General features: G+C 36.4%; 3 protein-coding genes across 6 annotated transcripts; 1 reads left to right on the forward strand and 2 right to left on the reverse strand.

The window, feature by feature from the left end:
* Positions 1–6,780: 6,780 nt before the first annotated feature.
* On the reverse strand, positions 6,781–26,492 carry LOC131147907 (dehydrogenase FPY6). Of its 3 annotated transcripts, none has more exons than XM_058097551.1 (12): positions 26,174–26,414; positions 25,877–26,017; positions 23,609–23,657; positions 23,373–23,390; positions 21,334–21,449; positions 21,144–21,257; positions 9,402–9,452; positions 8,152–8,240; positions 7,993–8,053; positions 7,829–7,906; positions 7,616–7,726; positions 6,781–7,239 (listed from the first exon to the last, which is right to left on the reverse strand). In XM_058097551.1, exons 1-12 carry the CDS (start codon positions 26,294–26,296, stop codon positions 7,114–7,116), a joined length of 1,077 nt encoding a protein of 358 aa, XP_057953534.1. In that variant the 5' UTR covers positions 26,297–26,414; the 3' UTR covers positions 6,781–7,113. The 3 variants fall into 3 exon arrangements, with proteins under 3 accessions (XP_057953534.1, XP_057953533.1, XP_057953532.1); XM_058097550.1 differs by having other exon boundaries at positions 7,607–7,726; XM_058097549.1 differs by having other exon boundaries at positions 6,781–7,726; positions 26,174–26,492.
* A 6,491-nt stretch (positions 26,493–32,983) lies between these two features.
* Positions 32,984–35,775, reverse strand: LOC131147908 (pentatricopeptide repeat-containing protein At4g21065). The gene is made up of 2 exons (XM_058097552.1): positions 35,617–35,775; positions 32,984–35,439 (listed from the first exon to the last, which is right to left on the reverse strand). Exon 2 carries the CDS (start codon positions 35,382–35,384, stop codon positions 33,516–33,518), a length of 1,869 nt encoding a protein of 622 aa, XP_057953535.1. The 5' UTR covers positions 35,385–35,439; positions 35,617–35,775; the 3' UTR covers positions 32,984–33,515.
* Positions 35,776–36,846: 1,071 nt separating this feature from the next.
* On the forward strand, positions 36,847–39,932 carry LOC131147909 (pentatricopeptide repeat-containing protein At5g66520-like). Of its 2 annotated transcripts, XR_009134964.1 has the most exons (3): positions 36,847–37,561; positions 37,752–39,320; positions 39,402–39,932. XR_009134964.1 is itself a non-coding variant. In XM_058097554.1 (2 exons), the coding sequence occupies exons 1-2, from the start codon at positions 36,860–36,862 to the stop codon at positions 38,943–38,945; spliced, it is 1,896 nt and encodes a 631-aa protein (XP_057953537.1). In that variant the 5' UTR covers positions 36,847–36,859; the 3' UTR covers positions 38,946–39,932. The 2 variants fall into 2 exon arrangements, 1 of the variants encoding a protein (XP_057953537.1); XM_058097554.1 differs by having other exon boundaries at positions 37,752–39,932.
* The last annotated feature ends 32,157 nt before the right edge of the window (positions 39,933–72,089 follow it).

Below are 72,089 nucleotides of genomic sequence, written 5' to 3' on the forward strand. Positions count from 1 at the left end.
ACCAATTGAATTGAATTGAATTTTGCTTAAATTGGTTAATCGATTTTATCCGATTTAATATTTTAATATATATAATACATAAAAAAATATGTAAAATTTTAGCATATATATAATGTATAAAATATTTTAATATATAATGTATATAATTATTTATTATTAATTTATGCTATTCGATTAATTCGATTAACCAATTAACCAAACTAAAAAACAGAACCAAAAATTAAGGACAAAAATTCAACGAAAATAAAAACTGAATCCAACCAAATAAATTTTTAACTAAATCGACCAAATTTACTTAATTAATTCAATTTTAACCGAATTATATGATACAAAATATTACCTTCTTTCTTTCTCAGTTATGACATCATGCAGTTCAACACATGCTTGCTTTATCACTTTATATTGTATGTGATGCACTTTTCCAAATGTGCCAAACAAGATCCATTGGTTTGGCCTCTAAACGAATATCCAACTATTAGGGTCTTAGTAGCCCTATTATTACATTATTACTTTTACAAAATATGGGGTTAAGGTGTTATGTTATGATTAATCTCTTTGTCACAAAATAACATAATTTTTTTTTCATAATTATAATTTTAGAGAATTTGATAATTACTTTTAGGCTTTGTAACTCAAAAAACATCGAAAAAATGAAAATAAAATATTAAGAAATTTACGTTTTCATGTTTGGTTATTGAGAAAAGTAAGAAAACATAAAAAAAATATATTAAATTCATAAACAAATTCAATTTTGCATATCATTAATATTTAGTTTTTCTTATTTTTTAACCGTATTAAAATAAAATTTTATTTTTGATAATATTTTTAATAGAGAAGAAAAATATTAGGGAAAATGAGTTTCTTTTTTATTTTGGTTTTTGAAATTTTTGAAATCTCAATTAAGGTCAGTATCATTTTATTAAATATAAGTGAATGTTAGTATCTTTCGTCCTTATTTTAACTTTACATTTGATCCCATTTTTCTATTTTTTGGCACCTAAATTTTAAAAGATTATTTCCTATAACTTTTACGGAGAATGGGAGCTTGAAGATAATGTTCATAAATATACACTGATCAAATATAAGGAGAACCAAGTAATATATTTTTATTAGTCATTTATCGAGAAAGAACAGGGGAAAAAATGTCCAATCTCATTATTAAATGGGTAAAAAGGGGTAAATGAATAGAAAACTTTTTACTTGTTCTAAAATTATTTGCCGTTCGCGAGAGTACTTCATACTATTTTCTCTTTTTTTTGCAAAAAAAAAAAAGTTGAAAAAAAAAAAGAATTCGTTCGTACATCTTTTAAGTGTATTAAACAATTATTTAAAAAGGAAAAAAAAAGGGTATAGTCATTGCCCAATAATCTGATTTCTTAAGAGACACCCTAATAACAAAAGTTTGACACTTTCATTTCAATTACTTTTTGTTCACTTCTAAAATAGTATTATATTTTTTATTTTCAAATTTACACAATTTCAAATGTAAAATATGAAATTCATACTTTAAATACTATCTTAATATTCAAATTGCGGGAAGAGTTAAAAATAACTATAGAATAAAATGGACTTTGGGTAAGCTCAATGGGCCCCTCATAGACCCAAAAAAGAAAAAGAAAGTGGTAAAAGTTGGAAAAACGAGATAGATATATTGGTATATATATATATATATAAAATAATGTAATTAATTGGATGTCTATCCTGGAGAAAATTTCAATGCAATAACTATAATTTCTGTGGTCCAAGCAATTACTAGGGAATTCTTTTCCAAATTCTCATTCCATATGATGGTGGAAAGACTCCTTGTGTTTGGTTGGTGGAAAGACTCCTTGTGTTTGGTAATTGAAATGTCCGCACGTTTGGCTAATCCCTCTTGTGTGTTGTTTACGTTTGACCCTTATGAAAAGATTAGGATGTGTTTGGTAACTTAAGTACAAATCAGGCTTGAATTAAATTTGTTTAAATTCAAATTAAATTCATTGTAATTTTTTATTATATTTTATTTAAACTCGCATAAATTTAAATTTAAGATGCGACTCTAAACTTATAAACATCGGGTAAGAGTGTATTTGAAAGCATAAATTTTAGACATCGTATTTAAATTTGTGTGTTTGAATAGAATTTAGTACGATTTTTAGGTAACGCTAGTAAATATGAATTTCGAGTCTTGAATTTAGATATATGTGATAATTTATTAAAAAAATAACATAATTTTATAATACGTCCTATAAAAATTTATATAAATTTAAATCTAATGTTTAAATTATTCTAAGGAGCCAAACAAAGGATAAGTTGATTTTAGTTTTTATGGGTCTTTCTATGTCTCATTCAAACCAAAGTTTTCTTTATTGCCAAAACTGTCGGCTTTCCTAGAAATTATAAAGGCAAAAGGGTTCTAAATTTGTCCACTTGCTTGCGACCAATTCCTAAAGGAAATTTCAAACATAAATTAAAGAATGATATAAAAATGAGAATAAAATCGGATATTTGGAGCAATGAGAATGAGAACAATACTAACAGGTTGATTTGGTTAACCATTGGATATTGGTCTAAAAATTGTTTAACCAATGAAATCAAAATGAATAATTTCTGTATTTCTTGAATAAATTTGTACAAGCCAATATACAGTACTTATAATACATTCGGGTATTCTAAATATGGAAACAATCTCCTACAATAATCTCTCTCAATTATACAATCCTCTACATAAATATCCCCTAAATCACTCCAAGATACTCGAGATTTCTATACTCCCCCTTAAGTTGGATCATAAATATTAGTCATATCTAACTTGCTAATGAAATCATAAAAAATCTATCGGGCTAATCCTTTGGTAAAAATGTCTGTTGTTTCTTTTTTGGAAGGTACATAAGTCATACAAATGCTTCCTTCTTCAACCTTCTCTTTGATAAAGTGTCAGTCCACTTCTATATGCTTAGTCATGTCATGTTAAACTGGATTGAGAGACATACTGATAACTGTTGTGTTATCACAGTAGAGTTTGATAGGGAATTTCAATGAAATCTGTAGTTCTTCCAAAAGTTTCCATAACCACAGTCATTCACATATCCATTATGCAACTGCCCTGAATTCAGTTTCAACACTATTTCGAGGCACTACATTCTGTTTTTTACTCCCCCAAGTCACCAAATTTCCCATACAAAGGTATAATATCCGGTGGTAGACCTTCTATATTCCACTGATCCTGCCCAATCCGTATCTGCGAAAACTTCTACTTCCTTACTTTCACACTTCTTGAAGAAGAGTCCTTTGCCCATAGAGCCCTTAAGATACCTAAGGATTTGTACATAGCATATAGGTGAGTCTTTTTGGGTGAATGCATGTGTTGGCTTACCACACTTACTGCAAATGCAATGTTGGGTCTAGTATGTGATAGATATATTAGTTTACCAACTAATCTCCGATACCTCTCTTTTTCAACCGATATTCCACAGTCTTCAACTCTCTTTATTACTTCAATGAGGGTTTCACTGGGTTTGCATCCAAGCATGCCAGTTCCGGTTAGGAGATCAAAGATATACTTTTGTTGAGAGACACTGATACCCTTTTTTGATCTAACAACTTCCATTCCCAAGAAGTACTGCATTCGTCCCACCTCTTTAACTTCTAACTCAGCAGTTAGGACTTTCTTCAATCTTTCCATCTCCACTGTATCATCTTCAGTTAGGATTATATCATCAACATACACAATTAGAATTATTTTCTTACCACTTTCAAACTATTAGAAAAACATAGTGTGATCTAATTGCCCTTGTCGATATCTTTGATTCTTTATCACCTTCGAAAATTTGTCGAACCATGCTCTAGGAGATTGCTTGAGTCCATACAGGGACTTCTTGAGTTTATACTCTATTTTCTTCACCTTTCTTACTAAAAAATGGTGGTATCGTCATGTAAAATTCTTCTTCTAACTCGCCATTTAGAAATGTATTCTTAATGTCAAGTTACTTTAGTGGCCAATCCAAGTTGGCTGCCAAGGACAAAAGGACCCGAACTGTATTCAATTTTGCCACTGGTGCAAACGTCTTCGTGTAGTCAATGTCATAGGTCTATGTAAACCCTTTTGCAACAAGTCGAGCTTTATACCGCTCAACTGTCTCATAAGCTCTATATTTCACTGTGAAGACCCATTTGTAGCCTACTGACTTCTTCCCCCCTCGACAAATTCATAACGTCCCAAGTTCCATTCTTTTCCAGGGCCCACATTTCCTCCACGACAGCTTCCCTCCATTCAGGAATCTCCAAAACTTCCTGGATATTCTTTGGAATTTTTATCCTGTCAAGGTTAGAAGAAAAAGCACAACACCCTATAGATAAAGTTTTATAAGACATGTATTTTGACCGCGAGGTTTTGTGTCGGACCACCATATGGGAAAATTCCTCATGCTTTCCCAAAAAGTCACTGAAGTTGCGATACATTACCTCTTTCAATTGGAAGAAATCAACGACACAAGATTCTTTCCCCGTGAACTGAAGTAACTGACCTTAACTCCTCCCCGGTCTCTATCCTTCAGGAAGTCATGCTTTTGCTAAGGAAGTCATGCTTTTTCCCTTGTACATCTAAATCTTTTATCTTTATGCACAAGCAATTAATACAGCATTGTCACCAAAACATTAATTGATAGCAAGGCCTAGCTTCTGTCCACACTCTAAGTCATAATTATCACTCACAATTAAATGGGGGCCGTTCATTGGTCCCATAGTCTATATATAACACAAGCCCTATTCATTAATTGTCTCTAACCTTACGATGATTTAAAATATGAAAAATATTAAAGGAGGGAAAAGAAAATAGGAAAGATTTTAATTTTTTATGTTTACTTATCAAAAAAGATGAGAAAGAAAATAAAAGATACAACAAATTAATAAATAAAATTTAAATTTTATATAAAATTAATATTTAATTTTTCTAAACTTTCATTTTCAATGATATTTAATAGAGAAAGAAAATACAAGGAAAATGAATTTTTTTTCCTTCTTATTTTCCCCTCTTTGATTTTTTCCAAACAAAATTTTTGATCAGAGCAGTTGAGGAAATAATGGAAATTTTAGGTGTTAGGTATGGGAAAATTAGGGTGTCATTTTCCCATCCATTCACAGTTTTTTGTATGTATGTATAGCTAATAGCTTCTACCATGGACAAGTTTGCTTTTCTGCAACCTAAGGTCTATGCTTTTGTGGTTTTCAGCCAGCTATATAGTCTAAATGAAAACATGATACCACATATGATTGCTTTTCTTGAAATGAAATGAAAATTTATAAAATTATAAAGATCAATTTATTCGAATGCATTTCATTCTTGTCTACTAAATAAATTTTAGGCCATGTTTAATTTGCGGAATGCCTATTCTTAGGAATAGAGTAGCTTAATAGGCAGTTACAAATTAGAATATACTATAATATAAATGGAATTTTCTTATATTTTAAAGTCACTCTCGTTCACACTTTAAGAACAATCCAAAGTATATGAAAGTTGAAAAAGAGTGAAAATATATTTTTGCATGATTTTTTTTTCAAATATTTGGAAATTGTGGAGATGTTTTAATTCAAATTATGTATTTTTCCTCATTAAAATTGTGTAGATAATGATTTAACCCACAAAATGAATTACAAATATTAGAATACTATAATGATGCTGTCATTACAAATGAAAATAACAAAAGAGAAAACCTAATTGTGAAGTCATAACAACTAAGAATCAATAATAGAAAGGTGCATATCAATAATATCGGCAAACGTGTCTTCACCACCTAAAATTTTAAAAAAAATACTATGGTAAACTTAGACAATCATAAAAAATGCTTTGGCAAGTATGTATCATTGCCATTATTAGTCAAAAAAAATGTAAAGGAGGTACTAGTTGCAGGGGAGGAAGGGCAGGAGCATTTGAAAGAGAAAATGGACCTACCACCACATGCTACTTAGCTTGGACCTAGCAGCCCACCAATCAAACCCCTAACTAGAGTACCAATATTGAAAAAGAAGCATTTGAAAGTATGAATTTTGAATTTAAATTTAATTAAATTTTAACATAATTTTATAATATATCTTATTCAAATCTAATACAACTTTCTTTCTAATTACAGACTGGAAACTCCAATCAGCTACAAGAAAGATGATTGGAACGATGTTGGGTCAATTGCAGTTTGTGCTTTTCTGCAATGATGTTTTTTCTTTACTCTTTTGGTTCAGAGGATGCTGGTGTAGTTTCCAAGAGATGCCATTCATGAATTTAATGCTCCATGTGGGCATTTCAGAGACATGGTAGAGCTGCAGAGGATGGGCCCTGTTTGGGTCTGTAACTGGAAGACATTGGAACAGAGCACTAGATGGTGTCCTCATGAAGTATGATCATTGCATAATCTTTTGAGCGTATGGTTTTTGGATAGTTTCATTTTATGTCGCTTCTTTTGGCGAGGAACACACTTCAGGATTTCCCCTGCCTCTCTCTGTTCTGACTTCATTTTTATTGTAGGAAGTCGGAACAAGTCCAAAACATGCATTTAGCTTTCATATAAAGGCCCTAAACAATATGGTTCTCTGCCCTTATTGGGGCTGTGACTTGTATTTCTCTTCTAGCTCTGAAACAATCTTCCTCGTACTACCATTTTACTTTAAAATTAAAGAAGAAAAGGAACACCAGAGATTGAAGTTCAGATGGATGACGCTTGAACAGGGAAGAGCATGAATCAAGTTCCCAAACTTCAAATGTGAATTGTCAAACTCCATAAGAGCAATCAGAGCATGGAAGCGATTCCAAGCTGAGAACATAAGATTCATTTCAGAACTCTAAAATGTCAATTACATTATCCAAATTTCCTCAAAAAAAAAAAAAGAAAAAAGAAAACAAAAAAGCAAGATCTCAGCACTTATTATTGGGAACAGGGATGGAAGAATCGAAGTTTTTGGAGAAGGGATTACCCGAAACATGAGCCTGTTCATTAGTGAAATTGAGTTGAGCCAAAAAAAAAAGTAATAAATGCTATTTAAAGGAAATGAAGACCAGAGGCTGCCTTGAAAATATTGGTGGTAAATCCGTGTCATCAAGCATGATTGTACAAGTGAAAAATGTGACAAACCCCTGTCATCATGCTAAACTTTTTTAACATGAACTAGGGCTCCTTGCTTCATTCCAGACTCGAGCATTGCATCTAGAACAGCAACATCTCGAGCACCTTCTGCAAAAGAGCTGCGAGGTTCAGCTTCATAACTGCCATTCTGCAACAAAGCAGCACACGTGATCAGAGGGATGGTCCTAGATAAGCAAAGAACAGGTGTTGGGTAATAAATGACTTCCATGCTCCTTATTTTGAAGACAGTGAAATATTGGTAATTGGATTAAGTTTTCAGACAAGCAGTTTATCAAACGGATCAGGTGAATGAATTGGGCTGAAGAAGCTATAATGGGAGAACCTGTAAATTCTGTAGAACATTGATATATTTAGTTGCTCATCCTCTAAATAGTTACGAAAAAAAAATCATAACCAAAGCATGAAAAAACACAATCACAGTGCAGATGGTTAAATATGATAGGCATGCTAGTCAAGATGCATGAGCATATATATGGCAGATATAAACATCTTACAAGTACGACCTTAAGGGTTGCCTGTGAAATGTCATGTATAAAAATTTTTAATTCTTCAGTCACCCCACTGAAAGGGTAGAAGGAAGTCTTGTTTTGCCCATCAACACCATCAAGTGAAACCTGTGAAAGTGTTGAAGTAAGATATTGCAGTTGTTCGTAATTATAATGAAGAAAATATTCAATTTCTTCTGGAGATTCTCAGGAGTTAAACTTTCAATATACCAGGTAACCATGTCTTCCGTCTTTACTTCCACGCTCAATTTGCAGGGTTCCTTTTAATCCAACAACTCGCCATTGTATCTACAGGTAATTAACAATATAAGTGGGTAAAGAGCAATTTAATAGCATGGGAAAATTTTAAATTAAGTTATCACTTTACCACATGCCTTGGGTGATTTAGCAGATACTACCATCACAAAAACTCCAGAACACCTGTTCTCCAGTTGACTATAAACGCAAGAAAATTTCAGAATCTCACCATCAAACCTCCAAAATTGTTTCATATTAGAAATCATGAAAACCAGCTCCATGCTTTAGAAACTTACAATGAAGAGGATATGCTGTCTGGTGGAGGCAAAGTTGTATCTACATGAGAAGTCAAAGCTGAGACTGAGGAGATTTCACTTCCAACAAGCTGTTTACACAAAGGCCAAAAAACACAGAACTAAAACTATGGCCAAAATCATGTTTTAGACAAAATGATAATTCTTGTTTACATCTCATTCCGACAAGGACTGTAAGATTGCATTTGGTCCATGGAATGTCTATTCCTATAGAACATAATGGAATAAGGTGGAAATGTAATAAAAAAAAATTGCATAGGAGTGGGAAAAGGTTACTCATGCAAAAGCTTCCCTCCAACATGGGACAGGAATAGAGATTCCCATGGATTAGCAAAACTTTTTGCATTATCATTTTCTTTATGATTACAATACATCTTTTAATAAGATATCAAGTCCCCTATATTACGATTGCTTTATTCATCAGGACAGTCATTTTGCGAACCAAATGTCACCTAAATGTTTTAGTAGCCATCAGTGAAACGAGAACTGAAGCCAGTAGTGTAAAGATGGTGGAGAACTGCAGTTGTGAATGTCAACTTCAAAATTGTTGCAAGGCATGCAATTTTCATGTTAATGAAAAATCATAGAATTGACTTTCTTATTTTATGTCTTGTCTCAACCACTCAAAGCTCCATTCCAAAAATAAGAAAAAAACATAGAATTTATGAAGATAAGTAACTCAACTGTGCATCCCCTTCAAACAAAATGCATGGAGGTGAGCTCTAGTGCCTCACAAAACACAATTCCAGTGTTTGGGACAACAGTTGCGTTTCCAGATCAAAATTTTCAGTTTGGAAAACAGCCATCTCAAATTTGGTTCGATTACTATGATAAAGCGCTAAAACTCCATATTCTTTAAGATGTCTATATCAGCTTCCCTCTGCTTTTGTTAATGTTTTCATTTTTCAACATAATTTAGCCAGATGTTAGTGCTATCATGTGCTTCTGTGATCCACAAACAAATACTTCGAAATTTGTATTAAAACGAAAAAATTATACTTCAATATTTAGATAAAGTCTGCAAGAAATGATTTAATTCAATGGTTCAATAAATAAAAGAAAGAAGCCAAAGAAGCAACATTTGTCATAACACTATATAAAAAACTTATATTTGTAATGTGAAATCAAGAGGTTTCAAGTCTATGACTCAACATGTGGCAAAATACTCTTCAAAAGAAGATATGGGTGCACATCCAAAATTACCATGAATGCTAATTAAATCTAGAGCTTACCATCCTCAATCCAGCAATAAAATGTACCCCCATATCTAGAATGAAGCCTCCCTGTCAAATAGAAAACACCTGTCAGTTCAAGACTATAAAAATGTGCCAGTTAAACTTTGATAACATTGGATGATAATTGGCTGTATTGATGATAAAAAAGAAAGAAGAAAGTAAAAGAGAGAGAACTATACAAGAGGAAGTGAATATTACTTGGTTTACTTCGCATACAACTTGAGATGTATATATAGCTATACAAGAGAGTGAGGTTATTCTAACATTCCAATGTGGGTCTAAAAACTATACACTATGTTCAATACTCCCCCTCAAGCTGAAATATGATTATAATTATTTGTTTACCGCTATTTCCATTGCAAATAACATTTTCCTTTCCTTCTATTGTTTGCATCGGTTAATATATATTACAAGGTTTATGAAAGATAATGTTGTTAGAATAAAATGAAAATATTGACAAAATTAATTCTATGTCAATTTGATGTGCAAAACGTAAAGTGTCACATTACAACTAACATATACGATTGCTTGTTCAATTAACTAAGCTAAACTAGATGAATAAGTTTTCCAATGAAATTGATTTACTATGTGCTGTGATCTCATATTGGCTGCGTTTCAAGGAAATTTTGTCTTTAGAAGGATGAATTTTACAAGAGAGTGAGGTTATTCTAACATTCCAATGTGGGTCTAAAAACCATACACTATGTTCAATACTCCCCCTCAAGCTGAAATGAAGATGTTGACAAGTCAATGCTTGGAGAGAGCAGTCTGTAATAAACCTGGGCCAACAAACTTGGTGAAGACATCAGCAACCTGACCTTTAAAGGAGATAAAGTGGGGAGAGATAATCTCAGAACGAACTTTTTCCCTGATGAAGTGAATATCCACCTCAATATGCTTGGTCATCTCATGCAGAACTGAATCAGAAGAGAGAGATATAGCAGACTTGTTGTCACAAAACAACAACGAAGAGTCTGTCATAGGAAAGCCAATCTCAAATTAGAGAGAGCATAGCCACAGGATCTCATAGGTAGGTACCTTGTGCCAGAGCACGGTATTCGGCCTCAGCAGAAGAATGTGAAACCACCGCTTGCTTCTTACTCTTCCAAGAAAGAAGATGATCACCCTTGAAAGTACAAATACTTGAGATAGATCATTTGTCAGGCTTGGACCCAGCATAGTCAGCATTAGTAAACCTAGAAAGACCTGGTTGTATTCTAGATGAATAGAATAATCCCAGTCCAGGTGAGGTCTTCACATACTGTAAGATGTGATAGATGACATCAAGATGTGAAGTTCAAGGAGAATGTATGAATTGATTTACAAAGCTCACTGCATAAGCCAAATCAGGACGAGTGTTGGTCAAATAGATAAGGCAACCAACAAGTCTCTGATACACTGAAGGGTCTGTCAATAGATCACCAAACTTTGCAAAAAGGGAAATATTAGGATCTAGGGGCGTAGAAGTAGGCCGACATCCCAACATACCAGTGTCCATAAGGAGATCTAGGGCATATTTCCGCTGAGAGAGGAAAATGCCCTTGCGGGAGCGTGCTATCTCAATGCTCAAGAAATACTTGAGGGGTCCCAGATCTTTGATGCCAAAGGTGTCCCCCAAGTCCTTTCTAATTTGAGCAATTCCAGACAAGTCATTATCTGTAACAATAACATCATCTACATAGACAGAGATAACGATGCAAGGACCATGGGAGAGATGCCTAATAAAGCAAGTGTGGTCTGATTGGCATTGAATAAATCTCATAGAGAGAACGACATCACTGAATCTTCTTAACCATGCACGAGGTGATTGCTTAAGCCCATATAAGGACTTGTGCAATTTACACACCTTTCCATAATACTCTCCCTGAGCAGAAAAACCAAGAGGGGGATCCATGTAAATAGTATCAGAAAGATCACCATTCAAAAAGGCGTTCTTGATATCAAGCTGATATAAATGACAAGTGAAAGAAGCCGCCAAAGAGATCAGAGGCAAACAGTAGTAAGCTTTGCCACAGAAGCAAATGTAGCATGAAAATCCTGACTTGGAATCTGTGTAAAACCCTTGGCCACCAAGCGGGCTTTATACCTGTCAACGATACCATCTGCAAGGTGTTTAACTATGAACACCCATTTACAGCCCACCGTGCATGCACCTGAAGGAAGGGGAACAAGATCCCAAGTATGCTGCTGCTGTAGAGCTTCCATCTCAGAACGCATGGCTACAACCCATTTGGGGTCCTGGAGGTCTCATGAACTGAGCGAAGTGTGATAATAGCATCAACCTATCCCAAAAAGGCTCGATAACTTGAGAAAATATCTTGATAAGAAAGATATTGGGAGATAGGGTAGTCAGTTGAACAGACTAAAGAAAGTCTATCAGGAGCTCAACGGATTCGATAGGGATACCGTGAGGAGGGAGCAGGGGGGTCAGGGACTATAGGAGACATACCTGAGCTCGGTGAAGATGTTGGCAGAGGCTCCAAAGGGCGCGGTTGGCGAGTGTAAACCTGTGGAATAAGAGAGATATGGTCTTGCCCAGTGGGGCTAGAGGTAGGAGGCTTAGAAGATGAAGACGACAGCGAAGAAGAGGGCGGTACAAACGGGAGGTCGAGGAAGTGGAGATGGCACTAGCGGAGATTTGGAAGGAGAGGAGTTAGTGTAGAAGGGGGTAGACTCATGGAACGTGACATCGAGAGAGTGATAAGTGTGCCGACCAATAGGATCATAACAACGATATCCCTTCGACATAGAGGAATACCCTAGAAAAATGCACTGGATGACCTTATCATCAAGCTTGGTCTGAGAAGGACTCCGGTCATGAACAAAGTAGGTGCCTCCAAACACTCTAGGAAGAAGGGAGAAAAGGGAACTGTTAGGATGCACAAGATGAAGTGGAGCAGAATTTTGCAATGCACGACTCGGGGTACAATTGAGAAGATAGGCGGCAGTGAGAATGGCGTGAGTCCAATGAGACTTGGGGACTTGCAATCCCCGAAGAAGACAACGGACAATAGACATGATGTGGTGATTTTTGCATTCAGCCACACCATTCTGTTAAGGAGTGTAGGGACATGTCAGCTGTTGGAGAATACCCTGTTGACACAACTTAGCACAAAACTCATTACTGAGGTACTCACGGCCATTGTCAGACCTTAAGATACGAACAACGGTATTGTATTGAGTCTTAATCATTCATAGGAAAGCCTGAAAATGAGTGAAAACTTCAGATTTATTTATCATGAGGTAGACCGAGATACAACAGGAGTAATCATCAATAAAGGTGACATAATATCGATGCTGAGTGAGTGAGGAGACAAGGGAGGGACCCCAAACATTACTATGAACAATATCAAAAGCTGCAAGAGAACGGTGCATACGAGGCGGATAAGATGAACGAACATGCTTAGATAATTCGCAAGTAGCACACTGAAAATTAAAATTCTTGCAAGCTTTATTAAAGTCTGGAAATAGCCAACACAAATATTTGAAATTTTCATGTCCCAAACAAGCATGCCACAAATCCAAGGTTTTTAAAGAGTAAATAGAGAAAACATTAGAAGGCAAAACAGATGCCTGAAAGTCAGAAGAGGATGCAAGAAAGAAAGGAAGATCGCCAAAGTAGTAGATCCTGTCCCTTTCAAAGCCTTTGCCAAAAATCTTCCTCAAACTTAGGTCCCGCAAGCAACAAGAGTTGGGTAAGAAAACCACAGCACATTTATATTGTTTAGCAATACGACTAACAGATAACAAGTTATAGGAAAATTATGAAACATAATAAACAAGGTATAAGGATAGAGTCGAGGATAAACAGGCAGTGCCTTGGGTATGAATGGAACAAGAGGTATCATCGGCAATGCGGACAGTATGAACCAACAAAGGGACAGGGGATGTAATGAAAGATGCCTCACTAGTCAAATGGTTGTTCGCCACTGAGTCTAGTATCCAAAAAGATGTGCCACCGGGCGTGCCAGACTTACTTAAAAGGGCGGTAGGGTTACCTACAGCAAAGGTGGCTGTAGAGGAGGATGTAGTCGGTGCAGCAGAGGCAAGGAGGCTAATATGAGATTGAAGCTAAGTAAGCTGAGCCTAGAGCTGAGAGAAATCTGGAGCAGTAGCAGGTGCAGGAGTAAGAGAAGTCGGAGGTGCAGGAAGAGATTCTACAACAGCTCCAGTGTTAGAAGGTCCCCGACCTTTGCCACAGCCACGACCATGAGAGGCTTGTTTGGAGTAACGCTCCTGCAGCTCAGGGTGGAGAATGAAGCAATGTGTCACGGACCCCCAAAATGGGACTCAAGTAAGGGCCGTGTGGCACTCGTTGAGAGCTCTCCCTCGACAAGTCAGCCAACTCTCACATGTTCAAGCCTGCAAGCACGAGCACCAGGTGAGTCTCAGTACTCAAGGAAAACAAGGAACAATAGGATTTCACATAAGCAATATATTCTTATACACCGAATAAGACTATAACAATCAGAGACATCATAATCCAAGGCAACAAAACACCACAATGAAAAGAACTACTTGTATTATTCATCTACAAGAGAATCACCATACAAGCGATAACACAGATATTTATATATTCATTCTAAATCCCTGGAGAATACAATTATAGTTGTATCTCTCTCCCCTTTTTCCCCATTACATTGTCACTCCCTAACATCCTCCCCCACTCATGTTATCGACGTCCTCGTCGATGTGTTGTAGAAGGCCGTCTCACTCTTCTGATGTCGAAGTTGATGTCCTGGTCTTCAAATTTCTGAAATCTTCAATCTTCTGTATGGCATGCTAAAGGTTGTCTGTGGTTTCCCAACTATTCTCTTCTTCCTCTAGCCCTAGCCACTGAACCAGAAATTGCTGTTGTTGACGACCTTTTGTATTGACGACTCTGTCTGCAATGATCTTCTGGACTTCTTTGTTGACAGGCTGCCTTCTGGAAATGGTTGATCTCCTTAGCTTTTGTCGGTGCGGATCTGCTTCATCTATGTGGAAAGGCTTTAAATTGCTTACATGAAATACAGGATGGACTGGACGTCTGTGGCTTTTCATCCACTCAGGCCGCTCAAGCCGATAAGATGCATGTCCCACCTTCTCGATCACTCTAATTGGACCCTCGTAACGGCGTAACAGCCTTTTATCCTTACCACGAAGAAAGCGAAATGTCTCCGGTGGCACTTTTACAAGAACCAGATCTCCAGCTTCAAATTGTTGTGGTCGTCTCCCTTTGTCAGCCCATTTCCTCATGCGCTTCGATGCTTTTTCTAACTGAGCTCAAGTGACTTTGATCCAAAGTGTGCGGGAGAGACGGTTGTTGACTTGTCACAATCTCGAAAGGGCTTTTATTAGTAGCAGAAGATTTCATGGAGTTAAAACAGAATTGTGCCATGTCCAATAAAGTAACCCAATTCTTCTGATTGGAGTTAACGAAATGTCGCAAGTATTCCTCCAGCATCCTATTAAAACGTTCGGTCTGACCATCTGTCTGTGGGTGATAGCTGGTGGACAGATTAAGGTTTGAACCCATCAAGCGAAAGAGTTCACCCCAAAATCCCCCCATGAATCTAACATCCCTATCACTGATTAGGCTTTCTGGAACACCCCAATATTTCACCCCATGCTTGAAGAATAGCTGAGCTGTCTTCTCTGCTGAACATGGCTTTGAGACTGGTACGAAAGTTGCATACTTTGAGAACCGGTCAATCACCACCAAAATTGTGTCATACTCCTTTACTTTTGGCAACGAGGAAATGAAATCCAAAGAGACACTCTCCCATGGCCTGGCAGGAACAAGCAATGGCTCTAATAAACTTGAGGTCTTCTTTCTTTCAACCTTGTCTTGTTGACAGATCAAGCAAGTTTTGGTATAACTCATCACATCATCTTGCATATTCGGCCAATAGTACCCCTGTGTAATCAATGCGTGAGTTCTTCGCCATCCCGGATGACCAGCCCACAATGTATCATGGCACTCTTTTAGTAGGGTTTTCCTCAAGTTTCCCGCTTTGGGCACATAGACTCTCCTGCCTTTAGTCATAATCAGTCCATCTTCTACCTAGAATTTTCGAGTCTTTCCTTCTTCTATAAGTGTGCTCAGGGACTGCGCCTACTGGTCTGTGCTTAAATGTTCCCTGATAAGATTCTTCAAAGATAACGCCACCCTACTAGTTGATAGATGACTGATGAATTTCAATGTTGCCAATTCGATTTTTCTATTTAAAGCATCGGCCACTTCATTCGTCTTCCCGACTTTATATTCAAAATCAAAATTAAATTCAGCTAGCTTCTCCTGCCAACGGGCTTGTTTTGACGTTAATCCAGGTTGTGACAAAAAGTGAGTAACTGCCACATTATCGGTTTTTATCACAAACTTGGACCCCAAGAGATAGTGCCTCCACACCCGAAGACAGTGTACCACTGCGAGAAGCTCTTTTTCCTGTGCTGTATAGTTCCGTTCGGCACCCGATAATTTTCTACTTTCAAAAGCAACTGGATGCCCTTCCTGCAAGAGAACTCCCCCTAATGCAAAGTCTCAGGCATCTACTTGCACTTCAAACGGTTTTTTCACATCAGGAAGGATTAGCACAGGATCTCCTACAATCTTTTCCTTTAATTCAACAAATGCTAATTGGCACTCTTATGACCACCCCCATGGCACCTCCTTCCTCAGTAAATTTGTTAACAATACAACTCTTCTGGAGTACCCCTCTATAAACTTTCGATAGTAGTTGGCTAGACCCAAGAAAGATCGTAGTTCTTTAACAGATGTAGGTGCTCGCCACTCCTTGATAGTTTTTACTTTAGTTGAATCCATCCGTATCTGACCCTCCTCAATGATATGCCCCAAGAATTTAATACGCTTTTGAGTGAAAGCACACTTCTCCCCTTTTACATATAACTGATTTTCTTTGAGTTTTTGAAAAACCTTTCGAAGATAATCTTTATGTTCTTCTAAGGATGCGCTGAAAACCATTATGTTATCAAGGTAAACAACCACAAACTGATCAAGGTATTCCCGAAAAACCTGATTCATTAGAGAACAAAAGGTAGCGGCTGCATTTGTTAGCCCAAAAGGCATGACAAGGAATTTAAAAGCTCCATACCGGGTGACACAGGTGGTCTTCGGTTCATCTCCCTCAACAATGCGCATTTGATGATATCCCGACCTCAAGTCCAGTTTCGTGAAATATCTAGTTGTACTTAACTGGTCAAAAATATCAGCAATCAGTGGAATGAGATACTTGTTGCGCACTGTCACTTTATTAAGAGCCCGATAATCTACATACAAGCGCAAACTACCATCTTGTTTCTTCTGAAATAACACTGGGGCCCCAAAAGGTGCTTTTGAAGGACGGATAAACCCTGCTGCAATAAGATCATTTAGTTGCCTTCTAAGTTCAGCTAACTCAGGCGGCGCCATTCGATAAGGGGCACGTGTTGGCGGCTTTACTCCTGGAAAAAGTTCAATTTCGGGTCAATCTGTCATCGAGGTGGTAAAACCCTCAGTAGCTGTTCCGGGATCAACCTCCTTGAACTCTTCTAAAACTTTCTTAATCTCAAGTGGATATTTCCTTACCTCTGCATCTTCTGAGACTACTGGTAGAACCACGAAAGAAGATTCTCTCCTTTTTACTCCCTTTTTGAATTGGAGGGCTGAAAGCAACTTCCTCTCATCGAAATTGTTGTAGGCTGCGGGGAGCGCACAAGTTGCACTTCCCATTATCACAAGACAATCCGTAGCTGGGATTGGCATTGAGCGTGTCACTTTAAGAAAATCCATCCCCAATACCACATCAAAGTCGTCAAGGGGTGCCACAGTAAAATCAATTGCTCCAGACCATGATCCCATTTGGCATGCCACTTTAGGTACCACCCCCACCGTTGTTAACGCTGGAGAATTCACTGCTTTTATCTTGCCCACATCTTTATCTACTTGCAATTCTAACCGTTGAGCTTCAGAATCAGCAATGAAATTATGGGTGGCCCCTGTATCAATCATGGCCATCATTTTCTTTCCATTCAAAAGTAGATCAACATACATTAGTCCCTTCTCCTGAGAATTGTTGTTAATTACTTGACGCTCTAATGCCCCCAAAAATCACAAGGCTCCTACCATATTCGGTTGTTCTTCTGGAATTGCAGTCGGGGTTTCGGTTTCCCCTCGAAGGGCCTTTATAGCATTCAAAGCCTTACGTTCGGGGCACTCCGCCACTCGATGTGGTCCCATGCAAAGAAAACCTGAGATCGGTCGACGCTCTCCACCCCCCGTTCGTCCACCCCTCCACTCCCTATTCATGGGCGCTCTTTTATCTTTCCAAGAACTATTTGTCTCTCTATCCCTTCCCCCATTTGTGGGCTTATACACTTTGTTGGGACGGGAATCATTATTGGCGGATGTAAGGAAATTTCGCTTCCCAGAATTATCTGAAAAGTCATCCAACCGTTCAGCAGCAGCGAGGGCAGAAGAGAGATCACCAGCACCTTGCCAACGTATTTCATTTCTTGGCCATGTCTTCAAACCCCAAAGAAAATGAATCAGTTTATCCGATTCAGTCATGTCTACAATGTCCAACATCAAAGCTTGGTATTCCCTTACATAACTCCTTAATGAGCCCGTCTGTTGCAATTCCATTACTTTGCACTTTGCTATATACTCCACATTTTCTGGATAGAATTGGGCCTTCAACGCCTGTTTCAACCCCTCCTATGTGTTAATGACACATCTATTGTGCTGAATATCATTCCATTTAGTTCTCCACCACAATTTTGCATCCCCAACCAGGTATACCGTTGCCATATCGACCCGGTCCACTTTTAAATCCACTCGGGAGCACGTGAAGTAGTGTTCCATATCAAAGAAGAAATTGTCCAGCTCCTTTGCATCTCGTGTACCCCCAAAACTTTTAAGTTCCGGTACCTTCCATCGAGAACTCTCATTTGGATCTGCAACTGGCCATCGGGCTAACTGTGCCACTACATTCACTTTCGCAGTGATCTCTTGTAAATCCCTCTGGACTTGGACCACCGCACTTTGGACATTGCCCATCTCCTTCAAATCTTCCTTCAAAGCAGTAATGGACACTTTAACATCTTCTGCAAGGAAATCAAGATTATCCGTTAGCTCCCGTAAGGAGGCCTCAAGTTCTACTGGCTCTCCCCGTTGGGACGAAAGAGATGGCAATATGCCCTCAATATGTTCTAGCCTGTTCTCAAAGGCTTCCAACTGCTCGATACTCTTCTGGAAGGCCTCAAGCTCTCTTGGCCGTTTCTTCGGCAGCCTCAAGCTCTGTTGACACGCCTTTCTTTTTTATCAATGTTGCCACCAACCTTTGGAGGTCACCGCACGTTGTCTCCAGGGTTACAAGTTTTGTCTCAAGCGCCTCAATGCGCTTCACTCTTCCTGACTTATTTCTCATAATCCCACGCATGGTGCTCGCACACACTGTGCTCTGATACCAACTGTCACGGACCCCCAAAATGGGACTCAAGTAAGGGCCGTGTGGCACTCGTTGAGAGCTCTCCCTCGACAAGTCAGCCAACTCTCACACGTTCAAGCCTGCAAGCACGAGCACCAGGTGAGTCTCAATACTTAAGGAAAACAAGGAACAATAGGATTTCACATGAGCAATATATTCTTATACACCGAATAAGACTATAACAATCAAAGACATCATAATCCAAGGCAACAAAACACTACAATGAAAAGAACTACTTGTATTATTCATCTACAAGAGAATCACCATACAAGCGATAACACAGATATTCATATATTCATTCTAAATCTCTGGAGAATACAATTATAGTTGTATCTCTCTCCCCTTTTTCCCCATTACATTGTCACTCCCTAACACAATGCTTAATGGTGTGATTATTCTGTTGGCAGTGCTAGCAGAATCAAGTCTTGCAGTCAACAGACCTAGCACCAGTAGGGGCTGTAAGGGCAACTTGCTCGGGCACACTAGAAGAAGCAAATCCAGGGAGAAGACATCGTCGCCGATCATCACCATCAATCATTGCAAATGCCTCGTACAAAGAGGGCACTAGGGATGTGTTCAAAATCTAAGTCAGGAGTGATTTGAACTCAGGTTTTAAACCCATCAAGAACTGATAGGTATGCCAACGATCTTGGCACTTTGCCTCATTAGCTACTGCCTCGATAGGAAACTCAGAAAAAGGCTCATACTGGGCGAGCTCCTCCCACCAAGACTAGAGATAGCCAAAGAAGTCATTCATAGATAAACCCACAGAAACCTAGGTTGCCTGGTGGAGCTCCCGATAAAGCAAAAAATCCAAGCCTCACACCTTGTGTGGGTGAACATTTTGGTCAAGACAAGCCAAAGGCTATGGACAGTAGAGGCGGTCTTCCATAAAGCAAATATCCAACCCAGGATGACACAGTTGTCAATGGACCACTGTCGGTGAACCAGATTAGTATTAGTAGGGCGAAACTCCAATCCCAACAACCACTCAGCCTTGCCACAACCCCCAAGATATAAGCGAAGAGACTGTGACCAGACATGAAAGTTGCCGCCATTCAAAAGAATGCTGATGACCTTCTAAACAGGAGCAATCAGAGCTAGAGATAAGTCAGGGCGTGGAAGGTTCAAAGAAGACGAGGTGGATTTACTATCCTTGGTAGGCATATCACCATCCTCGGTAGCCATTGTAAAGAAGAGGAATAGTCTGCAAAAGTATCAACGCAACATAGCAAAGCAAGTCGCCATAAGAGTGGTCGTAAAAATGCTGAAAGGTTGCCGGAAGTCATCGGAAAAATAGTAGGGAAGTCGCCGGAAAGGTTGATGGAAGTCAATGGAAAAAGGACATCGGAAGTCGGCGGAGTCACTGGGAAAGCTGCCGGAAAAGTTGACGAAATCGCCGAAAGGCACCGGGAAAGTTGCTGGAAGGCACCAGAAAAGTCGACGGAGTCACTAGAAAAGTCGCCAGAAAGTTGTCGAAAGTTGCCAGAAAAAGGTCACTGAAAAGTGATAGTATGAAATGATGCATTGGGAAAATTGTGGACTCAGTTATCTGATGTACAAGATCCATTAAAAGTGGCAAGTACAGAGCATATGACTCAACCTACTACCAATAAAGTTTTCTGATTTACAAGCTCCATGTACGTGGCGAGTGCAAAGCATACAACTTAATTGAGAACCCAGACCTTAAACAAGGAACCCAACCTTGCTCTAATACCAAGAAGAAAGTAAAAAAGAGAGAACCATACAAGAGAGTGAGATTATCCTAACATTCCAATGTGGAACTCAATGCTATACACTATGTTCAATAAAGAAAAATATTAAAAAAAATAAAAGAAGAAGAATATTCCCATGCGACATCAACAATTAAGCAAGATAAAAGAATTCCTAAAAATAAATTAGGAAAACAACTTGTGTGCTTGTGCATGTCTAACAATTATTGGGAGTCCACAAGGATAGAAATCAAACCAAATATGGGTTTGTCAAATTAACAATGCAAATAGTTGCCAAGGGAAACAATCCAGTAAAGATATGTTTCTTGCCAGTTAAACAGCATAATGTCAATCCCGTACCTTCTTGCTAATTAACATGTATCATCTAAGTTCTTGTTTTATTTGTTTAATGATAAAACACGTGTCATGTCAATTTGGCATCCAACCCTAATATAATTGATGATTTAAACCAAAAAGTAGCCTATTGTTAGAGTTGTCCAAGACTCCAACACATATTTTTGTTTCATATATTAAACTGCAAAGTAATTTGGAACACATACAGTAAAATTGCGCCTCCAAGAGCTTGAAAAGTAAGGATTTGAACTGTTCATTGATCCTTCAACAATAACTTGGATGCTCATGATATCCCCAACATCAGTCATTAGTTTTTTGCCCTGCAGGTAACAACGATATGACTAGAAACTTGGGCAACATGAGCCAAACCAAATCATATATGCCAAAACTTAGTACCTCGACAAAAGCCGGTTCGAACCGATAGTTTTCTCCAACAGCCCATATTGGTTGACTTGGAGAATTGGTGCAAAGGGAATTGTAGCATGAGAGAGCAGTTTCTGCCTCTCCAATTGCTGCATAATAAGCCCAGCAGTCATTTAATTAAAAAATGTTCTTTCATGAACACAATATATTTGTGGGGGATTGAGGACCTATTTGATTGTGGAAAACATTTTTCATTTTCAATTTTCATTTGTCTCAAAAAATTATAAAAATGCCACATTTTCTAGTTTTTCAAAATTTGATTCTTTTTTCTTTTTGTTCATATAATGTAGGAAAACTAAAAACCAAGGTGGCATTTTCTTAGAAAACTGAAAATGGAAAACAAAAATTATTTGCCAAAACTAAGCGAGCCAAAAAATTTTCTAATTATGTTTGAACAACATATTATAGCAATGTTTTAAAAGGCGAAGACGTAAGGCGAGGCGTTTTAACCCTCAAAAGGCAAGGCTAAGCCTTAAGGCGTTGGGGCGTAAGCCTTTTGAGAATTTATTTTTTAAGATAAAAATTTGTTAAATAAATTATATATATTTAAAATAAAGTAAAAATTAAGAAAATCACAAATATAGAAAAGAAAAATTAGATGTACGTCACCAAATACTTGTTGGCCATTTCAAAATTGCTAACCTGAAGGAATCCGAAATATGGGATGCTTCTCCAAACAAGGGAGATTCATGCCTCTTCAAGAAGTTAATGGAGTTGAAAAACCAGATTGTACTGAGAGCTGGTAGCACTGATCTTGCTATTGAGTTGATGAACAATTGGGGAAATAAAGCCAAACAAATATATGAGTTCTGGAGGGAAAAAAACCAAAGAGCTCCATGGGTGAAAGGGGTTTGGTTCAATGGGAGCTTACCTAAACATGCCTTTTGCCTATGGCTTGGAGTTAAAGGAAAACTTCCTACTTGTGATAGACTGCATGTGGAAGGAATTGAGCTGAGATGTGTGTTTTGTAAGGATGAGTTGGAGACTTAGGATCACTTGTTCTTCAAATGCAAAATTTTGGAAGAAGTGTGGAGAGAAATTAAAGGGTGGTTGGGCCTTAGGCGAACTATGTCTACCATTAAGGTTGCTACCAAATGGATACATAAAGAGGCGAAAGGAAATGGTGTCCATGCGGCGGGAAAAAGAATTACTCTTGCTATGACGGTGTACTTTATTTGGCACTTTAGGAATAGATGTAAATTTGAAAATCATGTAATCTCCCCTATAGAATTGGTTAATGTGATAAAAAAAATGTTTATAGGGCTGTTTTTGATAAATTTGATATGTATTTTGTTTGATTGGCTTGTAATGAGGTTTTGGAGTGCTATAGCAAGTATCTAGGATTGGCCATATCTGGTCCCCGGTTATGCCCGGTTTTGATATATATTGTTTGGCCCTGGGAATGCCCAGTGTATTTGTAAGTGTACTTTTGATCAATATATTTTACCCCATTTTGATAAAAAAAAAAAATTGCTAACTTGAATACGTGACATAAATCATGACAAGAGATAGTTATACCATTACAAAGTTCAAACTATTTTCATGATGCAAGAGACAACTCTCTTTTATTTTGGAAAGGTTGAGGTTCAAGAGTTTTTGAAATAAACTCATATTATGACATTTCTTTTATACAAACATGTGGTTAAAATTTTATAACCAATTCTAACTTGATAATCACACACCCAAAATAGGTAAGCATCAACTAAAAAGGCGCAAAAAACGTGCTTTTTGTAAAAATGCGTAAGCCTCAGCATGTAATGCATTAGCCTTTTTGGAATTTGAGCCTTTTAAAACATTGTATTATAGTGTCAGATTTTCAGTCAAATGCAAAGCTAAGCAATGGCACCATGCATTGTTGACATTTTTGTTCTCACTTATAAGGGGAAGGCCCAAGGCTCAAGTTTCAAACCCTTCTTGGATTGAGGAATATGTAACAGCAATTTTCATGTGATGAATAAGCAGTAAAGAAAATATTTACAAATTCAATCCAAAAGAAACTGTATCACACTTACAAGATGCCGCTGGTTTTTCTGCAAATCCACCATGATATTGAAGCAATCCATAATTCATGCCCAGATGAGAAAAGTTAGTATAGAAAAACAAAACTCTCCAGGCCTATATCTTAAATATTTTAAAATATGATACTAAGAACATTCAACGTCAATCAAAACCAGGAAAATGATGTTAGCTCTAAGATGAGACAAGAAAGAGTCTATAGAACCTAGCCATTGTTTAAAACACAAATTACCTTGAAGGACATGCTTCCCTGCCTTTAGAAGCTTCAGTGATATATCCACCTATATAAATTGGTTCATGTGTCAGTAGCAGCATTAAACTCATGCTAGTAATGAAAATTATGAGGCATGTACATTTGCCACTTAATATGGTGAAAAAAAGGTAGATGTTACTCCTTGAAAGAGAGTGGAACAAAATAGTAAGATCATCGTCATGATAAAACTAGTTTTGCATGGGAATAACATTGAGAGAGAAGAGAGCACTTATCACAAGGATTTCTTTCCATTCAGCCACATACCTCTAGTACGCTAATATACAGAAGAATTGTCTATCAAAGTATGAGGCTATGAGCATTCACAATATTGAAAATGATTGTCAAAAAGTGTCATTTGTCCGCACGGATGGATATCATAACAGAAATAAGAGGATGCTACATAGTTGAATATACAGTTTGGATGAATGGACAAATGAAAATAAATTCCAATCTTCACAGACCAACCTTTGGAATAGACAAGGAATGATTATTTCCGAATCTCTCCATGCGAATGTTTTCTTCCTATTCTATTAGAACAATACCAAATTTTACATGTTCATTAGCCTAAAATGGTATTGTCTTTTTCCATAAATTATTATATCCCTATACGATAGCTACTACTCAGTTGTCAACATGAATATTAAGAAATACAACATAGACTCATGAAACATAACCCAAAAAGGGGCTGCCTTAGTCATTTCATGGAGTTAATGCTAGCAATTTAACTTTGACTTCCTGAAAGTGCATGTTTTATGTGCGTTGCTTCTGTTAAACATCAAGATCTAAAGTCCCACAGAATGTCACTGAAACCCAGCTTGTATATAGGCTGTAATGTTAGACCTAAAGTCTTCTTGGGTGATACATCTTGCACAGTTAAAATTAAAGCAATCCACAAACAGCAAAGCCGGTAACAATGTTGCATCAAATTGTAAATAACCTATTTTGCTAACTGTTGCATGAGACTGTTGAAAATCTACCCAACATTACTTACTCATATAACCATCCATAAATGTTTTCCAACAGTCACAAATATTGAAAAGTTGGTGCAATGACATGAAAAAATCACAGGCCCTCCGCCTACAAGCCAAAAGCCCGAGCATGAAGCTCCAATAAATTTCTGATCTCTATCGGTAATTAAAGGAAGAGGAGTTAATTTCTAATCATCACCTTTTCCTCATTCTTCTAAGAAAACCTTTTAATCTTATAGGTTATCATTTAACTGTAACATTTACAAAACCGATGGATAAGTAGTTCTAAAAAATAATTTAATTTTAAAATTTTAAAATCTTTCTTAACTCTCCCATGATCTCCTAAAAAGAAGCAAATTTGGAGGCTGTGGGGCAATCATGTAGCATGTACAAACAGCTACTATTTATTTAAAGAAAGTGAGCACCATAAAATCCAGGCCACCGACAGTTAGACAACAGAGAAATGTATTGAACTCTCTCACTTGCCAAAACCCCAAAGCTCAGCCAGCCCCAATCATCAATTAACAGCCTCACTTGGTTTATTACATCCATCGTTTATTAGTAGATCTATGCAATTGAAACACAGCCACAATGGATTCCAATTCTCCATGCAAAGCCAGAAGAGGAACCCAGCTAGAAACCTTCCACACATAGAAATCAAGTCTCAGTACTTTACGTCCATAGCATCTGCTTCAACTTCGGCCAACCCATCCTGTTTTATGAAATTTCTGCAGGTTAAAAATTCAAGCAAGTTCTAAGGTTCTTCGACTCAGCTATGGTGGCTAAAGCTATTCAAGGGTGAATATAGTCCAATTTTTTTCACTTCAGCGTTGAAAATTGCTACCTCTTTCTCCAATGTTTCCCTCTCTGCTTTGATCACGACCTCCCCACTACAGAGACAAAGCCAGATTGCTCCAGCTCTCAAATAATTCTCGTCTCCTATTTGACTTCATGGACGCATCGTAAAAGCAATTCTAATTAGAGGCTGAAGAATTACATGGCCTCATCAGCTTCTCAAATATGCGAGATTTGTAGAAGCCCAAACCACGTCCATAAGCAACAATTCTTTCAATTAATAAGAACATAATAGTATCACAACAATGAGTTCTAGGAAATCAATTATCAAGCCACACATACGAACATAAGCCTTCATTAATGCTTAGATATGCATTTACATATACGAACAAAAATATACCTAAATGTCTACAGATATACATACGTAGAGAGAGAGAGAGAGAGAGAGAGAGAGAGAGAGAGAGAGAGAGAGAGAGAGAGATGCCTGAGTTTGTCCAGCAAGAACGACTGCAACTGCAACTATGGAACTATCTTTAATAATCTCATCAAAGCCATCATCGCCCCACTTGCACTCTACTTCCGGAAAATGCTTCCTTGCGAGCTCAACAGCACCTCTTGCTGACTCCTGTTCACAAACACCACAATCACCCAAAAAAAACAATACAATTACTTTCTTACCCTGGACTCTGTGTGGTTACCGAGAAATGCCAAGGGAATGAACATACCTTGGGCTACCAAACCAAATATAGGACAATTAAACGAACCCAGTTGAGAAAATTACCTCAGAACGGCTCCAAATCGCTCTGAGGACGAAGAGATCGGAGATTTCAGCTAATCTGGGAATGTACTGAGTTCTAACGAAGATGCCAGCGCCAAGAATGGCGATCTGGGGTGGCTTCGACATCTCCAAATCTGTTATATTTAGCAATGATTTTCTCCTCTAATTTGATCGCGGGAAGACGAGAAGCAGTGTTGGGTAGCAATGCAGAACCGCAGAAAATGAGTCAATATGGAGTGAGCGTAGGGCGGGGGGGAGTAGACAAAAATGGAAGCAACGCTTTTGTTTTGTTCGAGTTGGGAGGCTCCAAAAACGGTGGAAATGGTGCGTTTTAGTGGACAGCAAGTATATTAGAGTACACGTGTCTCGCGTGGCCATGGTGCCTAGGTGTGACAATAGGTCTTCTTTTTTAAATAATTTTAAGGACAAAAACACACTCTTTTTTCTTTCTTTTTTTTTTTAGAATGAGAGTACCTTCATTTATTTATTGATAAATCTTCATTTTTGAAAGAGGAATAACGTGGTTATAAGACAATTAATGAGAGGAATAAAAGACAAAGCAATAAAGGCCTCCCAAACAAACAACACCAAGAACCAGCCAAAATAGGATTACAAGTCTAAGTAAAACAAAACAAAATAAGGACCTACAAAACAAATCTCAAACAACAAAACAAACAAAAGGTAAGGAACATAAAGCATAAACCAAAATTAATAGGAAATCAGTTAAACATATCTCATATAAGTCGTACTCATTTTCTCCAATTTATACAGCTCATTGATAACTATACGGAGTTGACTATTATTTGTAAACAAATTATTTCTCCTCATAGCACCTTGACGAGCCAAGGCATCTGCTACTTTGTTCCTTTCTCTATACCAACGCTTTAATGAAAAGTCTACTCTCTCCAATAAACCGATCAGCTGCTCCCAAAAATCCCACAAATACCACAAGGAGCACCTACTGGATCTTATCCAATTTACAATAACAATCAAATCACATTTAATATCAATACTAGTATGGTCCAAATATTTGCAAATCTTTATTCTCTCAAACACAACTCTCAATTCAACTTCATTATTTGAATAAGAATCAAAATATTTTGAAAAACTAAAAACAAAAGAACCTGTATGATCTCTAAGGATGCCACCACCACCCGCCGGCCTTGGGTTCCCCAAACTGCTTCCATCCAAATTTAGTTTCAACCTCCCTTGCCCTGGTTTTAGTCATTTCACACATTGCATAGTTTTAATTCTTTCATTCACAATTTGTACTTCCAAATTCTACAATATTCGAAAATCAGCATCCTTTAACTGAGTCATTCCTGTCATATTCTTGCTCAAAACCCCCACCCAATACTTAATGGACAACTACACACTTGTAGTACTCTCCAATTTCCCCTCCATTCGAGCTGCACATCTTCTTCTTCACAGCCTCCAAACTACTAAATAAGGAATCAAACCCATCAATGATCCCATTTGAGAAAATCTGGAAGCCCTATTAAATCATATTTGGACTCTTTCTTTCCAACTTTGTTGTCTAAGGAAAGGAACACCTACCTCCACCGAAACCTTCCTCCAAACCTCAGTAGCAAGGTCTCCCTTATTTAACACATGCTCCATATCTTCTGGCTGCCTCATCTCACAACAATTACACGCCGAAGCCAGCGAAACCCCCACCCTTCTCACCTTTTCATCAACACTTAAGCACTCAAAAGCGGCGTTCTACATACAGATAACAATTTTCTTCGGTAACTACTTATTCCAAACCCACTTTGTCTAATCAAACTTTGGAACTCTAATTCTAATAACATCCCATGCAGACTTTGTATTAAAACAACCATCCTTTTCCGGGAGCCATAACAGTAGGTCCGAAGAGTTTCTAAGATTTCCTACCTTTTCTATCACTTCTTCCGCTTTATTATACCCTAGAATCCTCTACAAATTTTCCACATCCCACTCATTATTGATAACCAAATCTTTTAATCTAATATGTGAATGTGCACCATTTGAACACTTTGCAAACAAAGGTCCCGAATCTAGAAATTTATCATACCATAATTTTACATCTCCTTCTCTAACGTTCTACTTAGATTTACTTAACAAATCAAACATACCTTATAGAACTTTCCTCTAAAAGGAAGAATCCGATCCATGAGGTCTGCAAAGAGCAATATGACATCTTTTAACATATTTAGCATTAAAAAATCTAGCCCATAAAGAGTTTTGAGTTAATAAATGTCAACCAAACTTCATGAACAAAAACCATTGAACTTCCGAAATGTCCTTTACTCCTATGCCCCCTTCCTCCACAGGAGCACATAATTTCTTCAAAGCCTTCCATTTCATTTTTTCTTTTCCATCCTTAAATTTCCAAAAAAAAAAAAGAAAACATACCTTGTCTAAGATTTAACAAAAAGACAAAAACTCTTTTGAAATTTCAAAAATTTTACAAATCTTCTGTTAGGACCTTGTGAGCATCCAGATCAAAGTGATACCAAGAATTTTACGTGGTTCGGTCAATAATGACCTACGTCCACGAAGCACACACCAAAATTCACTAACTTGCCGAAAAATATTACAATTCTCTCTCTCTCTCTCTCTCTCTCTCTCTCTCTCTCTCTCTCTCTCTCTTCTTCCCTTCTTGCTCTCTCTGAGCTTTTCTGCTCTCTCTGCACTCTCTCTGTGCTGTGCATATACATCTTCCACAACCCTCTTTATATAGGCTTGGAATTTACATCATAATCAATACAAATCAATTACAAATTGGAAGTTTCAACAAAGAGATAAATTGCACCATAAATTCCACCGTGTGAAATTAAATTCACCACGTGTTTTCTTACTCAGCAACGCGTTGTCTCCTGGCTGTCTTTTGGCTCCATCTCTAACAATCTCCCACTTGGAGACAAAGACACCTCCTCAACCAGTATCATAAATAAATGATGTGCTCATAACATATGTCTTCAGACATGAAGACCAACTGAAGTTGAACACAACTTCAGCTTCTCTGTAGTCACCATCTTCCTGTCTACTCGATTCCTGCAAACTAATCTGATGGCTGTCATCTTCACAACTAGTGTAAAAATGCCGGTGTAGTCAATCCCTTCCTTCTGCTCAAAGCCTTTGACTACCAACTGAGGCTTGTACCTTCTGGAGCCGTCATGCTCCTCTTCGATTCTGCACACCCACTTGTTGTGAAGGCCTTTGGGCAACTTCCACGTTCTGTTGGAGGTGAGGGATTTCATCTCATCCTTCATCGCAAACTCCCACTTGCAAGTATCTGCCACCTGACATGCTTCATCATAGCATTCGGGCTCTCCTCCATCTGTAGGAAGTAAGTAATCAATATACCTTCTTTCTGGTATATGGGACCGAGTAGATCTCCTAAGCTTCGAAACTGAAGTAGGAGATGGTGGTGCGACGATCTGTTCCACTGGTTCCTCCACCTGAGGATTCTCGGTATTCTGCTAATGTGTCCTAACACATTCATGGGTGTTTATCTGGAAACTAACCCTCTTCTATTTCCTGACTATACAATCCTCACACATGTCAACCCGCACTAACTGTAGGCCACTCAATTTTTCCTTTGAGTGCATCACCCTGAGTCCTTTCTCGCTTATGTGACCAAGTCGTTAGTGCCAGATGTTGCCGTCGCCATTTCCTGTAACAACTAAAATAGACATGGAGGCATTGGAGGTTAGAAAAAGTGTTCCGCTTTTCTTACCTCGCGCAATTCTTAGTACACCCTTTGAAACTTTCCATTCATTGCCAATGAATTTTGTCATGTATCCCTCATCTGCCAACTGACCAACTGAGATCAAATTCTTTCTCAGGTCTGGAATTTACTTGACATCCTTCAGCTTCCATACTGACCCGTTTATATTGATCTTCACAACTCCCTTGCCGATTACGTCGCAAGGTTGATTGTTGCCAAGGTACACCTTACCAAAATTACCTGGTGTGTACTCCTCTAGGCAATCTCTGCAACATGTGGCATGAAATGAGGCTCTAGAATCTAAGACCAAGACTCCTGCTTGCTCTCCAAAGAGCATATCAACATCTCATCATTCTCGAAAGCAATATTTACTTTTGACTTTACCCTCATCTCGAATTCTTTCTTCTGACTCCTGCACTGGTTGCTAAAATAACCAGTTTTTCCACAGTTCCAGCACTCAATAACTTTAGTACTCTGGGAACCTGTGTCCTGAGTAACTCTGGGATTTCCGAATTGAGACTGCCTGGGCCTAGATCTGCCGCGGTTGTTTGATCGTCCATACATGTTTCCTCTGCTTTGATTCTCCATGTTCAAGGCTGAACTCGAATTGGAGCTATGGTTCGGCTGCATTCTTATTTCCTCCGTCAAAATCATGCTGACGACCTCATCGTATACAAGTTTCGATTTTCCTACAGAGCTACTGATGGCAGTGACGACACCATTCCAATTTTCAGGCAACTGACTGAGAATCAGTAGATCCTGAATCTCATTATCAAACGTTATCCCGACTAAGGCGAGTTGATCAGACAACTCATTGAAGTTATTGAAATGCCTGCTGAAACTCTCACCTGCAGACATGTTCATCGTAAATAGTTTTTTCATAAGATGTACCTTATTTGCGGCTGAAGGCTGCTCGTACGTATTAGAGAGCGCATCCATCAGAGACTTGGTGGATGATATATGCTTGATATTGAACGTCACAAATTTCGATAACGTCATTCTGATGGCTTCGAGGTCTTTTCGATCAAGCAACTCTCACTCGTCCTCATTCATGGATGTTGGCTTACCCTTTAACGGTAAGTGCAATTCCTTCCCAAACAAATAATCCTCTATCTGTATCTTCCAAAAACCGAAATTGTTTTCGTTGAACATTTCGATTTTTGAACTCTTTTCATTTGACATCTTGATTTGCTGATCTAGAGATGGAATTAGCTCAAATTGATAGCGCGGTTGGATCCGGAACGACCGAAAACCCTAGAAATGGTTCAAGTCGCTCGAAAAACGGACCCAAAACGACCTTGAAAAGCTCAATCAAAGTTTCAGTCAAACCTGGTCACCCCTGCTGATGTGGCAGAGGTGGGACCCACTGGTGACGTGGCGCTGACGTGCCCGTGTGGGCCCGCTAGCTGACGTGGCACCTATGCTAACGTGGCACTCTTCTACTGGCGTGGCAGCTGACGTAGCAGCGCTGGCGTGGCCGGTTCTAAGCGGCGAGTCGGATCCGGGGCAAGGATCGGATCTCGAGTTCACCCGGGTCTGAGTCTCTTGCTGGTTCGGGTCGGGTAGTGGACCAGGTCAGGTCGAGGCGGAACGGGTGAAGAAGACGAGTGCAATGTGTGAGGATGTGTTCGCCGGCGCATGGAGAGGCATCTTGCTTCGGCAAGGCGCGTGGGAGCGCGTGAGGCTTCTATAGAACTCCTTTGAAGCTCCGACTGGTACCCTTCTCTTTGTTTCGATGAGATGAATGTCATGGTGGCCTCAAAACACAGCTTTGATTTACTAGAGAGAGCTCTGAATTTCTGGATCACTTCCGATTTGGCTTTTCTGCTCCAACCGGACTCTGATACCACTTGTTAGGACCCTATGAGCATCCAGATCAAAGTGACACCAAGAATTTTAGGTGGTTTGGTTAATAACGGCCTACGTCCACGGAGCACACACAATTCACTAACTCGCCGAAAAATATTACAATTCTCTCTCTCTCTCTCTCTGCTTCCCTTCTTGCTCTCTCTGCACTCTTTCTGTGCTGTGCATATACATCTTCCACAGCCCTCTTTATATAGGTTTGGAATTTACATCATAATCAATACAAATTACAAATTGGAAGTTTCAACAAAAGAGATAAATTGCACCATAAATTCCACCGCGTGAAATCAAATTCACCACGCGTTTTCTGACTTAGCAACGCGTTGTCTCCTGGTTGTCTTTTGACTCCATCTCTAACATCTTCTTTAAGATTTGCTGAAAAATTAGGACTTTTTCTAAAAGAAATTATCTTTTTACAAAATATAATAAAATGTTTTTGTCTTTTGATAAAGTTGAAAGGAAGTACCTAAAATTTTTGAAATCTCATGAAAAATTCCTATAATTTTTAAAATTTTTAAAATTATATATATATATATATATATATATTTATCAAATCTTAAGAGAGGTTAATGTCTTTTGCTCATAATTTTAGTTTATAAAAACCCTACTTTAACTATAAAAGAAGAAGACCTATGTCACACAATATTATCCTCAAAATATCAATATCATCCTTATTGCAATGACAAAAATGTGACACTTGTTCCAATGGTCTTAACACATAATTGATTCAAATATATGAATGAAATGAACCAATGAATGAAATGAACGGCAAGGATTGGAAATGACTAGAGTAGAGATCATTATCACAAAAAATTATTAAAGCAAAAACAAAAATTACAAACCTATTTGATTAGTATTTTCAAAATTAAAACAAATTAAAAATTCAATTCAATGCATGCTCATTTTCAACCTTGGATCAAACGACGATCAGAAATATAATTAGAAGAATGAAAATATAACAAATATAAACTAAAAGATATTAACATAAAAATAAAATATAATTTTTCTATTTTCACTTTATTATTATATTTTTAAACTCACTTTCTAGTGCTCTAATAATAATAATGTTGTTGTACATGATGATAAAAAAATAGTTTTAAAAAAATTGGATGACTAATAATAATGTTGTTGTATATGATGATTAAAACTAGGTGAAAAAACATGCATTTTTTTTTTTTTTTTTGACAAACATGTTGAGTTTTTATTGCAGCACTTAGTTACTAGGCTCAAACAAATAATCTTAGGAAGATTATCATTGAACATTGCAGCACAATTAACTAGCTAGGAAACATAGGCAAAACTGCTGAACATGATAGAGCAAATGCGTGCAGAGCAGCTAAACAGGAACAAAGCCAACAGAACAGCAATACGCCAATACCTGCTGCTTCCATTATGCCCCTAGCATCCCCTACCAGTATGACTGAACCCCAATGATACACTAGTGAAAATGCCTTCAGTTATTGGATCAGCAGGAAGAGAAAAAGCAAAGGCAAGGGGAGAGGGCCCACTGTAATTGCAGCACATTATTCGATAACAGCTTTCAAGGATGCTTATCAGTCAGATGAGCTGCATTTCTCAAAACACTAAGTACAGTTAGTCATTTGGTGAAACGGCATTTCAGGCTTTCCAAATCCCATCATCACAATGAAAGTAGAAGATTTTTGCATTTGAAATAAGTCCCCCAGAAGAACCCGAATAGGAGCTCTTTAAATTGTGTGTTTATCCAAACATGAATTTAGCCCATAAATACTGACCATCCCATATATATTACCAATATTCTTTACAAGAGCAAGATCCATCTGTGAAATGGTGAAATCGGCTACGATCTCTAACAGTAATCTCCCGGTAAAAAACCTTTGATATGAGCTTAATTGCCAAATGACAATCTGCACAGATCCTCAAATTCTTTACCACCCTAATAGGGGTCCTTGGTGCCGTATTAATCAGCATAAAGGCAATTGCAATCTTCTCACTGTGATAATGCAAAGCATTCTCCTTCTCCTCATCCTCTATGTCTGCAAGCACATTTGCTGTATGAGGTACATAACCCTCTGGTCTCAACTTCTTTGTGATCTCCCTAAGCATTGCGTATATTTCCTCACTTTGGGGATGAGATCTATCTCCCATGACAAATTCATGGACACAATTTCCCAACTCAACAAGGCTAAGCCCTGGAGTTTTCTGCACCCCTTCCCTCAGCATTGTTCTCCTCACTTTTTGCACATCTGACCAACGCTGCTCAGATGCGTAGAGGTTGGAAAGGAGTACAAAATCCCCACTGTGTTTAGGTTCTAATTGCAGAAGTCGGGTTCTAGCAACCTCCCCCAGGGTCAACTGTCCATGTATTGCACATGCTCCTAATAAGGTCCTCCAAACAACAGCATTGGCCTGCAAAGGCATTTTTTGAATAAAGTCATATGCTTCTTTTACCCTACCTGCCCTCCCCAGCAAATCAACTATGCAACCATAGTGTTCTATCTTAGGCACAAGGCCATATTCCTCTTTCATCCTGTTAAAGTATCCAAACCCTTCATCTACCATTCCACAATGCGAACATGCATACAGGACCCCAACAAAAGTGATCTCACTAGGCGCTAACCCCTCTCTTTCCAGCATCCAGAAAAGCTCCAATGCTTCCTTGCCAAAACCATTAACAGCCAGCCCAACAATCAAGGAAGTCCATGAAACTACACTCCTTTCCACCATTTCATCAAATACCCGTTGTGCATCCCTAATGCCGCCACACTTTGCATAGAAATCAACAAGGGCATTGGCAGCATGCAAATTCTCATTCAAACAAGCTTTGAACATGTAAGTATGGGCCCTCCTACCCAATGCCAGAGCTCCAAGCTCAGCACAGGCAGTCAGCAGGCTGACCATGGTGAACCCATCCGGTTCAACACTCTCCAAACTCATTTCCCTGAAAAGGGTTAACGCTTCATTCGGCCTCCCATTAAGGGCATACCCATTTATCACTGAATTCCATGTCACAAGATTCCTCTCAGGCATAAACTCGAACAATTTGTATGCGCTCTCGGCATGCCCACAAGCCGCGTACATATGTAGCAATGTGTTCTGCACAAAGACCAGTGACTCGAACCCGTTCCTCATAGCAATGGAATGTATCTTTTCACCCTCTCTAACAGCCATTACCTTCGCAATTGCTTTTAGAAGAAACGGGTATGTGTGTGTGTCAGGTTCAACAGAAGTTATGTGCATTTGGCGGTACAGTTCAACCGCTGGTCTGGGGTTTTCACTCTCAGCATAGCCTCTAATCATGGTGTTCCAAGTAAAGATATTTGGGTTTTGGATTTGGGAGAAGATGTGGTGAGCATAAGTCATGGGGGCCGAGAGGGACACAAGGGTGAAGATAAGGTGTTTGCCCATGTCGGGGTCTGTGAGGGGGATACCGCGTCTGATGGAGAAGGCATGGATTTGCTTCAGTTTGAAGTTGGAGGAAGCACAAGTAAGCAAAAGAGCGATGCATTTTTTGAGGACGTACGGTTTTGGTTCGTCTGGGAAGGTCGATGGGTAGACGCAGCTTGAAAAGGTAGAGAAGTGGCTTGTGGATTTGGCAGCTGAGGATGATAAGCTGAAGCGTGTAGAGGAAGATGAGGGCGGTCGCTTAGAGCGCATCTGTTCATGGCCGCGCGAGAATAAACAAGCATTGAATATACCATTCGGTCTATTCCTAAAAGATGCAAAACCACATCCTAGCACATCAATTCTAAAACAGAAAATTAAAAACAAAAAATAAAATAAAATAAAAGCTTCACTGTCCATAAAAATGTCTCTATTGTTTTTGTATCTCGAAAAAAAACAAGTTTCACTATGCATAAATTTGTTATAAGTTTAATTATGTGCTTACTTTCTATTGATGCAGCTGCCAATCTTGTTCCGCCACCAGTTATCTGTTAAGGCTGAATGGGTAGCCTGAAAATACAATTGGCTTCCCAGATTAACCCAATGACAATCGATGTGAATATTTGGAGCTCTTGAGTTGCCGAGAGAGAGGTTCCTTTCTGGTTCCAACTTCAGGAAAGAATGGGCATCTTTTTTGTCTCCAGATGGAATGCCTATTTTCACTTTTCGTGGCAATGAGCAGTCCATGGGAATGGGAATTCTTGCTCCTAAACTTCACTGTAAACATGGGAATGGAAACAAAATGCTGGAATTAACATTCCATTCTCTTCCATTCCTGCACACCAAACACAGCATTGATGCAATGTATTAAAATGCATAAGATGAAACAACTCCATAGAGCATAATTATGCTATATTATAGATACATTACTATCTAAAAGTCAAAATAGTGGGCAATTTAATTTATAAAGTGGGATTTCCATGAGAATAGAATTCCTATGAAATTTATGCATAGTAGAGGTGGGAATAGGATGCCATATTTCATGGGAATCTTTATATTCCAAGGAATGTAAATATATTCATTTTGTCAAATTTATAAACTCAAACAAACATATTAATGAAATACAGTGGGCATCACATATCCGGTAATGTCGAAAGATACCAAAATTGCCCCCTCAGGGGTTTAACCCTCGGATACAAATAGGCATATATAGCCTTCATATGAAAACTTAAAAAAAAAATTCTCATATGATAACATCCAACTAATGCACGGAAACTGTGTCCACATCAGGGGATCCAAAGGGCTTGTTGGTGATTGAAATTCTTATGTAATAAAATATATATATATATATATATAATAAGAATAAAAAAATATATATGTTGTACGATCCAGGCAACTTCATCATGTACCCCTTGTTAGACTTGAGATTTCGTATATGGAGAGCTTAAAGGCCTTGCAAACTCCTCTCATCCTCCTTGTGAAACCCTAGACTTGTAAAAGAGTTTTAAGTTGATGAACCTTTTTTAGCATGGCACAGCTCAATAAAAAATTTAAAATAACTATAATTTGTTAATATTTAATTTGTATTATCAAATATTTGTATGATGAATTTTTATTAAAAAAAAAAAACTTGAACAAATTTACACATAAAGTTGTTAAGAATCTAATAATCAAATATGACTTCAATTTACCCATGCCGCGCGCACATATATACAATTGAAAACACTTCGCAACTGCTACTCTGAGTGATGACTGGTCCGTTGGAAATTGAAATGAAGCGATGTTACTCCACCTTCAAAAGACCGTTTTGTTCAAACCACCAACGGCTCTCTCTACTGGATTCTTGCAAAACCATGGACCAAATCAAGCAAGCTCACGCTCACCTGATCATCACCGGCCTTGTCCTAGACCTCATTCCTGCAACTAGACTCATAAAGCTCCTCACCCAATCAAGCTTTGGTTCTCTGCCTTATGCCCACCTTATGTTCGATCAAATTCCCTCTCCTGATCTCTTTCTCCACAACACCATGATAAAAGCTCACGCACCGACACCCACTTCTTCTCATAATTCTCTTCTAATATTTCGTTCAATGGTCCAGGGTTCGAGTCTTTCGCCAAATCGGTACACGTTCGTCTTTGTCTTCAAGGCGTGTGCCAATGGTTTGGGAGTTTTGGAAGGGGGGCAGGTTCGGGTTCACGCAATCAAACTTGGGCTGGAGAGCAATTTGTTTGTGACGAATGCAATGATTCAGATGTATGCAAATTGGGGATTGGTTGAGGATGCTAGAAGGGTGTTCGAGTGGAGCATTGAACATGATTTGTATTCTTGGAATACTTTGATTCGTGGGTATGTTGCATTGGGCGAAATGGATCGAGCTAAGGAATTGTTTGATGAAATGCCTGAGCGGGATGTTGTTTCTTGGAGCACTGTCATAGCTGGTCATGTACAGGTGAAAAAATCATTAATGGGTCTTTTTTATCAAAATGCAGTTTATTTTCAACAAGTCATAACCACTTCAACAACTCCAATTAATAATTTCAAGACTTCTAAAAATATTTTGATAGAACTCCTTCACTGCTTAAAGGAACTTCACTAAATTTTATGACAAGGAACTTTATTAAAAGTAGTTTTTTTTTTAGGTAGGTTGCTTCATGGAAGCTTTGAACCTCTTCCACAACATGCTACACAAGGGTTCTAGACCAAATGAATTCACCCTGACGAGTGCTCTTGCAGCATGTGCTAATCTAGTGGCATTGGATCAAGGAAGGTGGATTCATGTGTATATCAAGAAGAGCAGGATTAAGATGAATGAGCGATTGCTTGCTGGCCTCATAGACATGTATGCAAAGTGTGGAGAGATTGAGTTTGCATCAAAAGTTTTTTACAATGAATGTGTTCCCAAGCGGAATGTTTGGCCTTGGAATGCCATCATTGGTGGGTTTGCTATGCATGGGAAATCTGAGGAAGCAATTAATCTATTTGAGCAGATGAAAATTGAAGAGATGATTCCTAACAAAGTCACTTTTGTTGCATTATTAAATGCTTGCAGCCATGGTAAAATGGTTGAAGAGGGAAAAGCTTATTTTGAATTGATGTCAAATTATGGCATCAATCCAGAATTAGAGCATTATGGGTGTATGGTAGATCTACTTGGCCGCGCTGGGCACTTAAAGGAAGCTGAAGAGATTATATCAAATATGCCAATTGCTCCAGATGCTGTCATTTGGGGGGCTTTAATTGGTGCTTGTAGGATTCATAAAGATATTGAGAGAGGAGTAAAAATAGGGAAAATTATTAAGGAATTGGACTCTAACCATGTTGGCTGTCATGTTCTGTTGGCCAATATGTATTCGGTATCTGGAAAATGGGATGAAGCGAAGGTTGTGAGGGAGAAGATTGAAGTATGTGGCAGAAAGAAAACCCCAGGTTGCAGTTCTATTGAGCTAAATGGAATGTTCCATCAATTTCTCGTGGGAGACCGGTCACACCCACAAACCAAGCTGCTCTATTTGTTCTTGGATGAAATGACAGCCAAGTTAAAGATTGCTGGGTATGTTCCAGAATTTGGAGACGTGTTGCTTGATATTGATGACGAAGAAGATAAGGAGACGGCTCTGTCAAAACATAGTGAGAAGTTGGCTATAGCTTTTGGGTTGATGAACACATTGCCTGGAACCCCAATTCGCATAGTGAAAAATTTGAGAGTTTGTGGGGATTGTCACCAAGCAACAAAGTTCATATCTAAGGTTTATGGTCGGGAAATTATTGTTAGAGACAGGATTAGATATCACCATTTTAATGATGGATTGTGCTCTTGCAAAGATTATTGGTAGACATGGAAACTGCTTGTCCACAGGTCAAATATGAGGTCAAATGGTATAATTCCTTCCTTGTTCTCATGAACATGAGTTAAAGTCGAGAAAATTGCTCCAGTAGTTATGCTAAAAGAAACATAGTCGACAACAGGGAGCACTGAAAAAATAGCCGAACATTTGATGGTAAAGCAAATCAAGCATAATAGAAGGTATCAGGGAAGGAAAAGGCACTTCAGGAGCTAACACATAGAAAAAGCTGTCTCCAATTTAAGTCCATTTATAACAATGGGATTGAACGAAAATGTACCATATGCGTATTGTGGTCATTAATACAGTTGGTGATATGTGAAATTCATTACAAGAAAATGCAGAGTCATCATACTAGAAAGAAAGGTATATTAATAATGTTTTCTATGGAGTTGTTTCATCTTATGCATTTTAATACATCACATCAATGCTGTGTTTGGTGTGCAGGAATGGAAGAGAATGGAATGTTAATTCCAGCATTTTGTTTCCATTCCCATGTTTGCAGTGAAGTTTAGGAGCAAGAATTCCCATTCCCATGGACTGCTCATTGCCACAAAAAGTGAAAATAGGCATTCCATCTGGAGACAAAAAAGATGCCCATTCTTTCCTGAAGTTGGAACCAGAAAGGAACCTCTCTCTCGGCAACTCAAGAGCTCCAAATATTCACATCGTCGAGAGAGAGACTCAATTAAGGGCTCCAGTGGGCTGCTGCCCAGCTCTTCCCTCTCCTCACCTCAACCTTGTCAATTCACAATTTCACACAAACATCTCTCTTTTACTATAGTACTATAATTTTCTATTGCTCGACTCCTTTTTCAATCTAGATTTCATCCATGTGTATGTATACCGATTTGATTTTGGATCTGCTAGTGATAACGATCTGTTAGTTGAATACTACCATCTGTACTCATGCATCAAAACTCGTGCATGCATTTGAATTTGCACTTCTATAAGTTGAAAATTGGTTCTTCAGTTTGATAGGTGGGCTACAAAACATCCATTCTTTGTTGTTTTACTAAATCTAGCTTCTATATCGATTGTTATTGGGTTAATCTGGGAAGCCAATTGTTTTTTCAGACTACCCATTCAGCCTTAACACACAACTGGTGGCAGAACAAGATTGGCAGCTGCATCAATAGAAAGTAAGCACATAATTAAACTTATAACAGATTTATGCATAGTGAAACTTTTTTTTTTTCGAGATACAAAAACAATAGGCATTTTTATGGACAATGGAGCTTTTATTTTTTCAATTTTTTAATAGGTGACATACTGTTCTTCTTGTTTTTAATTTTCTGTTTTAGAATTGATGTGCTAGGATGTGGTTTTGCATCTTTTAGGAATAGACTGAATGGTATATTCAATGTTTGTTTTTTCACCTAGTTTTAATCATCATATACAATAACATTATTATTAGTCATCCAATTTTTTAAAAACTATTTTTGATCATCATGTACAATAACATTATTATTATTATTAGAGCACTAGAAAGTGAGTTTAAAAATATAATAATAAAATGAAAATAGAAAAATTATATTTTATTTTTATCTTAATATCTTTTAGTTTATATTTGTTATATTTTCATTCTTCTAATTATATTTCTGATCGTCGTTTGATCCAAGGTTGACAATGAGCATGCATTGACTTAAATTTTTAATTTGTTTTAATTTTGAAAATACTAATAAAATAGGTTTGTAATTTTTGTTTTTGTTTTAATAATTTTTTGTGATAATGATCATCACTCAGAGTAGCAGTTGCGAAGTGTTTTCAATTGTATATATGTGCGCGGTAAATTGAAGTTATATTTGATTATTAGATTCTTAAAAACTTTATATGTAAACTTTATATGTATTATTAGATTTAAAATAATAAATTACTAACAAACTGAAAGAAATTTTTTTAACTTAGCATAAATATTAATTATTTTAATTAGAATATATATATATATATAATTTTAATTAAAGATATTAATTATAAAATTTTAATTAATTAATAATTAGTAAATAGTTAAAATTTTAATTAGAAAATATTAAAATGGCAATTCAAAGAGTTAATTAACATAAATTTTTTTAAATTTTTTAATTATAAATATTAAAAAATTAATTATCAATAATAATTATGAAATTTTAATTAATTTTTTAATTAGAAAATATTTAAAATATCTATTAAGAGTGTTAATATTTATATTAATTGAAATTTTCATCTACATTTATAATTTATTATATTCTTCTCTCTCTTTTGATTTCTCTTTTTTACATTGCTTTGCGTGTGTATAATTTTATAGCACGATTTGAAAACAGTTTTAAAATGATCATCTTATGAAGTAAAGTGCAATAATAATTTTATTTTAAATGAATCTCAGTCTTTTGTTCATGCAATCTATACCCTTGCTAAAAAATGACACTATTATCTTGTCTTTTGTGAAAATGATTCATTTTCCAATATCACACATGGGTGATAGGAATTTGATAATTCTAATCCTCTGTTTGGGAGTTTAGACTTCAAGTTTTAAATTTAAATTTATATGAATTTAGACTAAACACAATATAGAATTATATTAAAATTCATCTAAATTTGTAAATATTCAATTCTAAAAACTGAAATTCAAGGGAATTTGGTTTGGTGTAGGACCAAATCGTCGACGGTTTTGAGTTACCGAGGCCCAATAAGGGTAAAACAGTAAGAATCGATTTGGTTAAAGTCCAAACTGTCGACGGTTTTAGGAAAACCATCAACGGTTTTATCTGGGCCAGCACACCTATAAATAGGAATTTAATTCATTTTTTTAGGGATCTCTCTCTCTCTCTCTCTCTCTCTCTCTCTCTCTCCTCTACGGTTACGAAATCCTCTATTTCTCTCTCTTAATTTTCTCTCCAAATCTCAACCAAATTGAAAAATAAACACCATTTCGGGTCCTAGCATCAATCCTTAGTAGTTTAATCGAAGCAGATTCATTGTTTGGGGATCCTAGGCACCACTCCAGGGATAAGGTAAGGGGAATAGATTATGTCAGTTATTTTAGAAAATTTACCCAATTAAATTGAAGTATATGATTATTGAAATGATGAATATGATTTTGCCGAATATTTAGGCATATGGAAATAGTAAATATGAATTATTATATGCATGTTTTGGAAAACCAGATATATTTTTCCTAGGAAATTATTATATTATGAATTACTACTCAAATTGTGTAACATAAGTAGGGTTATTTTACAGTATAAATCAGCATGTAGAATATTTTATGATGATACAGAACAAGTATGTTTTTTTACAAAATTATTACAAGATATGTTTCAGACAGATATATGATATAACAGTTCAACCGGCTATATGCCGAATTTGGTATGATATAACAGTTCAGCAGACTATATGCCAAGTTCAAGATAATCTAGCAATTATATGTCGAGTTCAGTATGATATAGCGGTTCAGCCGACTTTATGCTGAGTTCAAACGACTTTATGATGAGTTATGAAATGACAGTTTATACAGAAATATGATATGACAGATTTTATACAGAATTATAAAAATGAGATCAAGTTATAAATTTATTATTTATGAAAGTATTATATGGTATAAGAACCCTAATGGACCAATTATATTCAGAGCATGGTACCATAGCTAGTTAGATCAGTCAGTGCCACCACTCTACTTAGATAGAGTGTTGGTGAATGAATAGTTGATTGAGCCCAGAGAAGAGTAGAATGCCCCCGGGCAGTCCAGACCAGGCTGGGTAGGCCAATCGTACTTATAGACGCGTTATGTTTGGCTTAGCGTGGTAGGCTAACTATTACTAAATCCCGCTTACGAGCTGCACAACCCGATCATGTGGGGTTATTACATGATATTAAATGATTGTTCATCTAGGAAAAATTCTTTTATATATAGATATAACAGATGATTTACATATACAGAGAAACTTATTATGTCAGAGTTGTTGTTTTTTATCCCATATTGGTAGAATAGTTCCACATTAGTATAAAAGGTTGTTTTGAATTTTTTATATTATTTATCCCACATTGGAGAGAAGTGTTTTTTGGACTTGAGGTTGAAGCTATATAAAGAGCGCAACTCTTCATTTGTAAAACACCTCAAAGTTGTACTTTGTCAAGAAGTAGTGGATTGATCATCGGTACCCGAGGACGTAGGTAATTTTATACCGAATCTCGTAAATTTCTTGTCTTATTCTTTTTACTATTTTATTATTAGTTTCTGCATTACTTTAATTTCTTATATATTCAATAGCAATAGTTGTAGTATTGGTGTTTGACACAAGTGGGGTGTCTGACACAACAATTGGTATCAGAGTTAGGTTAAATAGTGTTGATATGAAGGTGTTCCTCTGTTAGGATCCTTGATTCCACGTTTGATGCCTAAGAAAGACCTTGTCTAAGCGAGTGCTCAGATACCATTGCGGCTCAGTCGCTCCCTGGAGGTCGACCTGGTCAAAGTGAAATTTCATAGGATAAAATAGAGTAGACACAGTTGGTGCGTACTATTCATCCTAGGCCTTTTTCTTTGTTGGTTGCTATTGAATATATAGAAGATGACAGAAACTAGTGCAGCAGTAGAAGAAACTCTGTCCACACGAACTCCAACCCCTTCAACTTCGACATTATAATCGAAGACGATAGCTAATGCTCAGTTTGAGGTGGAGAAATTTGATGGTACCAATAATTTTGGTATGTGGTAATGTGAGGTGATGGACATCTTGTATCAGCAAGAACTAGATAAACCAGTAGATATGGGTGACAGAGATTGGAAAAGATCAATCGTCAGACATGTGGTACGATTCGTCTGTATCTCGCCAAAAATCAGAAATATTGTCTTATGAGGGAGACATTTGCAAAGAAATTGTGGAAGACATTGGAAGATACATTTATGACCAAGAGTTTGGAAAATTGACTTTTTTGAAAAAGAAATTGTTTCGCTTCCAGTATCAATCAGGTATTTCGATTAATGACCACATAAATGCTTTCAATAAAATTTTGGCTGATTTGTTAAATTTGAATGAAAAGGTGAAAAATGAGGATAAAGTCATATTGTTACTAAATTCTCTTCCTGATGAGTATGAACATTTGACCACCACTTTATTGTATGGGAAAGATAAAGTAACTTATGATGCTGTTTGTACTGCATTGATTAGTACTAAATGCAGAAAGAATGATCAGAGGGTCCATAAGGAAATAGCAGAAGCACTAATAATAAGGGGTTGTTCTTAGAGTCGTATGCCTAGAAGGAAGAGTAAATCTCATGGGAGGAGTAAGTCTCGTGAGAGGTCTGCTAAAGATAAATGCACCTTTTGTCGTGAGAGAGGGCATTGGAAGAAAGATTGCCCTAAATTACAACAGAAGAATAAGGGCAAAGCACATTCTAATGCCAATATAGCCAATGATGATGGAAGTGAGTCAGATTTTTCTCTTGTTGGAACATCTTTGTCACATTATTTTGGTGAGTGGATTTTGGATTCTGGTTGTTCCTATCACATGTGTCCCAATAGGGAATGATTTTCTAATTTTGAAGAATTAGATGATGGGGTTGTTTTTATGGGAAATGATAATACTTGTAAAACAACTGGAATAAGATCAATACAGTTGGAATGTCAAGATGGAACTATTAAGACCTTGACTGATGTTAGGTATGTTCCAAGCGTAAAGAAGAATCTGATTTCATTGGGTGCCTTATAATCTAAAGGGTTCACTATCACTTTGAAAGATGGAACCTTAAAGATTAAATTAGGTGTGCTGGTAGTGATGAAAGGAATAAGGAAAAATAACTTGTATTATTTACAAGGTAGTACAGTTATTGGCTCAGCAGCTGTTGTTTCTAAGAAAGATGCAGGTTCAGATACAACCAGGTTATGGTATATGCAATTAGCACATGCAGGAGAAAAATCTTTGCAACAATTAGCTAAGCGAGGTTTGTTAAAGGGTGCAAAGGTGTGCAAACTTGAATTTTGTGAGCATTGCATTCTGGGAAAACAAACTAGAGTGAAATTTGGCATAGCAATCCATCAGATTGAAGGTATTTTTTAGACTACATCTATACAGATGTATGGGGGCCCACAAAAACTGCTTCCTTTATGCATTATTTTGTCACTTTTGTTGATGATTTTTCCAGAAGAGTTTGAGTGTATTCTATGAAGCATAAAAATGAAGTGTGTGATATTTTCCTTAAGTGGAAAAAATTAGTTGAAACTCAAACTAGCAAAAAGATTAAACGGCTCAGATAAGATAATGGTGGTGAATACACGAGTGCCCTGTTTATGAAGGTATGTCAGGATGAAGGTATTGCTCGACACTTCACAGTTCGAAATACACCACAATAGAATGAGGTGGCAGAGCGCATGAATCAGACTTTGCTAGAGAAAGTTCGATGTATGTTGTCTAATGCTGGGTTAGACAAAAGGTTTTGGGCTGAGACTATTAGATATACGTGTCATCTCATCAATCGTCTACCATCATCTGCAATAGGGGGAAAAACACCCTATGAGGTATGGTCTAGAAAGCCTGCTAGTCATTATGATTCTTTACATGTATTTGGTACTATGACTTATTATCATGGTAAAGAATCTAAGTTGGATCCAAGAGCCAAGAAAGCAATATTCTTGGGGATAAGTGCAGAAGTCAAAGGATACCGTATTTGGTGTCTAGAGACGAAAAAAATGATTTTAAGTAGAGATGTAACTTTTGATGAACTTGCGATGATGAAGAAAACAGTACGCAAGGACTCATGAGTTGAAGAGAAGACTAGTGGTACTCAACAATAGGTGGAGGTTGAGACAATTTTGGGAAACCCAGTGAGAAATGAGACTACACAAGGTAACTCTCCAGTTACGATGGGGAATAGTGTACAAGAAAAGGAGATTTTAATTCGAGAATTTTCACAGCAACAAGAATCAATTGTTTCTCAAAGTCCAAGACGAGAAATTCGAAAACCTGCTCAGTATACTAATATGTTGGCCTATGCACTTCCAGTTGTGGATGATAATGTTCCTTACACTTTCAAAGAAGCAATGAAAAACTGTGAATCAGAAAAGTGGAAAAGAGCAATGAATGAAGAAATGCAGTCTCTTCATCAGAATCAAACTTGGGAGCTAGCCCAACTGCCCAAGGGTAAGAAAGCAATTGGTTGTAAATGGGTTTATGTAAAGAAAGAAAGATTTCCAGATGCAAATAATGTTCGCTTTAAAGCTAGATTGGTAGCTAAGGGCTACGCATAGAAAGAAGACATTGATTATAATGAGGTATTTTCTTTAGTTGTTAAACATTCTTCCATTTGAATTTTGTTGGCTTTGGTAGCACAATTTGATCTTGAACTAGTTCAGCTCGATGTAAAAACTGCATTTTTACATGGTAATTTGGAAGAGAAAATCTATATGACTCAGCCAGATGGATTTTAGGTTGCTAGAAAGTATGTAAACTGGGTAAACCGTTGTATGGTTTAAAATAGTCTCCAAGACAGTGGTACAAACGATTTCATCAGTTTATAATGGGTCAGAAGTACATGAGAAATAAACAGGATCATCGTGTTTATTTTCGCAGACTACAAAATGGATCTTTTATATATTTACTCTTGTATATTGATGATATGTTGATAGTTTCAAAGAATAGGGAAGAAACCAACAAGTTGAAAAGTCAGTTAAATCAAGAGTTTGAGATGAAAGATCTTGGTGAAGCAAAGAAGATACTTGGCATGGAGATTTGCAGAGACAAAATGAGAGGAAGAGTTAGTTTGTCTCAGAAACAGTATTTGAAGAAGGTAGTACAGAGTTTTGGCATGTCTGAGCAATCAAAACCAGTAAGCACTCCTCTTGCTCCTCATTTGAAACTTAGTGTGGCTTTATCTCCTAAATCAGATGAGGAACGTGAGTATATCTCACAGGTTCCTTATGCAAGTGCCGTTGGTAGTATGATGTATGCAATGGTTTGTATTAGACCTGATATTTCACAAGCTGTTAGTATGGTGAGCAGGTATATGCATGATCCGGGTAAAGGGCATTGACAAGCTGTGAAATGGATTTTGAGATATATTATGAATACGATTGATGTTGGTATAGTATTTGAAAAAAATAATACTATTGATCAACGTGTTGTTGGATATGTGGATTCTGATTTTGTAGGTGATTTGGATAAACGTCGATCGACTACTGGATATGTTTTTACATTTTCTAATGGTCCAGTGAGTTGGAGATCTACCTTACAGTCTACCATTGTCTTGTCTACAATAGAAGCAGAGTACATGACAGCTTCAGAGACTGTTAAGGAAGCTATTTTGTTGCAGGGTTTACTTGAAAATTTGGGAGTTGTTCAAAAGCACATTGTTGTGTTCTGTGATAGCTAAAGTGCTATTCATTTGGCAAAGAACCAAGTCTATCATGCACGAACGAAGCACATCGACGTTCAGTTTCATTTTATGTGGGATATTATTGATGGAGGCAAGATACTTCTTCAAAAGATTGTTACAACTGAAAATCTCGTAGATATGTTGACCAAGATTGTGACAATAATCAAGTTCAAATATTGTTTGGATTTGATCAATATCTTGCAAGTCTGAATATTTTTGGAAGGCGCCAATGATGTGGAACTCTAGAAAATGTTGGTGACTGAAAAATTTGTTGAATTTATCGTCAAGGTGGAGATTTGTTGTTTTTTGTCCCACATTGGTAGAAGAGTTCCACATTAGTATAAAAGGTTGTTTTGAATTTTTTATATTATTTGTGCCACATTGGAGAGAACTGTTTTTTGGACTTGAGGTTGAAGCTATATAAAGAACTCAACTCTTCATTTGTAAAACACATCTCAAAGTTGTATTTTGTCAAGAAGTAGTGGATTGATCATCGGCGCCCAAGGACGTAGGTAATTCTATACCAAAACTCGTAAATTTCTTGTCTTGTTCTTTTTATTGTTTTATTATTAGTTTCTGCATACTTTAATTTCTTATATATTCAATAGTAATAGTTGTAGTATTGGAGTTTGACACAAGTGGGGTGCGCGGGACAACAAGAGTATGCTTTTGTTGAACAATATGTAATTTTTTTTTCCATATATATATAAGTACATATTTACATGATTTATCAGTTACGTTAATTATTTGTAGGATATGTAAATAATACACTTAAACTCATGTTGCCACACACTGATAGTAATCTATCCCTTCTTAGTGAGAGGTGTCTTACTCCCATAATTTAACATTTCAAGATATTTAGGGAGCCGAGCTTAGAGAGCTCCGGGGTGAGACTATTTAGTTTGGGTTAAAATAAGTACTGCTGAGATTGGATAATGGATAGGTATACCCGATACCCCACTTCAGATTCGGGTTGTTATAGTTATGACATCAGAGATGTATGTATGCTAGAATAGCTTTCCAAGTCCCACCGGGTTTGGGACACTACAGTATATGGCATCAGAGCACATTTATTTTATATATATACAGAAAAATTTGGGGTCACTACATATAAAGTCTAATGAGTCATCTATCCTTTAATTTCACAAACACAACAATGCTTTTCATGCCCTTTTTAGGGTTTGGGATGGTGAAAATAGTAGTTTTTGAGTTCAAACCTTAGAAATTTCATAAATTATCAGTGGTAGGTGGAGTGTGGGATTAAATGACAGAAAAAAAAAAAAAAATCATATTGTCAATTCACCAATCTTGTTACTAAAGAAAAAAATGAAATGTGAAGAACAATGGTATTTTTATTCCAATGACTAAACCGTGAACACTACGTATTTAAGGAGGATACTTGCTAGGGTATTTAAACAAGTTTACAAGATATTGTTAATAATAAATAAGATATCACAAATCCCATGATCTGAAATAAAATTTGCGTTGTTGACATATATGTCCATTTTGAATCAATATACTATGATTTGTTAGCATATGTGAACAATTGACTTTGGATCTTTGACACTTCTTAGTTTTTATTGTGATGATTTGCTTCAAATCTTTGTCATTTAAATCTACAGCGGACAAATGTAATTGTTGACGGTTTGCTTCGGAATTGCTTTCTATTTGAAACCGTCGATATAACTATCGACAGTATTACTCTCATTGAGTGTGTTGAGCTGTAATGCATTGTTAACACACTCACGGAAACTTTGTTGAGGCTGGAGGCAAAGTTTGTTGCGAAAAATAATGAAGAGCAACTTTTGAATGTGTTGATATGTTTTGTGATTGCTGTGTGATCTTCTTTATGAAGGTAGTTGTTGATCTGTTGATAACTTTCGTCATGGTATAAAGGCATCTATTAATTAAGAAATGGTGCCGACGGGTCCGATCCATCCTCGAAGGAGATGGTCAGACTTCCGCCATGCTATGATGTAGCATTGGGATGTAGTGTATACAATGATGAAAGAAAAAAAAAAAAAAACAGAAGATAAGCAGGAGGTGTAAGAATAATACATGAGCTGTGACTTTTTTTATTTTTTACTTTTTTGACATAGTGTTCACAATGACTCTAATACCATAAAGAAAAAACAAAACATGAAGAACAATGGTATTTTTATTCCAATGACTGAACCGTGAACATTACGTACTTGAGGAGGATATTTGTTGAGGTATCTAAACAAGTTTACAAGATATTGTTAATAATAAAAAAGATATTATAAATTCCCTGATCTGAAATAAAATCTGCGTTATTGACATATATGCTCTTTTTGAATTTTTGACGCTTTTTAGTCTTTGTTGAGATGATTTATCTCGGATTTTCATCATTTAAATCTGTAGTGGACACATGTAACCATTGATGGTTTAATGAAACCGCCCACAGCATTACTCTCACTAAGTGTGTCGACCTGTGATGCATTCTTAACAATTACATTATATTAATTCTGTACTGGACTAATTTTGTTGTGGTTATGCAAATTTAACCCCTTTGTGGTTACGTCGGTAGATTTGTGCCGTGGGACGGACGTGCATTGAATGATGCAGCCTGAATGAATGGTGTGATAAATGATCTGTGAAGGTTTGGCGTTTTCCTTGGGATTCTAATTTCAATAAATTGATATAATAAATGTTGGCCAGTAAAGTTGGAGTTTTTTCCCGTTTTATAATTAAGAAGAAATAAAATATAAAATAATACTCTGATTGGGAAATTTTTTCCCAAACTAATGCTCACGTAATCTCGCAGCTTAATGCTGTGAGATTTAAAAGCGAAGCCAATGAAGAGCTGACACGTGGCAGCGTGCAGAGAAAATCTCGCAGCTTCATGCTGCGAGATTTAAAAGCGAAGCCAATGAGGAGCTGACGCGTGGCAGCGTGCAGAGAAAATCTCGCAGCTTCATGCTGCGAGATTTAAAGACACAGACAAACATGGTGGTGACACGTGACGGTGGGAAAATCTCGTAGGTTAGTCCTGCGAGATTTGCGGCTTTATTTACTCCCTTCTTTGCAAATTTAAATTTAAATAATAAACATTCCCTTTTATTAAATTTAATCATAACTTTCCCTTAAAAATATAATTTAAACTTAAATTTTAAATTTTAAATTGTAAATATATAATTTTTTAAAAAAAATTTACATAAAAGAAATTATTGATTATAAATAATGGGAAAATCTCGCAGGTTAGTCCTGCGAGATTTGTGGCTCTATTTACTCCCTTCTTTGCAAATTTAAATTTAAATAATAAACATTCCCTTTTAATAAATTTAATCATAACTTTCCCTTAAAAATATAATTTAAACTTAAATTTTAATTTTTAAATTGTAAATATATAATTTTTTAAAAAAATTTACATAAAAGAAATTATTGATTATAAATAAGTATTTTGTCATAAAAATTTGGATAAAATCCAAAAAAATATTTCAAAATATGATTCTAACCCCTGAATTTACAAAAAATACTACAAAATTTCGTATAATTGAATTTTATTGACGAAATGAATATTTTGTTAGTTAACTATTAAATACATGTGGAATAATAAAATTTGTCCTTAATAAAATGATATTTTAAAACTCATGGATTAGAGACCGAAAAAAAATTTCGAATTGAATGCTTTGATGCTTTGTGCCAACTAATTCTTTAAGTATGACAAAAATAATTTGTATTATTTCAAAATTATCTAAAAATATAATTAGAAGAAATAAATTTTTCAATAAGTTATAAAAATGCCTAATAATTATAATGCTGCAAAATGTTTATTGGATGTAATATTTAAAATTAACAATTAAACATTTTGCAATACAAAGTTAAATTTATTATTTAAATTTAAATTTAAATTTGTAAAAAGGGAAAGTTATAATTAAATTTAAATTATAACTTTAAAAAATTAAATTTTAATTAAATTTTATCTAAAGAAATAAATAACAAAAAAAAAAAGTTTTAAGTAAGATTGAAGCTCTGTAGAGCACATGCAAAATTAATGGGAAATAGATAATGAAATTTGATCCGTGAGTATCGTGAGTTGACAAAAGCTAATCGTGTAAGGAGTGTGACTATTTCTAACAGAAGCTTAATCAACTTGAAAACAAGTATGACGAACTCAGTTAGCAGCATTAAGACTCTAATTTACATATGTAATTATAAATATTATATTAAATGTATATAGTCTCTTTAAGGAGTGTATGAAAGATAATAGCAGCATCAATACCTCTTCGTACGTCTTAATTTTTTATTTTTATTCTTTTTTATTATATTTTGACTATCCGCATACTAAACCAATTATTTTGACCCATCCTTTTGGCGTTTGAAAGTAGGATTTGGGTCAAATTGGATTATTGTTAGAATGTTTTTTTGTCTTAGTCACCCATTCATATTAAAATAATTAAATTTTTAAAAAATTGAGTCTAATTAAAAAACAAAAATAATAATTATCTCTACAATTCCTTTGACAAAAGGCATGTCTATTGCTAAATTAAAATATATGAAATATTCAAAAGACAGAATATATAGTTCAATTTGTCAGGTTGCGCTTCAAGTTAATAATAAGCTACACTGTGAGAAAGGAGGAAGAAGGCAGGGATATTTCATGAGAACGAGATTTATTATTATTTTCTTTCAAGTTCAAAAATTGGACCTCTCTCGCCTTGACGCATGTGTGTAAAAATGAAAGTACAATATTATTTATATAAAATTAAAAGATAATAAAAAAAAATGTAACATTATTTGCGTGTGGAAACAAATATTTTTAATTTTTCAAATAATTGTAAAAATATCAAATTAATTTTTTATGTTCTAAATTTATATAAAAAATTTAAAATATATTTTTATTTTATATATTTTTAATTTATTACTCGAATATGTTCACTAAAATATTATTTTCATGAATGTAGAGAAAACCATACTAAACTTTTTGTAATTATACAAATTTAAATTCAAATGCAAAATTAACGATTCTTACATGTTGTAACTACATGCAGTTTGAACTTTAAATTTGGATAGTTAATTAAAGTATAAGTTTAAAGAAATCATGAAATAAACTTTAATTAAGGATATACATACTCTCAAAATTAATATATCACTTAATCAATAATATTTTTTTATTAAAATTAATATACGTAATTAATTAATATACTTTAAGACAAATTGACTAGGAGTTTAATGGAGAGAACATATATTAAGTGCTCCCTAAGATTTTCGGTGCATGTAGTATATGGCGGTGAGGGGAGGTTAACGTGTAAATGTTTAGAGTGCTGAAACACGTTTGCATCTGACGACGCACGTAAATGCATGCAGACATACAAATTTTAGCAATACGAATTTTGCAGTAAAAGACAATTCAATTTAAGGAATTAACTTAACTAGACATGCAAATTTAGACGATACGAATTATGTGTCATTTTTTAGATTTATCAGTATTGAATTCTTTAGAGATACGAATTATTAAATGATATATACAAAAGAATAAAAAAAATAATCAATTATATACAAATGAAATCAAAACAATCAATGATATACATACAAATAAAATGCAATTAAAGTAATGCTAAACTACTCCGTGTCGCAGCGAGGTCGTCTCCGGAGTCGTGGTGGCTGCCGTCTGCGTCTACCCTCTCCCTGCTCGTCATCATCATCAGGTGTCCTGGCCCGTCGTGCTGGATGTGAATCCTCTCCCCCAAGAGGTGTTGCATCATCATCATCAGCCATGCGGAGCGCACCGCGGTGAGAAATGATACGATGTCTTGGGACGAGAACGAGGCAGCCTAGGGGGTGCATCGACCTCCACCCCATCGAAAAGATCGTCCAATAAAAATGACATGGATGGGGTAGCAGCAGAGTCGGATGTGGCATCAGTCGGTATACTTGATGGTCCGGCAATATGAGCTGCAGTGGAAGGCGCATAAGGCGCTGACGGACCGAACAAGTACTCGGCCTATACGACTGGTGGGGAGGACATGGGAGTCCCTGGACGACTAGAGGAGGCATGTCGTCCTCCTCGTACTGGAGCTGGTCAACCTCCTCGTGCTGGTACATCAGGTCAACCTCCTCGTGCTGGTACATCAGGTCAACCTCCTCGTTCTGGGATCCGTCGACCGTCCTCGTGGACGAGGTCCAGTGCAGCACTCATCAATCGGTGGATCGCAGGATCCAACGAGATCTGGTCTGCCTCAATGACTATGTCAGCCTGCAGGATATGAACATATTTTATTAACGCATTGAAATCGGAACGTATATATAATAAAATGAGTTGTGGCATTAATCTTCTTACGAGGCTCAAATATACAGCTGCGGTCCTGTCGACGAAGCGGCGTGTGATAGATCTATACCAAGTGAAGTATGGGTCATCTAGACGCATTGGACTGTGCTCCGCCACTCCTCGTACGATGTAGTCTCGCCGATGCTCCCATGCAGTGACGAATATCGCGTGCGTACTCGACCAGTTTGTGACCCCTCGACTGCGCCCATCCATGCCGTGGAGATCGTCCCCAACAATATCTACCCCCGAAGTCATAAATGGGGCGGGAATGACCTGTCGAAACCCAAACTGTCGCATGACTCGATCGGGGAGATACCACTCAATAATATGAAGGCATATGAGTGGCACTCGCGCTACCCACAGGTCCCTCCCGTCTGCATAGGCAGGCGGCATGTTGGCTAAAATTTCATCCGTGTAGGGCATCCATATAAACTGCAGTTAGACAAAACAAAAAGTTAAGTGGACTATACACAACCGAAAGAAAGAAAGAAATACTTTCATGTGCTATACTTTAACTGATTTATACCTCATGCTCCCGGTGCATGTCCAACTCGAACCTGTACCAGGGCAATGTGTGAAGTGCAACCATCGATGCCCTCAAGTCATTCCTCCATCTGTATAAGATGAAATGTAAGTTCCCAAATGCAAGACTACTACATATTACGAATTAGTATTCGTAATAGTTATTGAGTGAATGAGAAGGGATAGATAAAATTTGTTACTAACCGATATACGAGTGGGAGAGGATCAACCGGACGATCGTCCTGACCCCTTTCAATCTGTAGGAAACCTCGCCGCGTAGGCACGAATGAAGGAAATCTCTCCCAAGCCCAAACCTGGAGTAAGCGAAGGGGGCCAGCAATCTGTGTCTTCGAGTGGTGCGCGGCGTGACACATCTCCCTGTACAACCACGCCAAAGTGGCGGACCCCTAACTGTACGAGTGACACGCTTCGAAGTCCTCAAGAAGTGGAAGGAACATAAGATGCGCATAACTGCCAGAAACATCCGAGAAGATCACCCCACAAATCAAACGCAACAAGTGGGCTCGTGCGTGGCATGCTATCGTCTGAACATTTGCATGTGCCGGGAGCTCACGAAACGCATCCCCCTCAAAGAACCGCATACGGATGCGTACACCAACCAACTCGCTGTCAGGCGGAACGACGCCTAACAAACGCTCGCACATAGTACGCAGGGCGAGTCGACCCTGACGGTCTGTAGGTCCCTCCACTGGTCCGGCAGTGCGACCAGTGACAGCTCGCCCATCAATTGGCAACCCGAACAAAACAGCTACGTCATGTAATTAGACCTGGAAAAATGGATAAAAATCCGTTAATCCGAACCGTGTCCGACCCGTTCTATCCGACTCATGATCATCCGTTTGTTAAATGAGTCGAATATGAGTTTTAATTTTCATATCCGCCCCCTTAGCGGGTCAGGTCGGGTTTATCCGGGGGATATCCGCCAACCCGCTTAACTATTAACTCATAAAAGTAGCCCACAGGCCACAGCCCACTGCCCCTAAGCCCACTGACACTGAAGCACTGCCCAAAACTCAAAGGCCCAATGGTCAATGCCCCGGCCCAAGCACCCATAGCCCACATGCGTGCCCCTCTTGACTATTGAGTCTCCCTCGGCCCTCCCAGACTCCCACGCTCAGGCTCCCAATATTCCAGCCCCCACCCAGGTCAGCCCCATTCGCGATTCTTCCATTCGAGCCCTAGCCACAGACACTAGAGACTGAATCACTCAGATAAGGAGAAGTGGAAACCAGTCTAGGCGCCGCTGCCGCCGCACAAGACCCTTCTTCTTCGACCCTTCGAAGCCCTCTTCCCTCGGCCCTCTGAGTCGTGAGTTTCTTCGATCCTTCGAACCAGTCTTTGCAATCGCCATAGCAGGTTCCAGGAGCTTTGAGCTTCGAATCAATAGGAGCTTCAAACCAGTAGGTGCGAGGAGCTTCGAACCAGTAGGAGGGGGCTTTAGAACTCAGAACTCAGAAGGTAGTTTGGTTACTGGTAGTCCCTCCGAGCTCCACTCTGGTTTATGCCTTCCAGGCTTCCACAGTTCCACCCCTATTTGTCTGTTCCACAATCCACACTTCCACTGTCACTGTGTTGTGTATTTTTATTTTATTTTTCTACTCTTCTTCTTCATGCATCCATGAGCCATGCTACTGTGTATTGTATTTTTATTTTATTTTTTTACTTTTCTTCTTCATGCATCCATGAGCCATGCTTCTATTTTTATTTAATTTTAAATATATTAAATATTGATTCCTTGCAAATTGTTTAAAGAATTGGTATTTGCAAATTGTAACTTAGGCTTGCCACAGCAGTGTTTATGTTTTCCCCTAATTATGCATGGATGTTTCCCGTTGTGGGCATATTTGGTACTGCAATCCAGTCATTTAAAAAAGGTAAAGGACCTCAGTTGTGAAAAATAATTTTTATTTTTTCAAAGAATTACAAAAGATGACATACCTTGCTTTGTAGTTTTCTAGTATTTGTGCAGAAAAGCTGGAAAACAATAATAGAAGAAATCCTTTTCTAGCTTTCTTGAAAATAAAAACTCATTTTTGTAAAACATACACTTACAGGAAATACAATTTGACATTGCAAAACATTACTAAATATATTGTCGTGTAAATTGATAAGAGTTGGATGGAATGAAAAATGTAAATGAAGAGAATGACAAAACTGAGTAATAAATATGATTTCATGTCGCTTGATTTCATTATATTCTTATGTACTAAACATGCAATAAACCATAACATGCATGGATAGTGTTATGAGCTTGGATTTTGGAACATGGAATTGAATTTGTGTGGATTTTTGAAATAAAATCAACACAATTTTGTATTATGGTTTGTTCAAAGTAACGCATATCCAAATCTATGTCCTAAAAATCTATGCTTTTCCCATGAATCCTATGCATGGTTAGTGTTTGTTGCTCAAACAATCATAATATTCAAATTGTACTGTTCATAGAAAACGTGTTATTGTCATAAAAAAAATTAACAATATAATATATATATGCCTATAAAAATAAAGTTCTCTTAATCCATCTATCAACCTTGAGATTATTACTAAAGTCTTAGCTAATAGGTTGAGTGCAATTCTTTGATAATGGAGTCCTTAGTAAAAGCATTAATTCCTCCTTTAAAGCCTTGGTACCGAAGAAATTTAATTCTATTTAATTCCTCCTTTGTAGAAAAAAAACCAATGTTCAAGTTAGTGAAGGCTAGTGAAAATATGAATTTTTAGCTCTAAGCCAATACTTCTAGCAACTACATTATTTGTCATGTTAAATACTTTGACATTTCTGCATTGCTATTGTTGTAGGCCTTTGTCATTTTAAATACTTTGACATCTCTACCTTGTTATTGTTGTAGGCCTGCATAGTAGCATTGTTTTTGTTTCAAGATGAATTTAATCCTTCGCTAGGCAATGTAAACATTTAATCCCATTTCATAATTTTTTGCAGTGCATTACAAGGATTTGGGAAAAAAAATGTCTCAGTCAATAGCAAATTCAATTGATCAAAATGATGAAATGAGTGAAGAAGAAGTTCAGTTGCCAGATTCATCAAACACAGAACCTACAAAAGAAACAACTCCACAGGTAAAAAGAGCTAGGAAAAAAACATCTAGTATTTGGACAGATTTTGAGTTGATTGAAAGTGGAGATAAACAATATGCTCAATGTAAGTATTATCCTAAGAAATATCTTTACCATAGTAAGAACTCTGGGACATCAAACTTACATTGTCATATGAAAAAATGCATGGGAAAGAAAAATAGTGATTTGAAACAAATGCTAATGAGTCAAGGTGATGGAAAGTTGTCTTTGCATACACGAAAACTTGATCAAGTTGTACAACGTAGGAAGTTGGCAATGGCAATTGTGAGACACAATTTGCCATTTTCTTTTGTTGAGTATGAAGGAATTCATGAATGGGCTTTAGAATTAAATCCAGAGACAAAATTTGTGACAAGAAATACTGCAAAAGCTGATGTTATGAGGGTTTTTTTCAAGGAAAAAGAGCACATTCGTGAGCTTTTATTGAATAATTCTAGTAGAATTTCTCTTACTTCGGACTTATGGACTTCGTTAAATACTGATGGCTATTTATGTTTAACTGCACATTTTGTGGATAAAAATTGGAAGCTTCAGAAGAAAGTATTGAGTTTTTCAAGCATGCCTCCTCCACACACTGGTCTAGCACTTAGTAACAAAGTCATGGACTTATTGGTGAATTGGGGTATAGACAAGAAGCTATTTTCCATAACATTGGACAATGCTACATCCAATGACTGTTTTGTAGAGTTTTTGAAGTCTAATTTGAACTTGAAAAATGCTTTGGTAAGGGAAGGAAAATTTTTTCATGTTCGTTGTTGCACTCACATATTGAATCTCATTGTCCAAGATGGCCTAAAATTATCTCATTTTGCTGTGGACAAAATACAAGATTATGTCAAATATGTGAAGCATTCACAACATCGAAAGTTTAGATTTCATGAATGTTGTGAAAAGGTGAGAGTGCCACGTGTGAGAGGATTTCACCAAGATTGTCCTACTAGGTGGAATTCTACTTATATGATGCTTGAAAGTGCTTTATACTATAGAGATGCTATTTGCCAATTCAGGTTTAGTGAGGAGAATTTCAAGTTTTGCCCAAACGATGATGAATGGAAGGAAATTGAGAAAATTGCTAGTTTCTTGAAGGTTTTTTATGACTTGACAAATCTTTTTTCTGGGACATCTTATCCAACTGCAAATTTGTACTTTCAAGGAGTATGGAAGGTACAAGTAACTTTACTTAATGCAGCATTGGGTGATGATATCTTTTTAAAGAATGTGGCTACTCAAATGCAAGGGAAATTTGACAAATACTGGTCAGATTATAGTAAAATTTTGGCAATGGCTGTTATTCTGGATCCTCGTTTCAAGATACAATTTGTATCTTTTTGTTTAAAAGAAGTGCAACCAATGTCTTGGAAAGATCGAGTAAACGACATCCAGCGTGAGATGCATTCACTTTTTGATGAGTATGTGAAGCACCACTCCCCTTCGACTTCTAATAAAATGCCTTCCTTTGAAGCATCTATTAGTCATGATCGTGGTCATATGACACCTATTGCAACATCAGTTGACGTGACACTAAAAGTAAGATTTTTTTTTAAGTACAAATTTTATTTACTTTTATTATACATCTATAGAATTTTTATATTTCTATTGTTATATACTTGTTTTTAGGGTTTTAAAGCTTTTTCTAAGGAAGATGAAGAAGCTCCAATGTCAGAACTAGAAATGTTTTTTAGAGAGAGGATGGTAGATTGTGATAAAGAATTGGATATTTTGGACTTTTGGAGGAGTCATGAATATAGGTATCCGATTCTTTCTCGAATGGCAAGAGATATCTTATCAATTCCAATATCAACTATTGTATCAGAATCAGCATTTAGTATTTGAGGAAAAGTGATAAATATGTCACGTAGTTCTTTTACGCCTGATAATGCTGAAACTATCATTTTAACTCGTGATTGGCTGTATAGTCGAGGAGGTATGCTTATTTAATTATATTTCTATGTTATTATAAATACTATGTATTATGCAATATTTATTTATATTTTAAAATTTGAATGCAGTTGAAGAATTTGTAGATAAGGAAGAACTTGCTGAAGATATTGCTCAAGCTGAAAGAGCAGGTCGTACCTCATCTAGTGTATCATCTTGCTCTATTTGACCTTATTTGAATATTACTACACTAGCACAGGTTGTGCAGCTAGTGCTTCTATTTATCTTTGAAAATTATGTAGTCGATAAATTATTATTTATTTGTTGTTTTAACTTGTAGTGTTGAATAAATTATTTGTAATTTTTTTTCCAGTTTGATAACTTGTAACTTTTGAGATGTTAATTAATAAGTTCAATTTATGTTATTCAATTAATAACTTAAATTATATTTTGAATTCTTTCATGATAGGCACACGAGGAGAAGAAGATGAAAGCTTTGATGTCACAAATGAAAGCATTTCAATTAATTCAAGGCATTCAAATAATTTTGAAGTTAGTTTGTTGATAGTTTTATTTTGAGAGATTCACACGATTTGAAAATAGTTGTATTTAAAGAAACTCACATGCTGTAAGAACAATTCTAATGTTTAGATTTTAGACTCACAAGAGTCACACAGTTTGAGTTTTTATTTTGAGTTGGATTGAGATTAATTTATTGTGTTTTACTGTTTACAGCTTTACTTACATGAATTAGGAGTTGTTAATTAGTATAAATGATTGAATGATTGATATAGTTACTAAAAAAGTTAATACACAAACTAATTGCAAGTTATCGTATACAATTTAAATTATTATGACAAAAATAAATTATTAATAAAATTATATTTGAGAATGGCGGATTATCCGCCCATCCGCCATGAATTATCCGACCCAAAATCGCCTAATCCGCCACTTAAACGAGTCGAATATGGATTATGATTTTTTCAGCCGATAATCCGCCTTATCCGCCACGGATAAACCGACCCGATCCGCTTTGCCAGGTCTACCTGTAATGTGACGGTGGCCTCACCATGAGGTAGGTGGAACGTGTGCGTCTCGGGTCTCCATCGCTCCACCAATGATGTGACAAGATGCCAATCAAGCTGGATATGAGCAATCCGATAAATGCCATAAAACCCCGCATCGCGTATCAGCTGGACAATGCGGGGGTCCGCCTCTAACCAACGCTCGGCAAACTGCGTGCTCCCTCGGCAGCACAGGGGCTCCGCATGCCCATCAGCCCACGCTCGGCTGGCCCTGTGATGATCGCCCATCGTCAAGACGCTCGGATCGGACAGCCCTGGATCAATCCTGGAAATGCATCATTGCATCAAAATAGGTATATACAAAAAAAATAAATAAACGGTGTGAAATAGTATAAAACTGCATACGACATCAATGGGACGGTCCCGCTGCATCGCCCGAGTGGGTCCTTCTCGGACACCTTGTGCGATTATGCCCTTCTTGATGACATATACTGCACGTGCTCCTTTTCCTACCTTCCCTAGCGTCCATCTCATTGTGTATACGGGAGCTCCTTGGACGACCTTTATGTCGAGCATATGCTGGATTTTCCTGTATAGTCGGCAACGACGATGCTGGCCAGTACGCCTCGTGCATAATCGGCTGAAAATCCGCCGCAAATGTCGCATAATGTTCGGCGGTGCACCAACAAGGCTCAACGTACTGCATGGCGTTGAGTCGTGTCTCCACACATGCAGCGAGAAGGTGGGAGCATGGAAAGTGTAAGGCTTGCCACTTCCCACACGAGCAGCCGTGCAAATCCTGAATGCGTAGCGTTTGCACGTTATTTCCTTTATGAGGTCCCAACTGCGCAGTTGTGATGCTAAAAGTACCTCTAGACCGGTTGAACGTCGTCACGCGATGTCCGGTCGCCTTCAACTTCCTTCTTTCCATCGCAAGCAATATATGAGGAGTTAATGCATTTCCTCCTGATATTGCATTACGAGCAGCCTCACGTTGGCTATTGAAATAATGTGCAACGCGATAAAATGTCAGTTGCACAAGGGCAGTGATTGGGAGGCTACGAGCGCCCTTAAGGACGGCGTTGAAACATTCGACGAGGTTTGTCGTCATGTTCCCATACCTTCTACCCCCGTCGTGGCACTGAGTCCACATATGAGGAGCGATTTGATCAAAGAACGTCTTCGTGGGTTCCCCACCCTCATCGAAGATCTTCTCCATCCACATGTTAAACTTTCTGACCTGATGCTCCCTTTCCGCGCGCTCAGCCATTCGCTTCAGATTGACACTGTGCACTTTCGTGTTGAAGTTGCTTACAACGTGTCGAAGGCAGAATCGGTGGTGCGCACGCGGTGGCTGCCAATCGGGATTGTGAGACACTGCAGCGATGATCCCTGGATGCCTATCTGATATAAGGCAAATGTCGTCCCTATCGGTAATGGAATGAAGACAACACAGAATCCAATTCCATGTGTCCAAACTTTCCTCTTGCACAATAGCGAATGCAAGGGGAAATATTTGCCTATTTGCATCCGGGCACGTCGCAATAAGGAGTTTTCCCTTGTACTTACCGTACAAGTGTGTCCCATCTATACATATCACAGGAGGACAGTGGGGAAAACCCTGAATAGATGCTGCGAACGCCCAAAAGACTGATACAAATGTTACGGTCTGATTGCTGCCTGGTATAGGGTTCCACTTCCACTTGACGACAGTACCAGGATTATAAGTGCACATTGCTTCTATCCACCTAGGCAATGTCTGATAAGACTTCTCCCAATCGCCGAATACTTGGGCAATTTTCCTAACCAAATTTTCTTATATGAGATGGAATAGCCAAAACGACGATCTATGAATTCTTTCAATGTAGCGATTGAGGTCGACGCATCACCCCTTATCATATTCACAATCTCACTAGCAATAAGGGACGACGTGATTTGGCTATGGTCTTGCGATAGGAGTTCATTCAAGCATGTGTGCGGACCACCATATTGAATGATTTCGAAGAATCGATGTTTCTGACGATACATCGCACGTAGTCTCCAACTGAATTTAGAGTTCTTACACCTAACAACCCATAATAGTGGGGTCGACTGCAGGACGTGGAAGTCATGGTGCATTCGAGCGTGGTATATTCGCACAGCAACTATCAATTGATCTTTCGACCTGAATAGCATCCCTTGACTCAATTCTGATGATTCATCCCAACGAGTTACCCGTATAGGAAGCTCTTCACCATGGGACAAATCTGCAGCATCTACGTCAATTACACCATACATAGGTGGTTCGACCATGAAATCTGCCGTATAGTATCTTGAGTGTTTTAATATATATATATATACATATGGTATTTTATTGCCTATTTTGAAAGTTGTAATATTTTAACAGATATGCTTATTATCATTACTATTTTTATATGCATTGTGATAATTTAATATTTTAACTTATTATCTTATTAATATATAGTAAAACCTCCCATACTAGTATTTTCCTATAAAAATTTTATATACAATTTCAAAATTTGGGAGCGTATTTTCTTATATTTTTATTGATTTTTAATCCCTATGATTTTATTGCGGGGGTATGAGCCTTTGGGCATCACGTACCCTAAGCTCTGAGGGAATATATATGTATATATTTATTTATTTATTTATTTTTCATGTATATTTATAAATTCATAAAAAGGAGTAATTTAAAGACTTATTACATCAACTTAGGGATAATTTCAAATTAATTGGGTACCGTTCGTAAGAACGGGCGCGTAGGGGGTGCTTGTACCTTCCCCTCACGTAACCGAACTCCCGAGCCTAATTCTGGTAACGTAGACCCATTCTACCCCTAACGGGGTAGTCATCACGTGTTCTAACCACACTAAAAGATTAGTGGCGACTCCAACATTCATATTCTTAATTGAAAATAAAATTGATTTTTAATTTTGCTGCCCAAGGCACACGCGTTCCCGGGACGTCGCGACATCTACGTCAATTACACCATACATAGGAGGTTCGACCATGAAATCTGCCGTATACGTGCCATCGTTCAATTGACCGGGGGGGGGTGGGTCGACATCATCGGGGAACTCGTTCGTCCCTTCACCAATTTCCTCCTCGTACGTGTCATCTTGTAAATGAACATCGTTCGTGATGTTCATCCCCACATCTAGCTCGTTGTTCGCTATTGCGAACAACGATCCTGGTTGTTCTGCTGAAACATCTTCGCAAACACCATGATAATTCGTATGAATAGTAGTTCCTTTGTACGTCTGCGCCTCGAATGACGATCGTGGACATTCGTTCATATCCACAACAGGCATCCCACCAACATCTGCATCTTCTTCCTCCGCTTCAACCACGTGCTCAATAGACGTTCCCGGCTGCCCATGTGCGGCGACACCCATCTGAGGAATGAGTTCGACATACAGTTGCACAGTCAAATATGTCGTCCCTACGCAGTGTGCATCCAACACCATGCGCAAACCGTAATCACTAGTTATGGGAACAACCTCATAGAAGATTGTATCATGATGCCCCTTAATCGGGTATCTTGCAGTTAACCGCAATGCATATTGATTTGGATCAATTTGCAAATACTTGTATATCTTCGTATGCAATTTAGTTAATTTACACCTATGACCAATTCTAATAGGTTGAACTGGCGGAATATTATAACTAACACCGGTTTGGCCGGTTATAATGTTACCCCCCATGTACAACAATACCAGAACCGGAATACTGCTTGAACTTCCTGCCATCTAGATTGATGCCCGGTAAATATAAAAGACCTACGCAAAACAATAATTTTATGTATAAGTCGTATGCTAAGTGAATAGTGAACAAAAATTATTTTCAATACGTTCATGTGCATGCAATATTCTCTAAATGTTTCACTTGTCACTTTGAAAATATTCTTGCATGCAATTCTGACTTCTCTACGAAAAGTCGTATCGAAATTTGGGCAGCATGCCAAGTGTAATTTGATCATTTACCCATTTTTACAATGACCCTTAAACGTTTGCAGACAATATAATAATATAGTTGAAGCATGCGAGAACCTATGATATCTACCAGCATGCAATTCACATCACTGCATCAGCCATGCAGGAGGCATTTAAATTCGCACTTAGAAAACAAATACTTTTAGATATAACATATAATATCTTTGAAATTTTTTTGTAAGCAAGCCTTCAATTAATGCGTGTGTCACAAATATTTATTTAATATTTCATAAAAATTAATTAACATTTTATATTTATATTATATAATAAAATTAATTATATATATATATATATATATATATATATATATATGTATATACATATCTCAAATATAGATTCAAAAGCTCCAAAACATCATGTGCCATTGAGTGTATACTAAATAATTAACTTATAATTCCTTCAACTTATATGCATGCGACTATCATATTCACATTGCTTCCAAACATTAATAAAAAATTATTTTTAATATATCATTTATCTCTAATGAACTCATCTTTTCACTAATTTAGAAAGTTATTTTTTATATATAAGAAAGAAAATGAGATTCATTTTTCTAATTTTTTCTTAAACAAAATTTGGGAGGAGTGAGAATCCACACATCAGTTATGATTCAAGTTCAAGTTATGTTGAATTTTATCTAAATTTTAACAAATTTATATATAAAGTTTCAAATTTGTGTCATCAAATACAATATAATTTACAAATTTTGATAAGTCAATATAGAGAAGTGATGCGAAAAGCTTGATGAAGATGACACTACAATGATACATATAAATAATTATCTCCCAAAGGCAACTAGTTAACCACATACCTTTTGTCATTTATATAGTTTGTATTATCAAATTCCAAACACAAACAAATCATAGTCATGTGTAGTAGATCGGATCGTACTCTAACAAAAAAATTTGTATGATTTTGGCATGGAGCACACTCAATATGAGTATATAAGACTAATGTTGAACAAGTTAAATTAACTTAAATATAACCTTTTAACTTTATTATTAAGCATTTATAGATCAACAAACTACAACTTATTTGTTACTATAAGATAATTATACAATAGAAAATTTTATAAAACTTTTGAAATCCCGAGGAAGATCAATGAAATTTTTAAAAATTTTAAAAAATCTTCACTGAAGTGCAAATGGCTTGATTTCAATATATAGTTTTTGGATTCCAAATTTGGAGGGCTTCTCATTGGGATGTAAAAATTATATTTTGGAAGATTGAAATTAAATTAGAGAAGTCGTAAGAAGATAGTCAATGATATTTTGAATTGTTTTGACCAAAATTTTAACCATAAAATTACGTATCCATATGTATATTCATAGTGCTTCATAGTAAATTAAATTCAAGTTAAGTTCAGCAAGTTTAAATTCAGTTCTAATTATTTTGTACATGATGATGTTACTCGTTTGATTACGAACCACATGTAAAAATGGATGGATCATACTACATTCAAAGAGATGTTATTTTGTATATTATTACCATAAAAAAGAACTATGGTATTGAGAAGGGGGGGTAAAAGAAAAAGGGAAGCACTTGAATTATTGAATATGATTATTAATAAGTTTGTAGAATGACCATACTTTAAAAGAAAAAAAAAAAAAGGTTTTTAAAATTGATCAAGATAACCAAACTATATTATAATATTCTTCAATGGAACCACACATCCGAGGGTAGTATTGTTGCCCTTGTTACGAATTAGGAAGGACTTGTAATACCCATTAGAAATGGCATTGTGCATTCCAAAATAACCTTATCAAAGTGAGTTAAGACCCACAAACAACACAAAAAATACAAACAAACAAATGTCCTAAACACTATTTCTTCTTTGATATTAATGAATATGTAAATTTAAAATATTGAAGATAAAATTTGAAGCATAAATATTTGATCAATATACTTTTTTTTTTTATTTCAAATATTCAGATTATATTATTAAAAATTTATACAAATACTATTAAAGACATAAATGTTAATGAAATTATTAATTAAAAAAACTAACATTCCTCTAGATGCAGCAACGAACCCAAATAGTCGGAACGCGGCGTGTGATATCAAACCAACTCAAAACATAAATAATTATCTCATGTAAATCTCAGTAAGTTAAATAAAATATTCACATTTTTTTCTAAATATTAAATAACATACCCCATCTTCGGCCCTTAAATAGCCTCGCCTCGCCTTCGCCCGAGCCCGAACGGTCACCTGCACCTTGAACGGTCACCTGCCAACGCAACGGTCCTCTGCAAGCTCGAAGGTCTGCAACTTTTCTCCTCTGCAATATTGTGTTCTGAGAAGGCTCGGGGAGGAATTCAGCAGACGAAGCAAATCTCGCAGAACCATCCTGCGAGATTTACCACGTGTCACCACGCGGATGGATGTCAGGGTGCAAATCTCGCAGCTTCGTCCTGCGAGATTTCCGCCACGCGTCACGACCAGTTCGATGCCTCGTAATCTCGCAGCCACGCGTCGCCTCTCCGTTCGATGGCTTCTTAAATCTCGCATCTTGGAGCTGCGAGATTTCTTCAAGCGTCGCCACGCGTCACCTTTCCCCTGTTTCTCTCTTTGCCACGCGTCGAAGGCAAAGTTGCCATCAGTTTAAATCTCGCAGCATGAAGCTGCGAGATTACGTGAGCATTATTTTGGGAAAAAATTTCCCAATCAGAGTATTGTTTTATATTTTATTTCTTTTTAATTATAAAACGGGAAAAAACTCAGTAAAATTGTGTTTCTTTAGTTTGCACATGTTTCATTTTTTTGGGTCATTGGATAGCAAAGAATCGAGTGGACCAATAAAGGCCTGCCACGTGTCCTCTGCGGAAAAGGACAAAAATTATCTTCTTTTCTTTTGTCTTCTTTTCATATAAAGTCAAAATAAATATGAAAAATGTCCAAAATTTTGGAAAAATTCTTGAAAATTTCCTAAAAATAATAAATTCAGAAAATAAAAAATAAATATAATTTCCTTTTCCTCTTAAATATTAAAAATCTAAAAAAAGCCATTAGAATTTATTAAATAAGAGAAAACGCTAAAAAATTAAAAAAATGTAGAAAATTCTAAAATAATTTGGAGTTAGAAATTCTGCAATAGGAGTTAAATATTACAAAAAATTTCCAGACAATAAAGGAAAAATTCTTGAATTTTTTTGTTAAAATTTTAAAAATCCCAAAAATACTCGAAAAATCAAGAAAATTGTTGAAAGGCTCTTGACCCCCTAGGACCTCCTTTTGATGCATTGTGAGCTTTGGAACCTTTGATTTCATGCTAATTATTTACTTATACATGATTTGCTTTCATAGTATATTTTTAGTATTTGTCTTGCATATTGTTTGTTTCATTATCTTGCATTTGCATGAGCATGTGTGTGAGTGCACGCCCTTATGAGGAAAATTCAGAAAAAAAAAAAAGAGAGATTATATAATCCTCAATCACTTCCTAAGGAGCAGAAGGCCTAACAGAATCATTTTGAAGTAGATTGAGACGATTTTATTAGATCCTCTGATTTCATTGCATGCACTTGATAATTGTCTACTTGATATAGTTTTCTACATGTATAGTTGAGTATAAAGTAGTTTGATCTATTTATTGGTGTGTGTTTTATGTTTTTTCATTTCTCTATCTGCTTCCTTGATTAGACCGAATCAACATCCATAATAAATTTTCTTATAGAATTTAGGGGTTGTCTTTGTATACCTCTGAAAATCAAGGAGTGAGGGAAGTCTTTATCCTTTTGCAAGATCCCCAATATTTAAAGATAAAGTAAATAGCACAAAGAATGAAGAAATTGGAAAACTATTTACTAGAGAATAAGTCCTTTTGCGGGTGGTTATGTTTGTGCATGCCTTTGGGACCCTGAAGTGAGGATAGTTTTTGTCTTTTACATAGCTATCCAATATCAAAAGCTTAGTAATTGAACAGAGAACGGAAGAATGAAAGTCTTGATCGGTTGATTTCAAAGATAGTCTTAAGTTTATTAGGTACCGTATATTGGGCAGGTGTGTTGAGGGTGCTAATACCTTCCTCTCACATATTGTCCATTCTTAAACCTTATTTGGTTGTGCAAAATGTTGATTATCGATTTATTGACCCTAGATTAACTTAGAGATTAATTAATTGGTAGTAATTAATTAAATGTTCTAACCTTATTTAGGATGAAATAGGTTAGATGTCACTTCATCGGACAATATTTTAAACTTATTATTTCATTAATTTTAAGGTTGCATTTAGTTGAGGTGATTCAAAGACTTGACCCCCTTTTTTCATGAGGTGGTCCTTAGGACGTTGCGACAAACATTGATTCAACATAATGATATCCCTGTTGCATGCAATTTTTTCTCATGAAGTTGTGTTTTATTTTATAATTAATAAAACATAAATAAAATAAAAATAATTTGATAACCATTAATTTAATACTAAATTATCATGTTCATCTTCGCGTCATAACAAGGCCTCCTAAGCAAAGCTCGTGAAAATCTATATACTTAGGGATCATTTAGTATAATTGCTAAAAATTATAAAAATAAAAATCATAAATAAAAAATTAAAAATCAAAAATAAGAATTAAAAATAAAAAACTAACAACTTAAAATTAAAATGTTCGAGCAACAAGTTGTCAAAACAAGTGAAAACATAAAATTTAATTTTCATTTTTTCACAAACAGTTGAAAATCGACAATAAAAATAGAAATCTAACAGTGTAAACAAATGCTTTTCATAATATATTTATTTATAGTACATAAACAAAAAAAATATATATATCAAATAGACTGTAAGGACCTGAACCCGAGTGAGTTCCTACATATAAATTTTTCAACGGATGCAAATAAATCTAAATTATTTTTATTACCAGATAACTAATTAGTTTTATTACAAATATATGTCTCAATTATTAAAATGCAAATTTCTAAAATTCTAAAATACACAAATATATTCTAAATTTTATTATACTAAATTTTTATTGTACTCTATTCTTTCTATTCCCGCCCATGAACTTGCTACGCCAGATTTCTGGTACACTTTTCAAATGATCTGAAGTGTAAAATAATGATTGGGGTGAGACGATGTTCAGTAAGTAAATAAGATTATTATTAGTATGTGGCCAAAATGAGTTTTCATAATATTTTAATTTCATAAATAATATTTAATACTATAACTTCCAAAATTACTTTTAAAATAAATATAAATTTAAAAAATTTTATATAAAACTTTTACTATCATCTCAGCAGTATCTTTTGCCCTATATTCTAAAAATAGCGTGAGACATTTTAGAAATTAAAATTTGAAACTTTTAAATTAGAAGTCTCATATCCCAATCCCAAATCTAAGAAAAATATAAAGGTACAAAAAATATGAAATGAAAAATAAGTTACCTCATGAAATGAAAGATAAATTATTACTAAATTTCAAAATTCGTATTTCGAAATACTGTCTCAGAATAAAAATTTAGTATATTTTCCTTTGACTTCCTTACCATGTCATCAATTATTTCTTTACCACATAGACTAAATTTTAATTTTTTTCTTTAATTTTGAGACTATGAATATTCATATTATCTATGGGTTCATGATAATCACAAAATTAAATAAAATGAATTTTATCTTACAAATCCGTGATGCATATGGTCGATCCGTCATTCCATATAATCGTTTCACAAACTACAAAAAGCTGGCCTGCTCATGATGTGCCCAGCTACTAGCTAGCTTGAAGGACGCCCCCACAGCGGTGGTGCCGTCGCATCATTTTTTTGGCATTGTTTTAATATATTTTCTTTTTTTAAAAATATTTATCCTTTAGTGGATGTTAAATTCTAAACGTGTTCCACGTTAATTTATTCATAAGGCTCATCAGGTCCGCGATCGAAACAAATGATTGGACCTCTTCTCGTTGCCAACTTAAATTGATAAGGACAACTTATAATTTCAGTGACCACAAAGTCACGGGTTCAATTTCTCGTTGACGCATTACATTATGTTAGTGTATTAACAAGAGTGCGTCAATAACTGGACAACTTTTATCCCGTTAGGTTTGGTATCGCAGTATAGTATCCCAAGTGGCACGATTGTGGCCGCAGTTTCTAAATTATTAAAAAAAAAAAAAATTAATTATGCATGACATATATTTTATTTTTATATTGAAGAGAGTTCAAATCACGAATATTTTTTCTTAAGAATATATTATTAATTTATATAAAAATATGTTTTGTAATTGTAAAACACTGTTTTAGATTTGCACGAGTGACAGAAAATTTCTCAATACTAAAATGCCACAAAATCTAGGAAAAAGACCATTAGTGCTTTTGGGGGCCCATCAGTCACATGACATGATTTTAGCTGCATTGGGGAAGGTCAATTATTTAATTCAAATCTAGACAAAAAGAAAAAAAGAAGAGCCCAAGCTTATTGGTTGATTGCAATGTGCATGAGAAAATGAAGAAACTTGCTTAGGAAAGTGATTTGGGAAGAGACAAAAAATTGGTAGCATGACATGGGTTAGGGAAATGCACAATGTGTCATGCACCTCTCATTTAGATATTTTGATCGCATATATTGAATTTATTATGATTTTGTTATTGTTATGTATTTAATTAATTTAGGTATTTTTTTTTCATATATGATGAAATTATGTTTGATCTGATGAATATATACGATGTATTTAATGTTTTTTCCTGGGACGACAAATACATATAGTTTCCATTTTATTTATTTATTTATGTATGTTTTTATAAAAAAACTTTAGATTTTGTTTGGATTGAGATTTTGCTTAAGAAAATAAAAAATAAGAAAAAAATTGTATTTTTTTATCTATATTAAATATTATTAGACATAAAATTTTTTTGTAATATGTAAAAAAATTTAAAAATTGAAAGATTGGATTTGTTATCTAATGCCCGTTTTTCTTAAAAAAAATACCAATAAAGTGCTTTCAATTTGGGTCGAAGAAGGGCAATCACTCATTTTTAAAACCAACATATATGTTTTTAATTTTTTATTCACTCATTTGGTATATATATTCTCACTTTTCTTGAAAGTCAAACATGAACAAGTAGACTACAATTTTTTTGCCCCTTGCTTTAGTGCTAGTTTGGATCAACGATTTACTTGGCTAAAGGAAAATAAGAAGAAAATTTATTTTCTACTTTAGTTTCTCTTTATATCAAATATCACTAAACAAAAAGGGCAAAATACACTGACTTTCTCTGAGATTTGGTAGGAAGACAATGAGCATTCATGAGGTTTCAAAAATTCTAGGAATCTCCCTTGAAGTTTGCGAAAAAGATAAACCTCCCCTTATTTGTGTCATTTTAGTAAATTTCAGGGATGATATGTTATATTTTTGAAATCTCAGTGAAGGTTTGTGACATTTTTGAAATATCAAGGGAGACTTTTGTCTTTTTTACAAATCTCAGGGGAGGTGAGTATCTTTTGCCCTTCAAAATTTTAAAAAATTGTTCTAATATGATTAAAAATTAAGAAAATCCAAATCTTAAGGATGTGAAAAATTATATTTTTTTCATTAATTTTCATTTTCTTTCTCATTTTCATTTATAACCAAACTTGAAAAAGTGAAATCTTTCCTATTTTCCGTTCTTTTCCCTAGTATTTTTCAAGTTCCCAACAAATCCTAATGTTTTTCAAATTTCAATCAAGACTTGTGAGTTATAATTTCATGCCTATGCTTGTGCAAGAGCTTATTTTGGTGGGTACTTGCATTGCGAGTTACGCAGTATTTATTTTGGTTGGTGGGGTTTATGAGAATAAATACTGCATAACTCGCAATGCAAGTACTGGAAAATAAAGAAGATAGGAAGAAGTGACACATGATTTTTTATCGAGGTTCGGCAAACACTGCCTACGTCCCCGCCTCAAGCTCAGCAGTAAGAGGATTCACTAAATGCTCACTTAACGAGTAGAACGACGCCGTTTACAACCTCTCCTTACGGGGCGGAGACTCCTACTCAA

This window comes from Malania oleifera, chromosome 2, assembly GCF_029873635.1.
Source record: "Malania oleifera isolate guangnan ecotype guangnan chromosome 2, ASM2987363v1, whole genome shotgun sequence".
NCBI classification, from domain to species: Eukaryota; Viridiplantae; Streptophyta; class Magnoliopsida; order Santalales; family Ximeniaceae; genus Malania; species Malania oleifera.

Coding starts and splice junctions, on each gene's coding strand:
- LOC131147907 (XM_058097549.1), bottom strand. CDS start 26,296: ATGTCGAAGCCACCCCAGATCGCCATTCTTGGCGCTGGCATCTTCGTT. Junction 23,658..25,876: donor TTCTTGCTGGACAAACTCAG/GCATCTCTCTCT, acceptor CAATTTATATAG/GTGGATATATCACTGAAGCT. Junction 7,907..7,992: donor TATCTGCTAAATCACCCAAG/GCATGTGGTAAA, acceptor AATTACCTGTAG/ATACAATGGCGAGTTGTTGG.
- LOC131147908 (XM_058097552.1), bottom strand. CDS start 35,384: ATGCGCTCTAAGCGACCGCCCTCATCTTCCTCTACACGCTTCAGCTTA.
- LOC131147909 (XM_058097554.1), top strand. CDS start 36,860: ATGACTGGTCCGTTGGAAATTGAAATGAAGCGATGTTACTCCACCTTC. Junction 37,562..37,751: donor TCATAGCTGGTCATGTACAG/GTGAAAAAATCA, acceptor TTTTTTTTTTAG/GTAGGTTGCTTCATGGAAGC.